We start from the raw sequence: 72,089 nt of genomic DNA on the forward strand, positions 1-72,089 counted from the left end.
TGGAAAACTATATGCCACTGGGGAGCAAGGAAGCTATTGCTAGATGAGAGTCATGATGGAGACATTTTCCATAATGCCATGGAAGTAAAAGAATCAGAATGGGAGGATTACTGACTTTGCACAGGTATTCACTGCAATGCAATGGGCAGCACACTGGAAGATCAGGTTGAGAGACATGATGAAGGGTCAGAAAGCTGTAGATGGCCATAAAATTGAAGATTCTCAGATGATAGATTGTATTATGAGTTGTTTTAGCACGTTAACCTGGCCTTTGAAGAGCTTTCTTTTTTTAGTGGGTACAATTTGTTGTACTTGAGTGTGCCTTTTCAATTGATTTTAAAAGATGTAGAAGCCCAACTGGATTTCTTACAGGAAGACTTGAATCACTCTTTAAAGGCTTAAACCTAAATTTTTATTCTCCTGCACTCAATTCTAAGCTACAGTCTTGAAGTTTGAGAAGGCCAAGGATACCTTTCATTTCTTTTGTTAAAGTATGGATTTCATGAACAACCCAGCAGGTATGCTTTTTGACTTTACACAACTTCGATTACCAGAACGTTTCGGGGCCATTCCTTTAATCTTCTGAGAAGATTCTCTTGATGACTCAGATTATAAGGATAGATCTCATTTACTGATCAGTGCAAGCAGACTAAGTTTCTGACACTTTCATATATACTCTTTTTTTAATAATCTTCCTAACAGAAGAGCTTAAGGAAATGAGATATAAAGTAGACAGTTAATTATGAATATAGAGAAACTGCCTGAATTAAATGAGGATTGTTCCCTATGAGCAGAAAAGCTTTAAAAGTTGAAATATGAAATATTTTTTAAATAATTAATATTTTTAAATTGAAATGAATCAAATGGAAATTCAGCTGAAAGCTACCTGGAGAGCTTCACAGGAAGTGTATACTCAGTACAGCAGATTCCTATGGACCTTCACGCATATGTGCCAGAGAAAATGAAAGTGGAGAGATATAAAAGCTGTATTCAGTACTGGGTTTTTAAATTATTTGATTGAGATGAGAAATTTTTTCTAGTGCTGAGTGAAAACTTGCCTGCCTTTTTTTATAACCCTATTTTCATTAAAGAGACCAAGTAAATAGCTCTGAGAAGTATCTGCTTTCTGAAGCAAATTATTTTCTGTCTTTTGTCTTTAGGGATATTTACAAGGTATTGAACATTAAATAAAATGTCTAAACAAATGTGATAGAACAACTTTTACAAATGTATACCTTTTTTGTATATATATTTGTAATATAAATATATATATAGATAAGTTCCTGGGGATTAATTTAAAATTGCAATTCACTGTAGTCACAGTAAGTTTCCAGAACTGTTACCTGCCTATCCAACTGGTAGATTTTAATGGTAGGATTTACCCATTGAAACATATGGCTGGTATTTACAAAGCTCCTGCTCACATCTCCAGCTGAGAATCACCAGCTTATTTAAAACAGGTTGCAATCAAGCACCAAAACTGTTGGACAAGGCTGAAGTTTGCAGAGCTCCATGAAGACCCTAGGTCTTCATACGTATTCAGAAATTCAGTTGTAAATCCAATTGCTATGTTTGGATGCACGTCAGAATGGACATGTTTGTTCTTGCTCTGTATTAAAAGGTTAACTGTAGAAGGCCATAAACTAGCTTCTTAGAGGTTTGTTTGTTTCAACTCTTCTATAATGTAACGGAAATCACATTTTAAATAAAAAGCACCGTTCACAATTACATCACAGCAGGCAGAAACTCTGCATTGCACCTGTGAGGCACTGTCATGTAATGTGAGTAGAGGCAGGAGGCTGATTGTGATTTTCGTCAGTTCACAGAGTTTCAGAAAGACTATTGTTAACTGAAGTGAAGAGACTACTACACTTTGAACTTCATAAATCAGACAATAACAAGAAACGAACAGAGCTGACCGTGTCCTTCGTGGATTGCTCTCATTGTTTCCTTCCTCCCTTCTCCTTGTCTTTGTACTGTTGAAATGAAAGCTTTGGAGAACACCTTATTTCCTAATCCTGAAAATACACTGTCTTCTTCATTGTAGAACCCCAACAGGCGACCCCAACAGCAATCATAGCATTTGGTGCTAGAAGACCTCCCCATTCTCTCTTCCCACTTTGTAGCCTTGCTGATGAAGAGTCTGAAGCTAGTATGAAGTGCTGCTCATCAGATAATGTGCTGCCTGTGAGGACTTCTCACACACCCTCTCTTCAAAGTTGCTCACCTTTGTACAGGAAGTTGTTGCTTTCAGGTGGGTGGAAACAGCAAAATATGATGAAGTTTAGAGAGCTATTTGTTTGGTGATGTGGAATAGCCGGGCTTAAGGACAGCAGATACAACAGAGGTCATGTGGGTGGTATCTTAGCAGAGATGTAAGTGATCTACTCCTCCATCTTGAAGCAAGTGGCTGCTGTGACGTAGATGTTGCACCGAATCTCTACAACACAATATGTCACAAGCTGTCATGCAGTAGCAGAACCATATTGCAGTAAGATTATTCCTACTCAGCAGCAATCACATATACTTTCAGTTAGAGAGCATGTTGAGAGACATGACAGTGAGTTTGGAAAGCCCCTGTGAAAGGAAAAAGTGAGAGGAGAACTAGCCAGATGAGGACCAGCTCCTAGACTCCACTTACTAGCTCTTAGGGAAGGTGCTGCTCATGTTACTGGGAAAACAAAGCCTTTCCCCTTTGTTACATTCTGTCTCCAAACTGGGAACTATGAGAGAGCATGCCTTATCTCGTGAAATGGAGGAAAAGATGTAGTCAGAAAAGAACACATTTTACTAGCTTAGCAGCATATGACCATCTTCAACCCCTTGTGACAAAAAGGAGATGTCTGTGTTGCAACAGAGCACCCAGGAATGTTCAAAGGAGTAGGAGACTGTATGGACCTTCCCTTTACTCCACATCCTCTACAGGTCCACAAAGCTGTATAACATTAGCCAATCAATACAATATTGGGGTAACCAGCTGGACTTAGATGCTTGTTTTCACAGTAGAAAAGGAGATATGGTGACTGTGAGCAAGATGTCTTTTCATACAGATTAGATACTGTTCCTGAAACTCTGGTGCTTGATTTATATTTTCAGCTTCACAGAGCTTTATACGTTCTTTACCATATAATCCATTAGCACTGTTACAAATGTCCATATCTATTATTTCGTATGGTAATAAATCCCACTTAGAAATAAGCAGCTGAGTAGTAGTTGCCTTTAATTTAATAAGTGGCTTTGAGCTTTGCTGAACTATGAAGTTATTTCTAGGACAGAGGTGTTAGAAAGTAAGTAGCTGTGTGGTACTCTTTCTTCAGGGATGTTAGCAACCTCATGCTGAGAACTTATTGCCTGCAGTTCTGTAACAGGGGAAGTGGTTCTTCAGCTGCTACAAAGGTGACAAGGAAAACAGTATGTGTTCTGAGAACATAAAAATATTAGTAATCACTGATATTACACCTTGAATTCATAGGTTTCACCTTTCTCTGTAAAGGTCTCTCGACATAATTTCTTGTATGCTTAGAAATGTAGGAAAACCAGAAAGTTGCTTGGAAATTTCCTAAAATAATCCATAGGATAGATACAAAACAAATTCCAGTTATCTTGCATTTTAATTTCTGTGACTCTATTTTAAAAGGAAAACTTCCTGAACATACAAACTTTCCCATCAAGCCTGTATCAAAAGAGAAAATCTTTCCACGAGTGGAAGAAAGACTCCTGAATATGGTAATCCTGAATCTTCTTATATTGGAAGGTTTTTGTGATACACCAAAAGATACTTCCAGCATGGGATTGCTTATAATTTTAACAGTCACGGGCAAAAAAAAACATTACAGACTGTATTTTTCCAGACAATGACTGAAAATTTATTGACAAAGAAACCTTCCTAAGGACAGGCATTCTGAATTGGAAAAATCTAATCATAAAACTTTTTGATTGTTTCCACATGAGGTTCTTAAGGTTTTTGGCAAAATCCATCAGAAAGATGAGTCACCAAATTAAAAACTTGGCATTTTCCCTGTGGATTATATTCATGCACCCTGAAGTTTACAAATACCAGAGAAAGAACCGCACAAACTCTTCAGCCTAAAAGTTTTGTGGTCGTCCCTTGATGTGCTTTGGGTCAGAGCGAGGAAGCATCTGGACTGTGTTCAAAACAGACACCTCTTGACGTAACCCAGTGAGACGAGCCCCTGAACTGGGCACCTTGCAGTGCTGAAGCAAGCTGTTGCTTAGTTGTTGTGTATTGTGGACGCTTAGCTGTAAGATGGAGAATGTGGAAAACGTGTGAAGCAAGCAATTTCCACCCCAGGCTCTATGGTCAGCTATATGGTCTGCACTCGGAGGAAGGTGAGAGAAAGGTTATTGTGAAGGCCTCTCAGTGACTGGTGCTTCGGCAAACAGAAAACACATTGCAGGGTCCGATGACACAGATGTGGGAATAAGTTATTAACTGATGCACAAAATGGAGTTGTAAATGGTTCTGGGGTGTTTCATGCTTGTTGTCGATGCCCTACACCAACTGCAGAACTTAAAGTAGTCCTCTGGCTGCAAACTCCTGTTAATCTCAAATTCTTGAGGGCAATTAAGTGTGTCACACTTTTGAGCCCCTGAGACTATATACTTCTTTTAACAGCCCACTTGCCGCCCTCTGCCAGCTGCACTGAATCTCCAGGTTGCTGCTGTTGTTGCTGTTAAGGCAGAGTTTAAGAATGAGTTTTTAATATCTTTTCACTTGATTAATTTTAGGACAAATTCTTGCTTTAATAAACCTGAGTGGAACCCAGAATTAAGACCTTTTAGTGACACTGTTACTTGTGGGAAAAATACTGCTGGAAATATTAACTCTCTTGGAAAATAATTGCTGCTTTGGGGCATTATTTCCCATTTTCAGCTATTTTTTGTATCCAGAGCAAACTTCCATGCTTCTGGGTTTAAGGGTGGGAAGACTAGTTCTGTGAGGCAGTCATTTTCAATCAACTCAGACTGTACCTCTGATACAACAAATCCAGTGTCCATGTAAACACAAAACAGCTGACTGTGGATTTTATTAATACCCAATAACAAAACTTTTTATTTGCAGTGGACATCAGCTGAGTAAAAAGAAAGAGGAGCTAATTAATGCCAACCTTCTTTATTTCAGTCTTTCCAAAGCTATGGATACTGCAGCTTTTCAAACCAATGCATTTCTTATAATATTCCCTAAATACAATTCTGTGGGATTTTTCTGACATGCAGGTATTAGCAATTTCTTTTATTGGTGCTTCTTCACTTTGCATAAAATATTTGTTGGAAGACATAGCACTCCAGGTGCTAGAGTGCTGCCATGGGAAATGGAACAAAAGATTGCTGGTCTCTGTAGTGGTAAAAATTATCAGCAGGACAGCAACTCACTCCTGAATTCCCAGCAGCTTTGGAAGAGGAAATCACGGGTTCATTCATGCCAGGCAGAAGAACGAACTGAATCTGTCTCTCTTTATGTTTGATGAATAATGTGATCATCGCCAAATCCTGTTGTTTCATAAATGGCATCCAACTCTCCCTTTATTTCCATTCAGAAGGTCCAAAATAGAAACGAAAATCTTTGTTTTGTAATTAAGGCAAAGAAACACTTTTTCTGTGAGGCAGCAAAAAACCCTTCAGTTAAACCTCAACCATTTTTCCCCAATTATTCAGTTCAGCGATTGAACTGAATAATTATACTGCCTAACTGCTACTCATCTATCATTCAGGCCAAACTGGAATTGCAGTTATTAATCAATGTATATTATGATGGTTGGCAAAATGAATCACTGTTCTTCCAAAATAAACTCTTTGTCAGTGAAAACTGGTACATCTTTGATATTTTAGAAAATTTTGCCCTTTCTTTTGGTACCTAGCTACAGGTTTAGGGTTCTACAGGACCATTTCTGAAAGTATGTATTTTGTGGAAAATGCAACCACATACAAATTAAACATATCTGAACCAGATTGTGTAAGACAAATGTCTTCTATTAGTATTGAGTTAAAACTTATTTTAAGAGAAACTTTTGAGGGTTTTAAGATGCTTGAATAATACATTTTCCTAAATATTTCACGTGGCTTTTGTACTCAGAATTCAAATACCTCATAAAGAGTTTTATTAAATGTTTGTGGGTTTTGTAGGTCTCCATGAACTTTGATGAGGACAATAAAACCAAAATAGATTGTGCTGATGTACTTCTGCCTGTCTTAAATTAAGAAACAAGGGTAATGGCATTAGCAATTTTCCCATTCCAATTTCATAGACATTAAAAGTTTCACATAGATCATGCACATTTCCAGATTTTGAAAAATGACATGAAAGGGAAGTAGGAACTAGAACAGCCATAAAATATGACTGGGACTGTATATAGTTGGTATAGAAGGCACCAAAACTCTTCTGCTGTCACAGTAAATCTGCAACAGTTTTATAACTGTTAAAAACTTCCCAAGGGGGAAAAATTAAATTCAGAAAAAAATAGATATAACAAAAGAAAGAAAATTCATAGCTTGTGTATCAAAACAAAAGAAAACCTTGCATATATAATCCTGCTTGAAAGCACTCAGATTAAAATTGACAATTTCCAGATATTAGCTTCTAATTTTTTCTTTAATTGAAATAATATGTGCAAGATTTTAGGATGATATCTACAAATACTGAACAGTATCTCCTCCAGTCATGCATGATGATTCAGTTTTTACTTTATAGAGATTTTGTTGTTTCCAGGAAATTTCTCAGAGATGCTTTTTACCATATAAGACCCGAGAGTTTTTGCTTTTCCAAATGATTGGAAAATAACTTTTTTTTTTTTCCATTTTTTTTTAATTATTGTTGTTGCTAAGGGTTATTTTTATGTGTTTTTTTTTTAAAGAAGATCCATGGCTAGCAGCTAAAATATATTGTTTTACTTGATGGACATTTTTTCAGCATGATCAGTATGAGTGAAAAAGTTAGGAGGAGAAAAGCACATGAAAGAGGGGATGTAACTTAATTACATTCTAGGCCCTTTTCCTCTAAATCTTGACAAAATGCTAAAAAGAAAATCAATTAAGATTAATATTAGTTTTTGCAACTTACTTTTCTTTCAAATATACTAATTTGAAATATTGATCTAATTTGCCAAAGATACTTGGAATCTGCAATTCTAAAATTTTAAACTGAATTGGAGAAAGTACAGTTTCAGTTGTTTTAAGATCCATCTCTGCTAATGAAGGAAAAGTGGGTTAAGTGTCCTTAAAATATCATTCTGCCTGAGTGTTGCTGGATTTTCTCCAGGTATATCACCTTTTATATATGTTTTGAGAAAACCAGTGGAATTCTGGCTCAGCTCAAGAGTTCCTTTGTACAGAAGCGACTACAACACTGAAGTCTCACGCTAGTCAAAGAAACAGCAGACTCATGCCTTTACATCTCAAGTTTGAAGCAAAAATGTCATTACTTTATACAATAGGGTCCACCAGGAAGTTTCCATGAGGAAAACAGTTGTTCGAAGGGGTGGATATATTCTAACCAAATATTTGTTACCATATATGATACAATTACAGTTTGGTGTCACCAAGCACTTGAAATTAGAAGTCACTTAATGAAAATTGAACTACCTATTCAACCAGTGAATGCCAATCACCAGCTACGTGTCTTTTTTAATGCACTATATACACCATTTATTTTTCTTCGGCTTATGATTTTGATTTTATATTTAAATAATAAACGTGGTATCTCTGATTTCTGGGGGATCATCTTATCTCAATTTAAGAAGATGAACTGAAGATAATGTGCTATGGAAAATGCATGCATACGAGGGTGTATGAAGAGGAGGCATGAGGAAAAATAAATGTTCAAATACATACTATTAGAGATATAACTATATTATATGTATTACGGTACATGCATATTATGTATTAGGAACTTTATTGAATGGCAATGCTTTTAAGTCTTGATCAGAGGAATAAAACTGTGGAAGTGATTACTGCTGAGCTGCAGCGGTAAATGAAACCTATTAAGTCAATTCGGGATAACCAGTAGAGTTAAAAGGGCTCATTACTAGAATAAATGCCATTTGTGGGAAAACATAGTAAGAGACGACCTTAGAGACAAACTACAGATTGAGATCCTCCATCTGTTTTGCCACTAAACTATCAAAATGCAAAACCTCAGGAATAGGTATGATTTGTCTGAATTCAGTGTCTATTAATCAGCAATGTATTTCAGTAATGCAATCAGATTCAGTGAGGCAACATATCTTTAAGTATGCAAGCGATATCAACAATGTCTTTGGGCAGGGCTAAATATCATACCTGGTTCATTGTGCCAAAGGGACGATTTTACCACTTTTTGCTTGGTCAATGCCTGAATATGGATTATTTATAAATATAAATGCGTATGAATATTATAAAATATTACAAGGGACTAGAATCTAAACAAAATCTAAATATACTCTGGTAGCCGAATCAATACTTCCATATCAAGAAGATTATAGCCAACATTCTTTGAAAATAGATTTTAAAGTTATTAGAAATCTAAAAATAAGGACTATTTGCTTTCATAGACAAAGTTCTTATTCAATAGTTCATCTTTTACACCTTTTTACACCTTTGTTCTCAAGTAGTGTATTGTGCTTCTGTGTAAAAGGTGTATAGGTAGCATGCAACAGATGTTAGTATTTCTAATATTAATATTAACTCTACTATCTCCTCAATATTTCTAATTTTAAATATCCAATTGCATTCTGTAAATAAACACCAATTTAACTGGGTCAAGCAACCATAACCTTAAGTCAACTGAAAAATACATAGCATTTGAGAACACTTAGAAAGATGAGAAGAAATAGTGTTGTCTACATCGACTATTTCAAGCCATATGAATAATTTCCTCTTCTGTATGAAAACGAGTATTATCAATCAATGAATGACATTGCATGTACATCAAATATAGAAAAACATCCCTATCAGAATAAAGTTGGGAAAATCCTGGGTGTCCAGATGATATTTGAATAATGTATGAGAATAAGTCATAATTGTGGTGGAATTAGGAATAGCAAGGGTCTGGTAGCACGTTCTGCTGCTAGTAGTACCTTTCCTACACAGGAAATGTTCCAGTTTTGTTCCTGTATGCAAGGAGAAGGGATTTTGAGATCTTAGCTACATTTGAACAGTGAATCAATTAATATATCTATGAATATTTATATACTTTAAAATTGTAAATAGCTTACTACTAAAGAGTCTAAAAAACCAGCATTTGCATCCTTTCAGAAACTTTACATGGAAATTTTATTTTCATTTTTCTCTTTTTGTTTTTTTTTTGCAATTGTTTATCATACACATTTTTCATTGCAATTTTCCATAAATATATATGGACAAACTTGACATATTAGACCCTACTACAAGCCTGGAATAGATGTTAATGAGCAAGTATGCATTTAAATACAATGTAATGCACTGCATAAGCATTTTACAGGGTTAATATACATTATGAACAATGAATTTTGTCAGGTCAAAAAAAGGATTTGGCATTTAGAAAGAGAATGTTATCATTCACCCAGATCTCTTTGGAACATAAATAGCACCTCTAGCTAATAAATGATTGTCAAACAAACAAAAAAAAATCTAGCCAATATATTCAAGTAAAAACCGTACAGTATTGCAAAATACGAAAAGGAAGAAAAAAATTTGTTAGTCAACAACAATGGCTACTGCATGTTTAATTATTGCATAGCAATACCAAGTTCTGTTGGTAGACTGCAGATATGGTGAACTTTCCAAGTAGGCTAATACAAGTGGAAAATGCACCTATGTCACACTTCAGGAAGGGTATTTATGTCAGTACTTTATGTATCACTCCGAAAAAAACCCTCTCAATAACTTTAAGGGAGAACTTTGGAAGAGTCAGAGACAAATGTAGACTTTTCACTGGCTTGCCTACTTGGAGACAAAATAAAAAACCCCAAACCTGGAAAAGGTATGAAAAATTGTCAGTGTTTTTAGAGCCTAGTGTTCTGGAGAATTTCCCAAAATAATTTAACAGGAGTATTGTTTCAAGGCCTTGAGTATCCTAGTTCTCCATACTTTTTCCAAGAATATCGCGTCCCTCAGCGTATATGATCTTGTCATACATACTACAATAGATGAAAACTCAGTCTATGTGTTGCAGTCTGTTCAGAGATCATCTAGTTAATACTTCTACAGCAAAAACAACCAACCAACCCCTCCACCAACAATGTAGTTTTTACAGTCTAACAACAATGAAAATTCTCAGTGATCTTATGCCACTTTGAACGGAGTCATGGTTGAAATACCAGCGTTATGTAGTATTGCAGTTTTCTGAATGAATTTCTAATATAAATAAAACCAGCAGAAACTGAAAAATAATAAAATATACTCTTGTAGAAAACCTTTAATTTTTTTCTGTCATTTGCTGAAGTCATTTATCTGCTTACAAATATGCTTCATTTATCAGGCACAGTATGCAACTTACTCTAAGACATTATATATATTTTATATATACATAAATATATATAATATATATAAATTAGAGTTTTATATATAGGGGAATACATATATACACAAATACACATATATGCATATATATTCCCTTATATATAAATCTATATATACATTCCAAAAGACATAAAATGTTTTCTCTGGAAATAACAATGCTGAAGATTATAAACTGCTGAAGAAAAGCTTGAAAGGAAATAGATAATTTCCTTTGGGATTAAACAGATTTGTTCGGATATTTATTTAAATATATCCTCTATATTTTATAATCTACATTCAGAGTTTATGTTCGATTATTTTATTTACATAGGCTATTAAAATAATACATATTGTGCATTACTTCAGGGACTGATTCATTAGGAATATTATGCAGGCAGAGCTAAATTGCCAGTTGCCACAAATCCTGCATTTGCTGTGTTATATCTGATACTCCTGAGATTTGATATGGAGAAAATAAGGCTGAAGCTTCCACTGAAGCCACATCACCTCCAACGTCTGATAAAGCTTTTTGACGTTGGAAGGTTTTTTTATGTCAGCTTCAGTGGACTTTGTACTAGGTCCTAGAAGGCAAGAATGGTTTGCAGACTAAAAAGAAGAATATCTTTGAAGAAACAATCATCTCTGGTTTTGTAAAGAGCATATGAAGAACAATCACTATTCCTTGACCCCAGTCCAACATTTTGTGACTATCTCCCTCAACTGCCCCGCAAAAGGGAGGGGCAAGCTAAAATTCTCTATTATATCTAAACCAAAGAAACTTTTTTTTTCAGCGATACAAAACATGAAATATTCTGTAATACTTTTTTAATACTGGTTGGGTATATTAACTATGTAATAGTTCCATTTCATTACTTCCGCTAATTCAGAAATGGAAAGAAAGCCCAAAAAAAGGGAGGGCCAGCATCTCACAGAAAGGGCAGCAGACTTTGGATATCTAAATGACACGTTGAGTTTTTATACCAGTTCAATGATGTCAAAAACTACAGCACTATGGGTTAATTTTTTAGATTTAACAAAGCTATGGCAATTGATACAAAAATTCGGTCATAAATATGCACTGCCTTAAAAATAGAACCGTCAGTAGCTTCAAATATTTGGGAGACTTTCTAATAGTCTGTACAGGTTTTATCCTTATGCTTTTTGTTAACTGTATTCTTCCAGGGTCGAGCAAGTCTCCAAACTTCAATTAAGAGGTAGATGATGAGAAAAATTTGAACTGCAGAACAATATGCAAATTACATTGAAATTACTTAGCAATGCTTATGCAAATTGCGATCAAAAAGGTAATAATACATGCAAATGCTTTCTCTATATATGTGCACAAATATCAGAAAAACACTTACCCCCAAAAAAATCCAGAGAGCCTTTTTAAAATTGGTATGTCATCTCGGAAAATAATTATTTAGAAATTCCCCTTATATTCCTCTCTGTGAGTAGAAAAATAGTCATCTATAGAGAAACTAACAAAAGTTGCCTCGATTAAATTTTCTTAGAGGCAAAATTGTCAGTATCATTTATAGCATGTTCATCTATAAAAGTGGTCACTGGCTTGTTAGTGAAATCCTGATGACTGCCCCAAATCCAGCTGTATGTGGTATCTGTAGCTTATTATGTGTCTGAATAATACCTCCCCATTAATACTCACAACCATCCAGACCTGAAAGTAGCAAGTGAAAATGTTGCTTAGGCATTTGAGGGAAGAGAATGACAAGGAAGCATTTAAGAAAAGTCACTACATGCCAGGCCCAAAGTCTGTGTTACATCAAAAACCGAGAACAGGGGTGGAGGTGGGGAACCTTCAAGAGGAACGAGAGTTGTCTGCGAGGAACAATTATGTACACGCCACCAAATGTTTTTTAAGCACACTGGATGCTGATATGCAAAAAGAGCATTAAAATTCATGTGAATTTTGAATCATGATGTCAGTGAAATTGCTGCCATTCACTCCAGCAGTAAGTAAAGTTGAACTTCCTCTCATAAGGACAGCACCATTAACGAAAAATCTATTTGAAGATAAAATAAGACTTTCCCTAACTCTGTCAAAACAGTTCACAAATCACGCTCCTGAAATAAAAGGATTGTAGTCTGACTACTTATGCTACAGGATTTCATGTAAAAAGATGCTTTTGTGAACTTAATGGAAATACAGACCTGACAACATTTGCAACCACAGTTCAATGGTGAGAGGTGGGAGGAGTGAACTTCTAATATGTTCTTGAAAAGGAACTGAGAATTATTGGTAAGAAGTCTTTCTCTGGAATTGGAAAAGGCAATACAGAAAAACCCTTCAGCTACTAAAGGGTATCATGTCAAAAAACCCTAGTAAGAGAAAAGTATCTGGACTCTGAAACTAGTTGAAATTTAACCTTGATGTTAAATAGGAAAAATATTATTGATGTTATCCCCTTTCCTAGTGATTTTAAAATTTTGGCTTTTTTTTTTTTTTCCTTGATTGATCAAATAACAGCAAGATGATAAGTAGGCTTGGTGATATTGTGGCAGAGAAATGAAGAGGATGAAGTATACATGAATATAAATGAGATCAAGAGCAATTAAGGATTTTCTTGCACTGACTGACAGAGACTACAGACTCCGTAGTACATAAGAGATGCATCTGGTATGTCTTGAAATTTCACGGTATATTTCTTGCTTGTAGGGCAGGGGCTTCTCTTAGTCCTGACCCTGCAGTGGTCTAGACTGGGGGCGAGGTAATTAAAAGAAACCAGGGGGATTTAGAGAGATGGCATATACCCAGGTGCTGTCCTGAAAGCAGAAATGTAATGATGAAATGATTTGCAGTACAAATTAAAGCTCAGTGCAAGTAAGAGTGATGTTCAGGGCAAGTTATACTCATTTCGCTACTTTGCTGCTCAGTGTAGAATTTATTCAAGGCAATTTATTATTATTATTACTTTTAGAAATAAGAGCTACACATACTAGGCAATTGCCCCTTCAGGACCTGTTATTTGGAAGACACGGTTTTTTAATTCCAGGCAGTTTTTGCATAGATACGGTTCCAATTTTCTTCATTCATCTCTGGATTTTAAATTCCTTAATATTCAGTAATATCAAGAGTATTCTGACATTTTTTTATTTTGTTGCTAGTATTATTAGGGAAAGTAATGAAAGAGGCATAAGGAAATGTTTCACTTGACTCAGTTCATACTTTATATTACTCCAGATGCCTGCTGCATCATTTTACTCTATGGGATTAAAAAATGCACATTGGTGAGTGGTGGTAAAGCAGCTCTTTCATTCCTATTATTTTTTAACATAATTGACCAGAGATGAACAAGTAGTAGCTCTGCAGAGGGTTGTGTTTATATAAATGCTTATTTCCTCTGAAATAATAACCTAATTTTTGTTACTGGTGGTCAGGTGTGTCTATGGCTCGAGGAACCTTGTTTTTCCCTTATTTCCTATGCCGTGTTCCATCATATTTTGTGATTCTGCATAGAACAGGTAAGTTGCTTGCATGTTTCCTGAGAGCCTTATTTTTATCATCTTTCTTCTGAGTCCATTATTCATTCAACAGCAACTTTCAACAAACTTAAGTCAAAACTTAAAACTTGTTGTCTTCTACCCTATATTCTTAATCACACTGTGGGGTTTTTTTGCAAAGAGATAATAAGCACCTAGAATTTTGCCTCAGTTGTTTTGGTTCAGCCTCTATATTAATCTCTTTTCAAATACTCTGTGCCTTTCTACCACTTGCTGTCAAGAGCAGAGTGATGTTCCTGATGACTACTCTTTAGCTAAAATTTCAGTTCATCTTTCACAATCCAGTATTTAGAACTGATATTCCTCACTGTATGAAAGCTTAACGTCTATGAAACTCCTCATCACTTTCTGGCGCTGGGCACATATGGCCTTCACAGATCGTGGAATTCACGCTGTACATTTGTACAGCCAAAACCAGCAACGCTTTTACCTGATGGGGTGCTATGGTTCGGAAGGAGGTGCAACCTATTTACTTCTCCTCTGAGGCTGGGGGCTGGGAGAGGAACTGTCATTTTACTGGGACTAAATCATTCTCCTTTATGCAGTTCATTGCTCAAATCTGAGCATGTAACCCATATTTTCTCCCAAAACTTTGAAACGCACAGTTTGTTGCTGATGTGCCTATAAAATTAGAGGACTTGTAGGTGTTTGGTTTTCCTGCATATGATTAGGTGAGAAGTAGGTATTAATTCCTGTACCATGCTGTAAGTAGATTCATCATACTTCTCCCCCAAAACGGTGCTGAGATAATGAAAAAGTTCAGCATTACTGTGGAAGTTCATAGTATATAAGATGATAACCCAGCAAAACAGAAACAAGCACTACCAAAAATTTTTAGAACAATGAAAATAACAATATTGAACACTACTCTTCCTTACAAGCACTCACATATTTGCGCGATTTTACTAAGTTTTTTCTTATTGGTGCTTCAAAGCATGTTTAACACAGCTAGCTCTCTGTCCAATATATTTGCAACTTTTTGAGATTTATAAGAGGGCTAAAATGAATGATATTATTTTCCCTGAATTGAATGTATGTGTATTCTGCATAAACAGTGCATAAATGTTTTATGAATCAGACCTTTAATTTTCACAATTTCTGAGGCATTTATATTCATCTCTCCAAAACGAATAAAACCTTTCCTCATCTATAAACAGAACAGAACTATTTTTACTTAATACCTTCAGAAGTTTGCACTTTTAGCTTTCAAGTGCAATGCTAATTTCTGTAATGTAAAATTGTTGACTTATACTTTCTTTTGCCTAAAGGAAGAGGAACAATTGTGTACATTTTAATTGATACAAACACCTGTGTGACATTGTAGACACAAGACCAACTATCCTGCACAAAAATGATACGTCAATACAAAGCTTCCAGACTGGCACTGTCAATGTGCCTTGCAGCATTTTTGCTTGAACTGGCATTACAAAATGAAGTAGCTTTTCACTAAATACATGGGAAAGGGAGGTGAGAACTGGTTTAAAGTTACTTGTCTGCAAAGACCTGAAGTTAGACCTTAAATCTCCTCTCAGTAGACCATCAAACAACTAATGACTTGCCAATAAAACCAAGCATCTACTTTGAAGTCATTGCCAGGAAACAGATTTAGGCCACAAAAGCCAAGAGTAAGTATCCTTTTAACATCAGCAGGTTCTGAATCTAGTCCCCTTAGGAAGAAGGTTTCACAGTCCAACCCAGTTCCTTCAGCCATACAGGAATACATAACCGAACAAACTAATTGCCACTCTCATTAGCAATGTAAATCTTGTTTTTAAATCCTTTGTATGTACAGGCAGATTTTAGTTCAGTTTGAATTAGAGAGGTCTGAACGTACTTTGTGTTCAAATGTGTATGCTGAAGTACAATGTAGCCAACTATCACAGGAGGAAGCAATTTCTGGAATATGTTGTAATTCAGCTGTTTATTGTATTTTAGAGACGGTGCCCACCAATTGCTTGTCTTCTAGCTTTAACTTTTACATCCATATTATAATTGTTTATACAGACATAATGTATCTTTTTGATCTAGTGGGCATAGAAAAGAGAAAAAAGTTCCAGTGTGCTTCACTCAGGTACTCTGTCTATTTTGAAACAAATCTTTGAGCTAATATTCTTTTTAATATTAGTGGTAAGTACAGTTTGGGCAGATTATTGCAACAGACTTTATCAATACCCTAAAGATGAACACAAAGTATCTTTCCAAATAAGAGTTAGAGATACTTTTGCATTAGATTTATTTTTAAAACAAAACTGTTTGTCACTGGAGGGCTTTACATATAGCTTGGTTTACCTGACTCCTGATTGTCCAGAGTCATGGTCTGATGGAGTCATTTGCATGGAGTCACTACCTCTGCAATCTAAATTTTGTATTACTGAAATAAATAAATTGTAGATAGTAAATTAACTTAGAGTCTCGCCACGGGGCAAAAATCTGTTCCCATCCAATATTGTGACTGATCATTATTACCGCAAAACCTGGCCTGTGTCTTGAAGACATATTTCTAATGGAAGTCATAAATGTTGCCTTCTGAGCTATATTGCAGATTAAATGTTGGTTTCTCTTTCTGAAGGATCTTCAAGAGTTTTATCAGCTCTGCTGGCAGCATCTTCGTTCTCATTGTTTGTTAATGGTTCTGCTTCTTTCAAGTCAGCGTTCTTCTGTGCTTTCTGCTTCTCATCCTCTAACTTCTTCTCTTTTGCCAAAAGCCTGTAGTTAATGGTATTGCCAATGAACAACCAGATACTGGCCACAATCACAATCACTCCGCAGACAAAATACATGTACTGATATTCACCAGTAACATCCACTAACCAACCTGAAATACAAAGACAAGAAGAGAGAAAAAAAGTCTTTAGCATAGAATACTCAATACAATCCAGATTTTTTCCTAGGAGAAATACCTATATATTGCCTGGTTTTGAAGTTGGAGCAGAAAAGCATTTTCAACATGTTCAAACGGTCTAACATATATAGTGGAACGCTAATGAAACCTGTATTAGTCAAGCTAGCAATTGTCATTGGAATCACTGACAATGATAAAATATTGAAGAACAAAGTAAGTAAAGCTTAACGAATAATGACAGACAGTTTTTTAGTTCTTTCATTTTCATTCTTTCATTGTCTTCTTATTTTATTCACCTCCTAATTTTGTTTCCTATTGTTCTGCAGTGACTGTCTGACACTCACGGAGGCTGCATACAGACAATAGGATGAAGAGGTATGTGCCTTTTTAGGCTGCTGTCACTGTACATCAACAGCTTGCTTTTCATTTTTACTTTCCTGTGACTGGTGAAGGAGATAGAAAGGCTCATCCCTTCAGCTATCACGCTCGACTGCTGAGTTTTGAACTCTGAAGCCTATACCTAAAAATTACATCCACATCTCTCAGATTAATTTGGTCATGACAAGGAAAACAAAATATAACTGCTCTTCCACTTTATGAGGCATTCTTTCTAAATTTTCCCAACTGCCAGCTCAAGATTTGTATGTATCTAACTATTTAGCTCTGAACTCTGCTACACTGTCATTGAAATTCACACAATGACCTGCGCACTTCAATTTAGTATGTATTCAGATGGTTTTACTGGGTTGAAGCCATAATGCCAGCCTATTCACCTGATACACATTTACAAGCCATCAAATTAGTCCAGCCTTTTTTTTTATTTCACAAGCCTAGGATTAGGAAAAACTCAAATAGCACTGCAACTCTATAATTCGCCAAGTAGTGTAAATAGCGCAAGTTACTGTTTTTTCTAGATGAGCAGTCTCATAAAACTGATGATTAAAAATGAAATTCTGCATTAACATTACTTCAGCATAATATTTTAAAGGATATGAACTAGTCAAAACTGGAATTTAGCTTTTCCATGTGCTCACCCCCTTTGTTGTTTTTATTTAACAAGATAAATCAATTATTCATACAGTTACAGCACAAACACATGCTTTTCAAAATTTTGGCAAAACTAATATACTGAAAAATAAATAGTTGCATATTCTATTGCTCCATAAATATTAGATTTAATATCTTTAGAGTTAATATTAGTATTGATTTCAGAACCTGACTGAAAAGGCTGGACTCCAGTGGTCACAGGCTTAGTCCCCCCACTAGGTGGCATAGGAAGAGTCTGTGTGAGAATATATTCGGTTCTACCATCACCAAAATGAATTTGTATGTTAAAAGATGAAGGAAATATGGAATGTCTTGAGAACTATTAAACATTTACTTGTACAAATATTATTGCACTGAAGTGAGTGGAATTGTTTTGGCATATTTAAAATTTCACTCAACACTTGCTATTTTCATACAAATATTGAGAGTAATCCTTAAAATATTTTGGTAATTATATACAGTTTTAGGCACATATAAACTTGCTGACTTTTGTGGTTCTGCTTCTGTCAGTATAGTGTTTGCTTATAAGGCTGGTAATCTCAGTATCTATATATTTTCATACTGTTGGGCTTACACTGCTACTCATGCACCTTTAATGGATACTTTTCAGTCAGATTTGAGCATCTATTTCTTTAGCCTCTTATATCATCAGAAATCTTATAACGGTTATAAAACTTACTGACAGCATTACTAAATACTGAGTAACAATCTAGCAAACAGAAAATACTTTAGGTGCTAGAAGCCCAAAAATTACGAATACAGTCCTGGTTCTCTTTAAGCTCCCTTTACACTCAAAAGAGAGAAGTTGGCAACATTACCATATTGTAGTCAATGCAGGATGGTTTACGCTCTGAATTGCCTTACACATATCTGTTGGCTATAGAAACAGGCTAACGGACTGGCTGAGAGTGAGGCTGTGGTGTGAAATCACACCAGGGCGCAACGCTCCACGGCACTGCGCCAAAATCCCACCAGACATGCACCCTGCCTAGGCTGCTGAGCGTGTCCCTGTCCCTTCTGGCACCTCCCTACTGGTTTCTTCCCACTAGAAATGCCAATCCTCTTTGTTTAGGCAAACTAAAGTTGCTATTTTAAATTTACGTGGGTGCCCCTCTAGCTGCCGTTAGGTTAGAGAAACTGCAAGTCATAGAATCGTAGAATCATAGAATGGTTTAGATTGGAAGGGACCTTGAAGATCATCTAGTTCCAACCCCCCTGCCATAGGCAGGGACACCTCCCACTACACGAGGTTGCTCAAAGCCCCATCACTGTGAGATCTTCACAAAAACTGACCAGTGGATTCAACCAATTCAAGAGAGGAAGAATTGTATTGGCAAAGAGCAAATTGGAGCTGAATACATGTGAGTCAAGGCTGCAAAGTTAGCACTATGTGCTATCAGGAAAACATACATTTACCACATGGATTTATGGGCCAGTAGAGATATGCTCTTAATCTATCTATTGCACATGCACGCATTGTACGCCTTCAGATTCTCATCTGGACTGCAGCTGTAAAGTGCAAAGATAATTGATGCAGTGCACTACTGACACAGTACATTCCTAGTCACACAGAAAACATTAAATAATACTAAGCATGTTTATATTAATTCAATACTAAATTGCAAGATTATGCTGTAATGTCTGAAAAAATCGAATAAAAGAGATTTTTACCTCCTAGAGGAGGGCCTATGAGCACAGGGCAACATTCCACGATGGTGACAAGTCCAACCGCACTGGAAAATCTGGCAGCCCCAACGAGGTCCATCAACGTCTCAAAAAGAACGCTGCTAACCATTCCGAATGCAAACCCAAAAAATACAGCATATATCACTAAGCCAGTATAATTTGTTGCCAGAGGGCACAAGATATGACAGACGCCATTGTACAAAACAGCAAAACTAAAAAAGTACTGAATCTTTGGCCGGATAAACTTGGAGTTTGCTACGAGTCCCATTGAAGGCCTAGCAAACATGTCTACGAAGGCTAAGATAGATAGCAAAAAAGCAGCAGAATATTCATCGATTCCCTTGTGCTTGGCATAAGGAGCCAAGAATACTATTGGAGCGAAGAAACCGATAAACATAATGACATTTCCTGACAAATAGATCAGAAACCCTCTGTGTTTGAAGAGGGACAGGTCTAGATATTTATTCATAGTTTGCCAAAAAGACTTCTTGTTGTTTTTGTGCAAGGTAGAATCTCCTGTGCCTTTTTCAACATCTTTTTTCACGGGAGGGACTGTTTTCGGTCCAACAGGTCTCATAAGTGACCCAGCCACACAGCAGTTCAAAAGAAGTCCTCCCAGAATGAGAAAGCTTCCTTTCCAGCCGAATGCATTAAAGAGGAATTGATTGAGAGGTGCCAATGTGCTCAGAAACACTGGACTTCCAGCCATGGCCAATCCATTAGCAATGGGACGCTTCTTATAGAAATACTTGCCAATCATGGTCAAGGCAGGCTGTAAGTTGAATGCTAAACCCAGACCTAAACAACACATAAAAGACAGTATTATTGACATGCACTAAAAAATGTATCACATCTCTTTCAAGTTACTTTTTAAATTAATGGTATCTAATCCACTGATTCTCAACGAAGACAGAAACCAACTAGCATCAGAGAATGAAATACAGCTTCATTGCTGTCCATATGTGACTATGTCATGGTGGGATTCTACCATTTCCCCCTGTAGCACTGCAATAAGAGCCAAAATACCTTGTTATGTTTTAGCAACGATAGAGACAGCAGAACTGCAGAGGAATGATGGTATCAACGGCTTGACTCACCATTTTTATGTTTACTAAGCAATAATGCAATTCTATCTTGGCTCATTTCACAAAAGTTATTAAATGTTACCTCAGCTACAATGACTACAGGGCACATTTAAATGCATAAATCTCCTCGTTTCTTATTTCCAGCACTACTTAAGATCAAACTTGGGTAAAAAAGTGGAGCTTAAAATGACTAATTATTTTGGAGCACATTCAGCTCCATTTCCCCAGGTATGGAAGTCACAACTAAAGGTGGAAGAGTTGTAGAGGACATGCATGGGAGCAGACCACCCATCAGCTGAGTGTGTAAGCTGAACCTCTGGGCCTTCTCTCTGTATTAAGACATCCAGGCAATAAGGTCTAAGTAGCTATGCATCTGCTGAAAGGCACAGGAGAGAAGCTTTCTTCTCTGATAGGCCCATTCCTGGACTCCAGCTTTATTCTATCAGTGAGCCCCAAGTTTAGGATGTAAAAAAATAAGAGCTTTAAGAATAATCACTGCACAAAGCAGGATTCCTTTAGTCCCAACATAAAGAAAGATGAGCTTGAATATAGGAACAGGTATTATCTCATTCATTTCTTACCTGTCAATATCCCATCTCACTTGCCTTTCTTATTCTGAGGAGGTAGTTTAAAAAAAAACAACACACAACTTTTGATAAGGAGGTTATTTAATTTACTGGCTTTATGATCACTTTAGTTCATTGCCTTAGGCAATATCGAGGTCTTTGATAACATATTAATAATTTTGTTTGGGGATTGACCCTGGGGATTTTAAACAGAAAGCTATTGAACTTAAAGTTGTTATACTTATCTGTAAGAGTATATGTATGTACAAACCTACAGAAAGCTGATACTAGCTTTTGCATTTTTACTAGAATACTGCTAGCCTTTGCCACCCCCTTTGAAGCGCAACATGACTGAAAGCTAAAAGAATGAATGTGAGATTCTACACAAATGACTGTAATAAGTGCTGTCATGAGCCAATCAATTTTTATACCATAATTACAGTGCAGTGTGGAACAGTACATACATACAGCATTTATTGAATAAAATCATCAGTTGTTCCTGAAATACCCTAAGAATAATTTAACATCATACCAGCTAATTTAAGGGATTAGATAGCTCAGGTAGCTGAAATGAACTGATCTTGCCGCCTTCTTGGTTTGCATTTGTACAATGCCTTGCACAATGGGTTCTTGATCACTAAGGCTCGTTGGTAGAACAGTATTTGAAATTATACAATACAATATAGTACAATGTAATATAACGAATAGAATAGAACAGAACAGAATAATCCCTTTTAAAAAAGATTCTTACCTCCAACGACACCAATACATAGATAAAGTTCCAGGACGCTATTGCAGAAAGAGGAAGCAATCATACCAAATGAACACAGGATACCTCCTGCTATCATCACAGGCCGGCTACCATACTTATTCACCAAAATGCTGCTTATGGGACCTGTTGGTAGAAAGAAAATACATTAACAGGTAACGGGTAACTCCATCTTACATACCTTTGTGTTTAGGATAGATATGTTGGAATGCCTTACTCTTCCATCCCGGAAAATGTTTAGCTGGTTTTATACCGATTTGTTTTACAAACACACTCTGTGAGTTTGCAGCCACACAAGCCTGGATGTGGATATATTGCCTCCATGACAATATAAATATTGATTAGTCATGGAGATGGATCAAAAGATTAAAGACACCAGACAAGCAAGAGGGATTGTTACAGTTCACAAGCAATCAATACTGAGATCGGTCAATGGAAGTTTTGAAAGCGCAAAGACTGAAGAATTTCAAGTATGAGACAGATATCAAAACTCCACAGAGCAGGAGGAATCTCCTGGCAAGCAAACTAGCAAGTGATCTTAATACCGTAGCATGTCCTGGACCCCTATTTAAAACTACACACAGACTTAAAAATATTGTCAATCAGACTGTAAATCTCTGGCCCTGGAGGCTCATTTTCCCTTACCTCATCCAGAAAGGAGTGTTAATGGACAGTGAGATGACTGTAGGTTGTCTGGGAAAATCTAAGATGTGGTTTAGCATAAAGACCTATAAACTTTGAAAATACTGCTACAGGACCATTTTTCAGTTTCAACTGCAATTCAGTTTATGGTGTAATTACGTCCACACTAAACAAACAGCTAGTGTGCAATTTAGCATGACATGCATTATATGTTTTTTAAACGACCGTGACTAGAATAGATGGTGTGCTACATATCAAGATTAAGAGGTTGTCAAAGCTCTTTAGGTAAAACTGCATACCATCTGACTGCACTATATTTGGCCCAAACCATTACGAATAGTCTTGCTTTTGCAATAACGAAACTTATCCAATTCAAAAAATAATAATAATAAAAAACATAATAAAAAGCAATAAATTTCAAACTCAAAATAAAGCAGGCACCTGGCATAAAGTGCAATGCCAAGATCTGCATTTGATTTTACTGCAAATCATTCTCTGTACTGGTAACAGTTTTAAGTCTCTCTCTTTATAAATATCTAAAGGAATAAATGCCAAAATCCATGATACGAAACTGCCAAATCCAACCAAATTTATAAGTGTATTTGCATAGGTACAGTGTTATTTCAGACTCCACTGCTTGAATTACCTTAAATGTATTAAAGTATTATTATGGAGGTACTGTAAATGTTAATTACTACTTGCATATCAACAACAGAAGTCTTAAGCGTATGCCAAATGATCAATTTTTAGCTTACTTCCTTACGGAAATAACCTTCTACAATAGACGTGCCCTGTGCCTGCCTGTTTTTTCTAATAGCTTGTGAATCCAGAGGTCAGTTTGAAATTAACTTGACTGAAAAGCAAAGATTTGAGTGGTGTTTAGATCTTACGGTTTGTGCATTTATTAAATAGCTTGGCTCACAAGGAGACTAGGGCAGCACGTATTTAAAAAAGGAGGTCCCTATCCCAGCAGCAGAGACACTGGCCAGTACACCCAGCTTACCACCAGTAAAAGCAATCTATCTTCTTGTCCGGGCAGCAGTACTGTGTGGGGGCATAGAGGATAAACTGGGTGGCTATTTTGCTGGGAAGGTAAAGGATGCTCAGACTGAAGGCATTAGGGCTCATCTTAGAGTCACATCAACATAGGAGACCAGGCTCTGCTGCTCCCTGAACTGCAGCTCAAGCATAACCATATATTGAAACCAACAGACTTGAAAATCCACACCACGGAATGGCTCACCAAACATACAATAGCCCAGAGATTTATTAAAAGACTTTAAATCCCATATGAAGCACTAAAACTTTTCACTGACAGCTTATATTATAAGATATCTAACACTTCTTTATTTCCATTTGGGGGGAACCACTGAGCAGAACAGGGACAAGGTGGGGTTTCTCCTTCGAGGTCATACGGAGGAAGCAGTGAAACATGAAGGACAGACAAATTACGCTCCAAACACTTCCCAAATATATCATCTTAATAAACTTGTGCTCTCATAACTATGTTGAAGCATAACTTTGATTACAATTTTTTTAATTTATAGAGCTGTGTTTGGACAATCAGTAGTTTGGCTCATGTTTGAATTAGAATGAAAACCCTTTCGAAATACTTGAATAATACAAATATTTCCTCTGGGTCAAAAAAGCTCCTTTTAACTGGAACTCTTTGTTTAACTCAAAGCAAAAAGTGTCATCCCTATATCAATTAATATTTATATTTTTGAAAACAAATTGAATTAAAGGCAATTTTCTGAAAAAAAAAAAGTTTTAATTTTTATCATTGCTAAACACAGAAACAGTATTTCACTTCAAAGATACAAAAATAATGTGGTTTTTTAAAATTATTTTCAAGTTCTTTTTCCTGTGATGAGATGGAAGTATTTTAAAAATTGTAAATGAAAAATTTGTGTAGTACTTGTTAACATTCTGACCTTCCTCTAAATTGCTGCTGTAATAAACGTGGCCTTGCTGTAGTCTTACTTAAAATGTTTCTTTGCTGATCCTTAGAAAAAAACATAGGAAAGAGGCATTGTAGCAGGTAAATATTTGACATTTACAAAACCAAAAAATTTACAGATTTATTCACTAGAGGAAGCACCTTGAATTGTACCCTTACAGAAATACTTCAGTTATGATGTAGATGGACCTGTTAGCAATCTGTTTCTTTACTCATTAACCAAAGACAGCGTGAAAAGCCAGGATAGGTGTGAGACCAAATGAGAAAGAGAAGGTAAATCCACACATAGCAGACTATCAAGTGTTGTAAAGAGAAGAACGGCATTAAAAAAGATTGTTGTGCAATTTTGCTATATTGTTAGCATTTTAAATAAAACTATGGATCAAAAAGAGAGCATTGCACAGCACTGACAAAGTTTTCCAACCATAATCAAGGACAAAGATGAGCTCTGCTCTAATATTCACCCCAGAAGAGTACTGGCTATGATAATCATATTCTTTAATACTATTCCATCAATCCTTCTTTCCTTCTCCTGTAGAACAGGGAAACGAGCCACATTCTTGTTTGTTTAGGGGTTTGGGGAAGAGATTTGTTTTTCAGGGTTTGGTCGGTTGGATTTTTCTGGGGGGTGTCCAAAAAAGGCAAGATTCGTAGTACTGTCCTTTGAGGGAGATCATGTCGCAAACAGTTCCTTATTAGGAACAAGAAAACTTGACCTCCGTGGGTCTTAACTGCGGCAGTTAGGCCAGCACTGCATGTTACAGCTTTTCAGATCAAAGCATGCAATGTTAGCCTCACCTAACTTGTGAGCTAGAGGTCAAGTACGGATGTATTAATTTAGGTAGGCAGTGGATGAAGACACGAGAGGAAAGACAAAGCTGTCTGATGGGTTTAATAAGCTCTGTACTGTCAAATGACATAAATCTGGAATGTATTATGAAATTAAAATTCCTTTAAACATAATATTCTCTTTGAGATGTTTTCCTTAAGTTGATGATGTGTATTTACCACCACAGCTCCATTTAATTTGGGGTTTTCTTTTAGCATATTACAGTATTTTGATTTAAAATTTGTGCATGCAGGAAATATTAATTGTTCTACAAGCCATAAAGTTAGTTTAACCTTACTCCCTAACTTATCTAGGAACCCTGCCAAACTGATGACTAGATTAAATATTTTCTTGAGACATCTGTGTATATACTTGATTTTGGAGTCTCATAAAATGGTGCATATTCATACCTTAACATATACAAATCTACATAAATCCCAGCTGTTTACCTGGCTTCATACGTTTTAAAGCCATGCACAAATTTCATTTCACATCTAACAGTTTCTACAATTATTTAAGCGATGCTCACATGCCAGCATGTATCTATATCCCTTGCATATCTTTTTAGCAGAAGGCAGATTAAGCTGTTTAAGCACTGTAACACTGCCAAAATCATGCTATACATTAATGCACGTTAATGCACTAAAGGACTGCTGGGTCTCTAAGTCTACTTTCCTGAAGTCTGAAGTAACCGCGTAACAGATGTTAAGTCAGGAAGCCCACAAGAATATTTACTGTGATCTCTCCCTTAGCACCTACAAACCCTCAGCCACAGAAGACTATACACTCCCTAAACCAAATTTAAGACTATTATCATAATATGCTAACAGTCTCCTGGCTGTATTTTTGTTTTATATCTTTCTGTTTGAGGCAAATGACCAGACTGAGAGAAGGAACAGGACAGTAAATGCAACTGGTGCCACTGAAGACCAGTCTCAGGGCTGTGCAGCAGGACACAGATGCTTTAGAAGAAGACAAGAAAAAAGAGCAGCTTTTCATATTCTTTGTCATAGTCAAGGGAAAGATGGCAAAAGTTATTTCAGCTATGTGAGCAGAGACTGGCTCATGCATTTGGGAACCGTTTATGATGTTTTATACAAAGTCTGTAATAATGCGACACCTCTGTTCTGTTTTGATGGCTTAGCAGAACAGTCACGTGCACATCTGTATTGTGCAAAATGTGAAGACAAAGCTGCTTTTGCTGGTCTTCAGTGAATACCAAGACCCCTCAGAAAAAAAATATATTGCTTACAAATGAATTGAATTATTTCTTATAATAACAGAGGTAGCAATAATCCATATTTTCGTCTCACTTCCAAGTTTAACTTTTCAATCACCGTTTAAATCTTCCTTCCTCTGCTAAGCCATACTGTTGTAAATGAAAAGCAAGACTACATATCTCAATAGTAAGTAGATTTAAAAAGCAGACATTTGAAGAAATAATCACTTTTTTCCCTTGAAAAAATGCTTATTGTGCTTATATGGTTTAAACATAACTCGAACACTAAAGTTTCTTTCTAAAGAAACATACTGCTTGTTATTTTCGAGGAAATGAATAGAGGCCTCAAAATATGCACCATAAATTTAATATTCTTTCTCAAATAGTTACATTCTCAGAGATACACACACCTATCCATTTATTTGCTTTATTCAGCCCTAAGAAAATATACACTTTAAAAAATGGTCTGACTCTGGAGACAACACAACAACTTTATATCTAGTACCTCTAAAAGCTTAAAGGATGCAAACCAGATAACAATATTTCCATTTCATAATACCTTCAGGTAATAGTACAGCCAGATCAGTTTTAAGACCACGAAATAGACTAAAGGAAGATTTATTTGGCATAAAATCTATATCTTGCTCAGCTCTGAGGTAGAATAACATTTATAAGTCCAAATGTATTAGGTACACTCCATTAATTTATGAGAGGAAGAGAATCTAGGACACTGGAATTCTTGCTGCCTTTTCTCTTTTCCATCAATTTTTTTCTTACCACAATGAAAAAAAAAAATATTTACTTTAGACAGTTCTCCTGTAAATAGACACCACTTTCTGCAAGGAATGAAAAAATGTTCTGCAACTTAAATGCATAATAGCTAGTCAAAATCTTTACAGTAGTAGGAATTGGTTTGTAGTGGTATCAAGCTGCTATAATTGTCATTTATATTAATAATGAGGTCATCTTTGGGTCTATTATATATGTATATTCACTATAGGAATGAAAATTTCTTTAGAAACTATATAATCTATGTTTTAATATTTAATTCATTTGTCCTGCTTTCATTTCTCACTGTTATAATATAGTGATGTAATTAAAGATCATCCACATCTATAATTTGTTTCACATAAAGCCAATGCATTTATGCTTTTTATTTGCTACCTGTGTTATTTTTAGTATGGAACAAGAGATGAACCTTCTTGATATACAGGTAATTTTTTGAACATATATTGACAATGTCATACAGTGTTCATAGTGTCATTGATCCAAAGAAACCTGAAATGACTCAGTCTGAACAATATGACATTTATTTAAATAAAGTGAATTGCTGAAAAAAATTGAAAATAAATGCAATAATAATATTTCAAGTTGCACTAATGCAATATTGTAGATTGTATCCTGTCAAGTCAAGTGATTTAAACACAAGTACATTTTCAGCCATCTGCTCTGCAGAGTCAATGCAGCTATCTTTCCAGTTCAGCTTTATTTTTTATTTCTCTTTCCTACAAGGCTAGAAAATCCTGAGTAGCTCCAAGAATTAACATTAGGATAAACTCCTTGCTAATATCAGTCAGTCAGACTTTTTCTTCTTTTTCTTTGTCTTCTTTTTCTCTCTTTTTCTTGTTTCCTTTTCCTTTCCTTTTCTTTTCTTTTTTTTTTTTTTTTCCCAAAAATCCAAAATCCACTTGCAGGAGCTGATTTTCTCAAAGCAAATATGCTTTAAGCAAGTACATAGTACTGCTATTAGAATGTCATCTCTGGCATATAGAAGAAAACCAACTCAAAATTGATTCTGATCATGTTTAAAACCTATTCATTAAGTTGGAAAATGCTTTAAAAATTTAGTTCTGCTTTTCTCAAGTGGGACTAAATCAAAATACTGAGCATTCTGTGACCGTCTTATCTCTAGTTAAAAAACCTTTGCCTAAACACTTTTAGGACTCTCGGATAGGCATTTAGAGAAGTCAGACCAAAAAAAAAATTCCAAAAAAAGTATTGATTAATTTGAAAATATTAAAATGTCATGTAACTATTTTGTTTTAGACTCTTTATCTTATTTCTGGGAATGGTAAGCCGTGTTTCTGACATATCCTACGTGTTTGTGTAACAGCAGTGAAGGTAACATAGTTCAACAATCGTTGGAGAGCTTTCTCTGTGGTTCCTCTGTGCATTTGGCAGTATTTTTTTTTCCATTTCATATAACATTTACAACTGACTGCACTGATCCCATAAACCCAGATAATATAGTAACCTTGACAGAAAGCAAAGAGAAAAAAAAAGGCTCTTGCAATAAATATCACCAAAAAAGAAATGGCTAGCATTGAGTTAGGGTCGCTAAACTCTGAGTTAAGATAGCTCAGTGGCTGAAAGCACAGCATTCCAGGGAGTAAGCAGTCAGTCGTTCAACCATCCATCACACTTTGCTCAGCACTTCCCCTCCTCTAACTACATTTCCTCAGTGTCATTACCCTGAATGCACACATTCTCACTCATGTCCTGAAGAATCCTTGAATTCTATTAAGTTTTTATCTTTTGATTACTAATGAGGATTAATTTGGCCTTCGGATATTCCTTAGGACTTTTATAAGAAATACAGTAATCATGTGTATGGTAATCCATAGGTGCCTGGCTGATGGTAGAGTGCCTCAACCCATTGGCTGCTTCTTCATGCTTCCTCCTCCCGAAAGGTTAGATCTGATAATTTTGAACTGATGTGCTGAAGTCAGGAACACATCTGTCTGGCATCAAATACGAAATGTTCAGAAGAAACAAAGCAAGCAATCAGTGGTGCTGGTGCTTGCTCTAAATGTATTGCTTGTATGTAGAAATTACAGATCCTTTATCTGGTTTGGTATTTTGTTTTTCCCGGTGATACATCAGAGACATGAACAAGGGCATTACATATTCTGATTAAAGCTGTTGTTTGGCTTACAGGTTTTTTTCTTGTTTGCTAGGGTGCGAATGTGCATGGAGTTACGGACCATGTAATTTAGAAAACATCTTCAAGTTAGCAAATTACTCTATATGAATTTTAAAAAGCTGGAAAATTGCCTAGCTTTTAATCAAGGAGTAGCCCCACTGATTATTATTTACATGGATACCTATCGATGCTTTATATTAATTAACTTTTGCATGGTCTGCTACAGAATTTTTTTTCATGAAAGGCTAAAACACTTGATCACAAAGCAGAAGACTTTAGGATGATTTATGACATTTCTTTTGAAATCAGCTATATGAAACTTCATGATATTTAATAGGAAATTAGTATAATTCTATGAGCTGCTGAACATTCAGCAGTTTTCAGAAACATTTATGGTCAGCGACTACAAAAAAAAGTGCTGTCCCCAAATTAATTACCCAAATTTCACGTTGACACACTTATTGTGAAATGAAGTCAGATGCAGTAAAATATTTCAGCATTTTTTTAAACTTTCCTTACATTTGTATTCCTGTTACCTTCAGTATCACTGAGTAAAGTGAAGCCCATGCACAGGTATTTGCAAAAACTAGTCTTTCAAGTTGGAAAAAGGCAAGAAACAAGAAAGAAGAAAGGAGGGTACAAGCTAATGATGAGATGGAACCAAAGCACCTATAAGCGAGATGCATATAAACAGAGACATTGTAACACCAGGCATATATTTTTCACAAAGTGGCCTGCACGCTTCTGTAATGGGGATAGCTGGAAATAGCATCAGCACATGATACATCCATCGCAAATGGTCTTCTCAGAAAAATATTCTTTTCTTAGAAAACCGATGGAACCAGATTGTAACTTAAGCAGTAAATGTCATGGAGGGTATCAACACCAACATTAGAAAATCCAGTGGCAAATATGAGGTATTTGGAAGAATTCATGAACGTTTCCTACAGAAGAAAAGACAATGAATTTATAAAGCTTAGTATTTAACAGCTATTAATTCCTCAGGAATTCATAGGCTGGCATCAATCTAAATTTAAAACAGCTTTTCAGACCCCAAAAATGTCTTGGGGATTTCACTTAATACTACTGCGGACACACACGATGAACCTGTGCCATTAGAGGTTACTTCTCCTTTAAATGAAAAATCAAACAAGGACTTACTCATTTTTCCTCTCTGGAAATATAGCAAAGATAATAATATTAATATATAAATGTTAGTAAATATTCTCTATAGCAGCAGTTAATATAAAGGTATTAATAATAAACTTCACTAAATTTATATCCTTTTCATGGTTTGACCAGGAATTTCAGGAAGCGTAACTCTAAGTATAGAAATGCTCCAATGAAAATATTGAGTGGTTTTCTTCCAGAGGTCTCATCCTTGATGTATTATCCATTCATCTCAGTGGGTGCTCCTTCTTTCTCTGTGGATGGTTTCAAGTGAAAGACTTAGTTCAATTTGGTAGTATCTGTGTTTGAGAACTAGTACTGAAAGAAGCATCACATTTTTTAAAAGACTAAAATCAATCCTATCTAATACTTGCAGGGAACAAAGGAAAATTAATACTAATCCAAAACTAGAGCTTCATTTATAGCTATCCAGTATTTCTACTAGTTTTTCTATCTCAAAAATAATCTTACTAAAAACTGCTATGCCCTGACGTAGAAACTACATATTCACACAAACACACACACACAAAACAAAAACAACCCCACCACTTTTCCTCATCTGTTTGTTGGACTCCTGATAATATAAATGAGTTGTTCTTTCCTGGGATAATAGAAAGTACTCATCACATTCATAAACATTTTTCACATGGAAGATTCTGAACTCACACTTTCAAGTTCAAAGAACTTGAAAATTTGTTACTGAAGAAGACAGTGTTTAGTACTTTGTGCCTTGCCAAAGCAGATTACAATTCTTAGCTATAAAACTTGTCTTTACAGCTTGCTAACTGCGTGAAGCAGATTGCCAAACAAGTTTTGTATATTCTGCTGTTGGAAAGGGAGGACGATTTTCTGTATTGTTGCAGATCATAAAACTGAAAAGAAAGACAGAGGTTACAGTATACCATTGTCACAACTACAATTACACCAACTTGAAAATAAGAGATATGTTGTTAATCTCAGAGCTAATTATTGTGAAGAAAAAAAAAAAAACAACCAAAAAACTAGACAAACAGCGCTTGCAAATATTTATTTTAATTCTTCATAGACATTTTCCTAAACCATGTTATTAGCTAGTTACAAATATTTCCCCTTTTTCTTTCTTCCACTTTGAGAAATGACTGTCTTTCTACAAATCTGTGTACACAATATCAATGTGAACACAATATTGTAATGTTCATTACATGTAATGTTCATTACTCACCACTTCCTATTTGTTATTCCCTATCATCAAGATTTTTATACACCTCCTTAAAAATCTCTGCCTGGAGGCAGAACACAGCTTTGTCATTTGGAAGCCTAGCAGACATCACAGAGAGCAAAAAGTCATAGCAAACACTTTCAGAAGACCTTGTACAGGCTATTTATTAGTTCTTATGAGTGTAGGGTATATTCTATGCAACTCAAATCAGTACATTTTTCAGATAATGCATTCACTGAAAAATTCAGCCAACTTCAGTTAAGATTAATATTGTCATTTGGATTTCTCTGTCTTCTACAAATTGCCCATCATATTAATGTTCATACGATATCCCATTTTCACCCTGCACATCATCTTACAGTTTATTTGTTTTCTTCCAGAATAATATTATAACTAACTCAACTTGGAAATGATTCCTTATATATTGTTACAGGCAATAATATGTAATTTCAGAGAAAGCACAAGATACGTGCTTCTTCCCAGTTGCTCCTTTATCATATTCCTTTCTGGTCTTAATTTTGCACTGTATAATTAAACTTCAAATTGAAAATACTCAGTCTAGTACCTATGATGTTTCTGTGGACCACTTACTGTGAATTATAGATCATGAGTGGATCATGAGTGGGTCATTAAATCTCATCTACATATTCAGAAGATATGTAATGAGAAGTATAAATCTGAATGTATTTATAACTTGGAAGTGTTCTGAGAAGTCATCATACTTAGGTCATTGTCAATAACATTATAGGATTATTTCCAAATGCATTTGCTGTTTAACACATATGTATCATAAGCTTAAAATGTACTTTACAGAAAAATATTTCTGAAATGTTATTTTATCATTATTTTCATTTTAATTGTACTTCTAATAATATGCAATAAAATGCATATGGTGACTTTCAGTGGTAACAATTAGAAGTTTAAGAGTGGGAATTTCCCAAATTCCTTTACAATCCGTAAATTAGATCATATCTGAAGAACTGCGTAAGGTAAATATCTGTGAATAATCTTTAGTTCATAGCATATTGGGGGAACAGGAAGAGGGAAGGAAGGGGGAAGAGGGAAGAGGGAGGGGAAGGGAAAGGGAAAAGGAAAGAGGAGGGGGAAAGGAATTCATTTGTGTTTCAATGATATCATGCAAAATGGGCAGGGAGCATTCTCAGTAGGTTTTGGCACCTAAGCTATTTAGAGTGTAAGTGCAGACAATGGTAGCATATTAATGGGATCACAGCAGGTACAGAATTTGCATTTTTCCCAGTATTTTGTAAAAGGGGAGAATGAGAAACTGGTGTCAGTGGTGGGGGGGATACTGAGAATCACTGGAGGGTTGGTTATTGGTTTGTGGTTTCTTTTTCCTCTTTTCAGACAAGTGAAAAAATAACATGTATGTACATTGGGATATGTAAAGGTAATACTGAATATTTTGTCTTCCATGTCAAAAAGACAAAAAATAATATAAACTCTTAAATGGCTAGAAACACAAAGAAAAAAAAAAAGCTAGAATAATGAAAAGCCAAAAGTTATCAAAAGATCATCCTCTTGATCAACAATAGTAATAAGATTTATGTGATATTTTCCATGTTTCAATGCATTTCTTTATGTCAGCTGTGCCCGAATCTAAAAAAAAGGGAAAGAGGAACCTTTGGAGACAACTTAGTGAACAGGTCCAGAATTCTGAAAGTGTCCCACAGGTTCAGATCAGAACATTTTCCAATTTACTTAAATTTTAGACAACCCACATTTAACTGCTTTTTAAAAATAATAATCTTCTGAAAAACATTTACTGGTTAATTGATAATTTAAGAATGAGTTCTAATCTCTTCTCTCCTCATTCTTTCCTCCTTGCTTCTCCCTAGCCTTTTACAGCAAAATACACATGAATAAGAATAGCACTGTATTCAATAGAACTGAAAAAGAAATCAAGATAATTTTTTTTAATCTATGCGTTATCCGCATCTGAGCGGATGTCAGTTTATCTTTGCACATTCCCATACCCACCTCACATACTTTTTGTCATTGGAGTTGAATTTTTCACCAACTTGACACTTTTAGATTTCCAGCTACAATGGAAATAACTTTACCTGATGATCTTTCAAATTTTCAGATGTTTCCTATGTATAGTCAGATGCCATTTCTTTTGTGGACTGAATCAACAACTACACTTTCCATGGACTGTAATCAACCAAAACATGATGACTTCCTTTAATGACGGGGAAAGTATGCCTTCCCCTAGGAAAACAATATTTCATAAAATATGACCAAGTAAGGAGTGAAAGAATCATGAAAAATTCATAGAGGAAGCCTGGGACTTAAGCAGTGGAAAAGGAATATATTATGAGAGAGTTGAGCAAAGGTCTTTATGGCATTTGTGTTTTGCCTGGACTAGAGAGGAAACATGTATAATGTTCTACACAGTCCTTTCCCTTGGAACAGCAGAGGATACGCCTCTATAGACAAGGTCTTCTGAAAATGGGCCGGTGGAGGAGTGGGGGATATCTAGATCGTGTCTGCTTACATGAACAGGGAATATTTGAGCTCTGCTGCAAAAAGCACGTGAAGTGGCTTGGTGACCTTCTGCCATCTTATTGCGCTTGAAGATAATATTTGTGTGGCTTTTAAACCAGGCGTATTTTCTTACCTAGTGTGAAGAAATAAAACAACCCACCACTGGCAGAAACTTTATTCTCCACCTTGTAATGTGAAGCATCGTACTTCTAATGATTGTGACGCATCATAAATTCAAAATAAATTACTGCCCATTAAAATATAGGCTTCTCATGATTTGTATTACAGATGCTGCCTAAACATCATGCATTCCTGGAGCCACCTTTCATCTATGGAGTTATGTTGATATTCTTCAGCGAGAACATATTAAAATAATCCAATGAAATATACCTGCTTCTGCAAGGATTTAACATGTGTGCCTGTGAGGAGAATATTACTTAGGTTTACTAATGAAAGAATTATTTTCTTCCCACAGAAGGAACTATGTTTCTTTGGTAAGTTTTAATACATCTTACCAGAAAGCAATTGGTTAGAAAGTTGACTGATCTAGGCAATATATATGTCTGAACACCTTGTCACGTAATTTTTTTGTAACATCAGGAGAAATGATCCAGAAGAAATTCTATGACACAAATTTGTTCTTGTCTTAATCCCATATGCCACTTGAGCTCTGTTTCTCAGAGCTTAGGGTCAAGTGCTTTGCACTCAGGTTACTGTTTACATTTGAGTAAGTAAATATGAAAAGCTTCTAAATCACAAAGGCAATGGTGTATATAACCTTGCACACTCTTTGCACAGGTATAAACTATGGCGCTATGTGAAAGACAAGAGAATCACTCCCACATGTATTATCTTTGTGACATGCTATTTGATTTTTAAGGAATTATACATAAAATTAGAACTAGTATTGCATGAAACACTCTTATGCTTTAACATCCATCTTATTCCCAAACTGAAATAAAAATTTCAAGTCTCAGAATTTTCCGCTGAATTAAAACTCTTCAAATAAGTCACTCTGAAATATCTCGAATGTCTTTTGTCGTACAAATAAACAAATTAGAAATATAACTACCTGGCATTTCCACAATCTAATTATTCCTCCTAGCTTTTCAAAATAATTCCAAACATTTTGTTTCAGGTCATTCGGTACGATAGTGCATTTCATTACCAAACTATCTTAAAAAAATTGCAGCTCTACAGTTTGTTAATTTAGTATAAGCCAAATTGCTGGATTGTGTTGCTCATTATTGTATATGCAGTCACATAACACACACTGGAGCTCGCTCTGAGATTAATTGCCCCATCACGTTCTGGGTGGTGTAGTGCTTCTGCAAGTCCAGCCTGTAGGAGAGAGGGGTTTGTGGGGATTTTGGGGCAAACTTTTTTTTTTAAATATTTTCTGTAACTTTCTATGGCAATAAAAATGTGTTAATCAAAAATGATTATTCAGGCCATCAGCCCCTTACAACCATCTCTAATGTTGACCACATTCTCTTGTCATGTGAGAATCATACAATTTCTGGTCACCACCTGAAAGTGTTTTGTTACACAGTTTGTTGCTTCAGTGAATAATCGGAACAACTCTTACATTTGTCACTCCTCAGTGCACTTTGCAGCACTGGAACTCTATGGAATCCAGTAAATTAAAATTGAAGTTAAGAGAGTCATAATTAAGGTTAAATTGTACTGTGTCCTTAGATTTTTATTTTTTATTTATGAAGCCGAGATAAGCTTACTGACAAATAAACCAAGAGTTTAATCAAATTGTTACTTTAATAAAGTGAATACCACCAGTTTTGCTCAAATACTGTAAGTCTTCAAAGCTAATCCTTTATATTTTATATTGGGGAAAAGAGATGAATCGTTTACGGGTAATGTCTTTTTAAGGTTGATGCAAATAAAAATGAGATTTTAATGAGTGCCTCTGGCAGCACTTAAGTCACTGAGGTACACTGTCAAGAGATCTTGATGTTACAAACACCTATGGATAAACATATTTGCATAAATATATAAACATGTTTATATGTTGACTTTAAGCAGGTGAAAAATTTATTTAAACTTTGAACTTTAAGAGATCACTAAGGTATTTAAAATTAAGCACGTATCGCAGGATTAGGACCATGGTGCCTATACCTGGAATGGAGTCTCAGACACTTATTTTACATGTCTCTGGTAAGAGTATAACATCATCAGTGAAAAGTGTCAGTCATCACTACGTATATCAATGGATCTATTATAAGTTTTCCTACTGTCATCTAGTAATTTTTCCAGTGTCACTAGCCAAACTGTGACTCTAGAACATTTGGCTATGAATTTAAAGAAGACCTGCAGATTCACCGTATGTAGCACATGACTTAAAGCTCTTTATCAATAATGTAGCTATTTTACTTTAATTCTTTTATTTTACTGCATTTTGCTGGGCAGAGGTCCAGGTAAACTAACTAACTAACTAAAAAATCCTGTTTCACCATAATTAATGTCATGCTGCTTCTCACCAGCTTTAAAACCTTATGTTCCTTAATTTAATGTTTCATGGTGACAGTCATAGAGTCTTGGTTTCTTATGTATTGAATAGTTCCTGCAAACACACTCTTTAGAATATCCAGAAGTAAAACCTCCTGCACTTTCTTTATTTACTTGCTGCTCTGGAAATTACCACAATTCTGATTAGGCAAATAACAACAGATTCAGCTACTTAATTACACACACTCGAAGCTTAGCAATGTCACAAACAGGAGGGATTAATTCTGCCATTTGGGTATATGCCAATAATTCAAACAATTTAGAACAGAACTGCTCTTGAAGCTTTTCTGAGTGAAGTTTGACTTCCAAGGACACAAGATTACTCCTCCTTCTGGGTAAGGTCAAACAGGACACCCACTGCCTTCTCTTGTGCCAGTCCTATCCTGAAAGTCATTGCAGTGTCCTTGGGAAGTCTTGACATTAAGTTATATTCTACGATGCAGAAAATAAGAAGAAAATAAAAGCTAGGACACATCTGCAAATCCAGAAGTGGCATGTGTGGGACAGAGAAGCTCATTCTTGTAAAAGAAGAAAAAAAATCAGTCAAGTAATTTCTATTCCTGGAAAAGCAAAGCATTCTTCCATAGGAGAGCAGTGTGAGGAAGGTTGGTACAATGACAAAATTGTTATTGCCAGCTGATACTGATAGGGAAGTGCTTGGGGATCTTGTTACAAAGAGGCTGAAGTGTATTCAACCTTCAAATCATTCACAGAACAGAAGAAAATATAGATTTCTAGATAGATCCATAGATTTCTATCAGCTTATAATCAGCCACAAAAGAATGTAAACTTGGTCAATTATTAGACAAACCAGCTACTTTCCCAGTTGTGTTTTTTTCTTAGCTGGTGATGGAAGAAACGGAATTATGGGTATGAGGAAAGTCATTGCAAGATTAGAGAAGATTTACAAGCTAATAGGTAATCTTAAAATTACCAGGTATTTTTAATAGCACCAAAACTAGTACAACTGAGTCAATGTCACTGAAACATGGGAGAATTGCAACCTGTGCAACATACAAGAGGAAGATTAAAGAAGAAAATCAGAGCTTAACCAGGAAAAGATCAAAATCACTATCTATGGGTATATATCTCTAACAGGAACATTCTTAGATTCAAGGTCTCTGGGGAGTGAAATATAATGTATTAATACAGGGCAACAATAATGTACGGTGGCACCACCGCAGCTTTGTGCAAAATGGACATCTTGTTCTAGGTTTCTTCAGCACTCAAAACACAGACAAGTCTTTCTAAAACATGATTCATTTGATGTATTTTGGACATTTAACTTAGGAAGAGATGAATTAGAAATTCCTGTTTTATTCAAGGCCAGGCTGGATGGGGTTCTGAGCAGCCTGACCTAGTGGGAGGTGTCCTTGCCTATGGCAGGGGGGTTGGAATGAGGTGATCTTCAATGTCCCTTCCAACCTAAACCATTCTATGATTCTACGATTGTTGACTGACAACAGAAGATGTCTAGACAAGTGGATCAGATGTAGATGTGTATGCTGAGGAAGACTAAACACATGAATACTGTCCATATAATCTCTAGCTATCATTGTTAAAAAGCTGTAAGAGCAGCACTACTTCCTTCAAAGTTGTTTAAAAGTCAAAGCACTTAATGATAAGTGTTTCAAAGCAGTACACATAGAAAACCAAACAGGGCACATGCTCCCATCATCAGTGGGAAAGTGTTGCAAGAAGTGTTTGAACTAGAGGAGGAAATCAATGTCTTATTTCACAATACAGGCTCCTATTTTAATAACGTTCTTTCATTTGGTTGTCTACTCAGAGTACATATTCACCTGAAGGAAAGACAGGTAAAACTGCAATGAAAATGCTTAACTGTTTCTTGGCAATGAAAAAGAAAACTGCTAAAACTTGTAGAAAGGTAAGCTTTTCTTTTGTTTGTATGCACCAATGAAACATATATTACCCACTAAAGCTGCAGTTTTTTGTGCTCTTCGACATACGTAAACTTAATAGAATATCACTTTTAGATGAAAATGTTCTGACTGATCAAAAACTCTTTGCATGGTGTGTATGCTTATCTACTTGTGTAATATGTGATCTCTGCAAAAATCTTCAAAACCAGTTAATCAATTAAAAGAGTGTTTAAAGTAATCATAAAAGACAATTTAAAACCACTTCATTCTTTGATTTCTGTAGTTCCCCTGGGATCAGCATAAAACTGTCACTAAGTCCCTGGTCCACTTACTTTTGTTAATGACCATAGATCTACATATCTTTATGAATCACAGTAAAAATCTCAGCTGTTGCCATTTGATACTGGCTTAGAATATCTTCTAAACACATCAGTACAACTCTGTTTCCCTTGAATATACCCTTCAAAATAAACAAGGGAATAGTTCTTAGACATTCCAAAACAATGGACCAGTAAAATTCTATAATTAAATTCTTTGTAAAGTGCTGGGTTTATTATTTCATTTGAAGTGCTGGTGTGACAACAATGGTATACACAGACTTTTCCTTCCCCACAGTACTTCTCTGGTATCTGCTTAAATATCTCATGATTCCCAGTTGTGTTAGGCCATTGTTTCACTACCTTTGAATTACGCGACACACATCACAAATACAACCATTGTATGATCCAGTGATATGAAAAACTATATGGGAACTAATCCAACGTTATTAGTACACACAAAATAAGCATTCTTTCGTCAAAGTTCTACAAGCTCAATGAACATATCAAAGGCATAAGTTTGTCCCTTGATACCTTTCTTAAACAAACCCAAAGTTTTAGCCCCTTAGAAAAGTATTTTATGATGCATGTTATTTATTATTGTTTGACTTTGACCTATTATTTGAAACTAAGTGGGAGAGAAAAAAGAATCTTCTTTGCAGAAGCTGTCAATATTGATTACTTTTACTTATAGAAATCCCTGGCTATAAAACCGAATTAAGATCAAGACAAATGCAAAGTCTTAAATAGGAAAAGAATGCTTAACTAACATTCATTATGTAATTCACATTGCCTACTTGTATGTAAATGAGAACTATTTTAATAAAGGGCTTGAGTTAATTAAATTTAAGTTACCACAAATATTTCTATGATATGCATCAAATCACTACTAATAACCTATGGTTTGGATACTGAAAGAACTTGGTAGAAAGCACAGTGGGAATTCTTTGTCACGTAATGTCTTTCTGACAATTATTCAAAATTAACATAAGTGTACAATAAATAAGACAAAAAAACCCCCTTATTTCTCTCAGTGGCAGCACATCCTTAACTTTGAGACTGGCTTCCTGAGTGTGGCTCAGTGGATCAGTAGAAAAAACTATGTTTCATGAAAACTTGATGAAATTGGATCCCCCAAAGGCACTGAATATGTAACAATTAGATCTTAGCTGTTCTGCCTAACATAACAACTTGCAGAGTGAAAAAACAGCTTGCTCCTATAGATAGGACGACACACATTTTTGAAAAAAAATAATTGTATAAAACCATCTGCAACAGATCTGCTGTTTTCCCTCATTCTTCCCATGCCCATTTTAAAGGATGTTTTCTAAACATTAGGGAAGGCCTCTGTTTAAAACAGCCATTGCTACCACAAAACGCTGCTCTACAAGGTACAGGTTTACTAAAACTCAGAGCCTTCCAGGAAACGTAAGAAATAGCTGTATTACCCGTCAGAGGCTTTATCAGGCTTCCTTAACATTCAGGTCTTCTTTTTCAAAAAACTGAACTACTGTAAATTTATAATATTTTTGTTACTCTTGATACCTCTTTTTTGCACTTATCTCCATTTGCTAGTAAGATTCAAAATGCTCTGTTCTTGTGTCACCTCATTATGACTTCTTTTCCTTTATCTGTGAGTCTCAAATTAACTTGACATAGATGTTTTACATATATTTTAGGCTAAATGTGAAGTATTCCCTCATGCCCATGAGGCATTTGGAAAGTTGATAAGTTCTGCTTTCAAGGACACTCTAAATGAGGTTATTAAAATTCAACACTTTGCATATTCTGATGGTGAAAAACGCTTGTCCCTGACAACAAAGGACATAGGTCAATTTAAGAAAGCTTCTCAATCTCCTTATCCACGGCCACTGAAATCCTTGTGCCAGTATTTGTAAAACCAAAATAAGAAAAAGTTACCAGGGAGGAAGAAAAGTGTAGGAGTCCAGGTCCTGTCCAAAAGTAAAAATCCATAACCATCTGTTGTTTGTGTTGCATGGATTTCACAACTGTCATCTCCACTGTGCATGCCATTTCATCTTCACAGCACTATCACCAAAACACCCACTGAGATAAAATCACAAATATTTTGAACATACCATATGATATGTTATTTTCCAAATTAATATTTGACAAAGTCCAAATAAAAACTTGTCTATAGGTTACTTTTGTGTTGTCACCTGAAAAATTGTTTAAGGGTTTGCTACTGTTTGGAAATACTTAACCTCAAACTTGACTAACTTAAGAATACAGAAGAGGAGCTATTAAATGTTGCATGTTTAAATTAGAAGCGTGTTTTGAATGCTGGTAATGGCCACTACTTACACATATATAGCATCTTTCTGAAAAAGGGGTCTAAACGTGCTTTTAAAATTATTTACTTAGAAATATCATCTAGAATTTAAATGAACCTTTCTTTTTTGAACTTCAGACCAACAAGACTATCTCACATTTCCCAGCTGGGTATCACTTAAGGGATTTATCAGTTCTCAAGCTAATGTCTATAACCCAATGTCACACCCAAAAAGTTATTTTGGAAAAAAAAAAAAAACAAAACCAAAACCAAGACCAAACAAAATGAAGAAACAAAAAACCCAAACTGAGATTGTCCTCAGAAAAATGACAGAAAAAGAGTTAAAGACAAGTGAGTAAACCAACTGCTTTTTCCCTATAGAAATTTAAAACTCAAGGTCAGCTGTGTCTGAAATCACCAGACCTGTCACATGGTTTTCATAGCTGCCACTAAGGCTCCTATCAAACCTACACTGAAAGCAATGAAAACATTTTTAATGGAAACAGATCAAGCTCCGATAAGAAGCTCTCTAATCACCTTTGCCTGTTAATGCTGTGCAAAGTGAGAGGTGAAGTTTTGAAAGAGAGAATGAACTGAGAGAACTTGAGGTCAAATGTATTTCATCTTTTTCTTGAATTCCTTAATGCTTGTGTGTGATAGAGCACAAATACGGCTCTATAAGTATATGAATACATATATAGTTTATGTATATAAGAATACATACACGCACATATATTTTAAATACATATGTGTTCATATACATACAGAAACACAGGCTGCCCTGTAAGGATAGCTCAACTAATTCCATTTTATTCCCAGCTTCTGTCCTCTGGTAGCACAAGTTTGGTGGTCTCAGTCACAGTCCCTTGGGTGTAGGAGTCCATCACAGAACCATCACCCTTAATTTAATACAATTGACAGTCTCTGCTCAAGAGAGGCAGAAGAAGGAGTTGCCATGGAGACTGAACTATTGCTCTTCTCCAGAGGATGCTTTTTTCAAGCATGGGCTGCACAGTAGAGGCTGTGCAATACCTGTAACCTTGATCACATCAGAGGATCAAGCTTTTGGGGATGGTTTTTTATTGAACTCTAACAAACATCCAGGAAATGGGGGGGAGGGGGGAAGAGAGCTTAAGAAAAAAAAAAAAAAAAAACAAAAAAAAATAAACAAAACAAAAAAAAAACAACAAAAATGAGCATGAAAGTGCATATTATGCCAGACTGAGAGGGGAAAAGAGTTTCATATTGATTTGATTTATCAGATTTGTCACCTCTGCTTAGTGCTTTCCTAACAGGGTGAATGCTGTGCTTGACCTATTTGCTGGAATTAACCAGGACTGCAGGAGACCATATGGATTGCCAGATGGTCTGCTATAATTTAATGCCATTTATTCTAAGTATGAAGTAAGTGATAAACATAATTAACATTCTTTTAGCTCCTTACTGGATGCCTTTTATAAGTTTCTTTTTTTTTTTTTTCTCAGGCATTGAAAGGTAAGTTAATACCTTGTTACCGAAACACAGATGCCAGCTAATTACTGCAAGAGGCTGCAGCCTCCAAAGCAAAGAGTGTCTGCACAGACTCTAACTTATTCACTGACCCACCGTGATGATTAATAGGTTGAACGCCAAGCTCTAATGAAGATGACAGATCTTAGATGTTTTCAGGTTACCTTAATTGGTAGTATGATGAACAGAGTGTTCATTGCAAACGTACGTATCACACTTCATACTAAACAATACACCTTGTACTCATGTTCTGAACGTGTATTTCGCATTGCAGCACATCAAATGCTGAGGAATCAAACCACCTTCAGACACTAAAAACAATGGAGTGATTTCCTTCAGAAATGTTTTTCCTGGTTGCTATTTCATATTCTGCCAGTGATTGTCTAAATGGCCTATTTTTTAGGAAGTGATTCTAGAGAAGCTATGGCTTCAAAGAGTGTTTATATCAGGCAGGGTTGTCATGCTCAACATTTTAAGACCACGACTCTGTAATAAGATAGCCAAACAACTTTGCCTACTGTTCCTGTGCTGATAATCTTCATAGCGACTGGGATAGGTGTTAGCAGAATAAATGGTAAACCATTTTGTAATTTTTCCTGTCAATGTACAGGTGCAGTAGGTATGCTGATACTCAGAACAGTAAAAGAAGTATTAGAGAAAAGGTGGAAGTACTATTCCACATGGAAAGTTGTGCACGTTGAACCTCACAGATAAAAATGACCACAGCTGAACATCCTGTGAGTAGCATCTGTCCTGTTAATAAAACTTGGGTGAACTTTGAGAGGACAGAAACAGCATAAATTAAATATTATTCAAAGATTTAAAAAAAAAAAAAAACCCACCAAAAAAACCCCCCAGCACCTGTGCTACAAAGCAAATCTGCCCTTAGAAAATATAGCTCAAATTAGAAAATGTGGTGAAAAAGAGCCTAGGTCAAAAGTCACAACACAGGGAAAGCAGAAACCAACTCCAGCTTTTCAACACCTGTGTGATTCCCTTGTTCCAGAGGGGTCCCGCGCTTGTTCAGGGGCCTCCACAGTTACACACGTATACTCCACAGTGCAAGTGCTGATGAGTCCTTAAGAGAACTACATTAGAGGGGACCTGAATGTGATGGGACATACCTGCTCTTTTACTCTACTCTTGATCACGTTAGTTCGGGTTACTTCACCTGGTGAATTTTGGTGAATCACTTGGTTATTGTTGCTAGTCCTATAAAATCCTTTATGATTCTCTACTAGTATATGAATAATTTATGAATCTCTACTAGTGTATGAATAAAAATGGGATCAAAATATCTGAACAGCAATCTTTTGTTGATATTGACACCACTTGTCAAGATGTCTTTATAAGGTCTCTGTCTGCCAGCATTTGAAAAAAGGATCCATTTTTCCATCCCATTAACTGAAAAATATTTACCTGAGGTGCTTAAGCTAATCCTATGCTGGCTGCAGGTTCATTTTCATAGTCAGAGGGGAAAAACAGGTACTTAGAGAGAGCAACTCAGGCAGCCTGAATTCCTCTCTGTAGGCACCTACCTCTCTTCCCTGACTGCTAAAGGAGCTAGGGTCATTCAGGTGTCAAAACTTACAAAGGCTGAAATCAGAGATAAAAAATTACCATGCTAAAAACCAGACTTCATGCTTCTTTCAATAGGTTGTTTACTGGACCTGATAATACTGTACTTTACTACTACATAGATACAACTTCTGAAAAATATTGGAGTGATGCTCTTCAGTGATTAAAGATATTGAATCTCAGTGTGCTATTGTCAGTTTCTATGTATATACATTTATACATATGTACATATACAAACACTTACACACATGTATATAAATGTATGCATATAATTGCTTATTGCAAACTGTCTGAGATGTTCCAAGCAGTTGCCTCATAACATCCAAAGAAAGGGCAATGCCAGATCTGTTGCCTGAAATAACCTCTTATTCAGACCCCTGGACTGCCTGAAAGTAGCACCTAGGTCCCACCAATACTTAAGAAAAATACTCCAAAAGAATGAAGAAATCAAGCAGAATTTAACAGTTAGTCTTTGAGGTTGATAGACACAAAACCTGCCAAAGCAGGTTTGACACTTAGTACTTAAACATGGCTTTATACTTTAAAATCCTTTTTCATCTGTCGTGTTCTTTACTTTCTTGCTCACAAGAAAAAAGATATCAGAGAATTTATGCTCACTGTTCATTTCAGTCCCAAGAATAAGATTGCCTGTGTCTTAGCTGTCATAGAGATGGCATGTATGAAACTTGGCCTAAATGGAAGGTAGGATTTTATTTTAGGACAAATAGGGACAAGATATAAAACCCCCGTCTACAGAGGAATACCTGTGCCTGACTAATGAACCCTCATTGCCATAATAATGCTCTGTTTAAGCTCCATCATCTGAGCTACTGAGAGATGTCACTGAGGCAGTGGAACCTGAGCAAATGGATCCCCAGTCCCAGGAGAGGTTACTTGGGCATTGCTTTGTTGGAAAACGTGACTCTCAAAAACTATGAATTGATGGCAAAACTGCAAAACAGAATTAGGTAGAGGAATAAACAAAAGGTGCTAAGGGGAAAACAAAAAGGAAGAGAATATAAAATGCTTAAAAAGGCATAGTAAACAGTGCTTTAATGATGATGTGGCTACCAGTACTCTCTGTTGAAGAATGATACAAAACAAAGGATGTATTTGGGTAAATTCTTTAGGTAATAATGATAAAATCAGGTAGCAACTAACTTTAAATGCTTTAAGACCACATGGGAAAAAAAACAAAACAAAACAAAACAAAACAAAACCAACCCAAACTATGGCATTGGCAAATTTCACAAGTGTCTTACCTCCCGCATACATGACAGCCAACATTATCGATGATATCCAAGCTATCTCGCTATATGATGTGTGGAAGATTTCTTGTATCTCTTTGAAGAATACCGTGATGGCTTTGGGGAATGCATAGGAAAATCCAATGGAGATAAAAGCCCCAAAGACCACAACCCATCCCCAACCTCCATCTGGAGGTGGGTACTGTGGCGCTGTTGTTGCTGGTGGCATTTTTGGTCTCTGTCTCTTCTTCAACTAGGCTGAAAAAGAGAAGAAACAAGGTTTCAGTTTTACTTTTTTCTTTACCAAACTGCAATATTTGCTTATCACCTGCAGGGATTATAAAGAATCCTCAGAGCAGAGACCAATTTCCAGCTTTCATGGGACCAGAGAATGCGAATACCTGTTTTTAGAAGCAAAATCTGTTCTGCCAAAGAACTTGTGGCAAGAATATTTGCAATATCCTATTGAGTGTGTGGCAGCTGTTACAAATCACCGATCTCAGTCACTGAAGTTGTATTTGCAATTAGTCACTTATTGGAAAGTGGCATGTTTGTGGGGGTTAATTTACGTAGCTTTGCTATCTGCGGCATGGATTTAGCACAGGAATGAAACAGAAGAAAAAAAAAAAAAACAACCTGGAAACTGGACTTATAGGAAACAATGGAAAAAAGATACAGTGAATTATCACTAAATGCCATTGTGTTAGCAAGATTTACCAGTACCTCAGCCAAATCATCAGCAATGACAGCAAAGAATACAGTGCACAGTTTTTTATCATATGTTGTCATTATCCAATTTTTGACCATTGTTGATATCTCTTGCTTATCTCATGAGAACATCTAAAAAGCGGCTTCTAGCAGAGGTTTAAAATTCCCTGTGTATCCATAAAAAAAATACAAAATATTACAATTCCATATTGTACTCTTATTTTTAAAATTTTAATCTTCATATTAGTTGATATTGATATTACTTGCAGGAACAATGTGGAGCTTGATGGAACTATTTTTGCTCTGTTTCCACATGTCAGAAGACATCAGGAAGTCTTTTACTAATAGCCTCACAAACTTTGCACAACTATTCTCTAATTTAGAAATTCCCATAATAAATGCCACCAGAGTGATATCTTATAGAGGTTCTGAGAGATGCAACCAACATATTCAGACAGCTCAAGACATTATAGGTAATCCACACAAAACTCTTAAGTCCTGAAATAAATTTCTTACTGTTACTGTCATCCTGAGATCTAAAATCGTAAGCTTTCTACATTCTGCATAACCGTTTTAGAAAATGTGTAGTAGCAAGAAACCATTTTGTAATTCTGAGATTCTTCCAGTATCAAATCCCTTTATTATTAAACACAGAGCTGGAGTCCACTGTGTTTTCTTCTATGTAATTCAGCCCACACAGACAGCATGAACCGAAAATTCCTCCTTCCTCCCTGCTTCTTTCTTGGGCATTTAGGCAACTTATTACTCTCAATTGGTCTCCTGCCATACCAATATCCAAAGCTATGGATGATAACAGTGTGTAGGTTGCTGTTACGCTTATGATTACCGGCAAGTCTCTATGTGATTTCTTCCGTGCCACTTACGGCACATTCCAATTTCTCGCAGCAAACTGCATTAGCAGTGGGAGTGATACGATTACCTTAACAAAAACTAAAAAATGAACTGTGTCAGCTGATATTAATCTCTCGGGATAGTGCCTTTAGTACTTTCAGGGTAAACGCCATGTAGCATTGTGTGCAATATATGCCACAAAAGTAGCAAAGTGTTGCTTTAAGATTATCTATCACCAGCCTAGCCCTGTGGCAGAAACCCACTGCACTTCTGATTCTCCACTTTACTGAAGGTGATCGCAGACATCACCCTGATATTGGCAGACCCCTGGGGGGAAGCTAAACCAACCACTAAAACATCTGGCTTCTATGCGAGGTTGCAAAAGCCCAGGTAGTTTGGCTTCTGCATCATATCATACACATTTGCCGCTGGCAGCAACAGATAGCTATTGCTCTGTACACAGAGCATATAAATCTTTTTATACACATGTCCAGAAAGAACCTCTGGCATGTACTTTTTTTTTTTGCTTATCCTAGTCGCAGCTTAATACAGCTCCACTGACACAGATCAGCGAGGAAAACCTGGGCCTGCCACTAGAAGCTGGACAAGTAGAGACAATTCTGGTTACTGAGACTTAACTTCAGCAAAGCAGTTAAATACCAGTTTGTTTTTGCTGAATCATGACCCGTTAGAAGGAAGAGTATCTCAGAAAGCCCACAGGAACTTGTAAGACACATAGTGATGATCAATTGCCTTCAAAAGCACAAAACCTCAAATTGGCATGAAAAGCAGAACTGCATTTCTGTGAATTGAGTGACAGTAAACAATCGAGTTTGCTATCTGTCCCAGAAAGCTGTTGTTCCACTCATCTGAGAAAACTTTTGGTTGTTTCCTAAAAAAGGTTAACTATTGTTTTCTCACACTTCAAAGGTTTGAGCATATTTGTTTTCATACTTCATATGCATATGACAACACTTCTATCTCTATTATAAATTTTAGTAATGCCACACAACATCAAGGCATTGCTTTCCATAAAAATGGAAAGGCATTATCAATTTTTTTGAGGAAGCACTCCCTTTCCTAAAAATAATACACAACCACTTTGAAAAATCACTGCCACCACATTAGTCAGAAGAATGCTGAAGGTTCCTGGAAGTCACTAAGGCATGGGTGCTTTGGAAAGATCCCATTACACCCGCCCCTTTAGGGCAGCAGAACAGGATCTGACAGTTCAGTGCTCTGCTCCCTTCAAAGGTTTCACAGGAAATAAGGGGGCATTAAGGAGACGAGCAAAGGGGCATTGGCTGCTCCTATGCCTCAGCCCAGAGGCAAACTGCTGCAAAACCCCTCTGCCTGGCCAGCTCGTAGCGCTGCTGCAGTGAAAGGCTGTCTGCTAACCTACGCTAGACATTATGCTGTCACAAAGAAGAGCCTGGATCATTGTATCTCACACCTCCTGTTTATCCCACGGAGTAGAGTTAATAATAGCTTCCCTGTTGTTCCTTTATGATCGTGATAGCCAATTTTAGCTCCAGTTAATGAAAAGTGAAAAGGAAAAAAAAAATAAAAAATACATGTTTGCATCAACAGCAAAAAAGTATTCATTTTGTCAAAAACATTAAATCCAGCATATCAAACATCCCATACCTGCTCAAGAGCTAAAGCAACTTTCCCCTGTAAAATCTGCACTTAATATACCTGAAACTGAACTCCTCCTAGAGCAGTCTAGCACATTAATATATCTAATTTAACAAGTATGATTTGGGTGGTATAGGTAGTATACAGAGAAGTGAAAAATCCATTAGCAATCAAAACAAACCAGCATTTTAGATGAGTAGATATATATGTTGACAAGGGAAGAGGCGGAAGAGGGAGGAATGTAGCAGTGACAAGCAAAATGGCTTTTCAGAACTCTCAGAGCTTACAATGGGCTGTGAAGAACAAAAAGAAATAGGGTAGAAAGCATAAAAACAGACATGTATGATGCTGTTCATGTGAAGGACATGGGACCGTACCAAAAAAAAAAAAAAAAAAGGCAGCACTTGAGTAAATAAAGGTCACCACCAGTGATTTTAGTCAGTCATATGAATTCCATCATGTGCTTAAAGCTAGTGAGTGAGCACTGCTCATACCTATGCTTTTATAGGCAAGCAGTGGGTGAGGAACGCTGCCTGCCCTCTGCCCAGGGAAGCAGCTGGGGAATAGTGACTGAAGTGCATCCAGAGTGAAGCCATCAATCTCCCTTCTTCTCTCTCAGACACAGAGAGGTTGCTCAGCCTTTCCATACCCTGAGTCAGACTGTGCACAAGCATTTCCTCCTAAGCTCCTTCTAGTTCCCCTGTATAAATCCCATTTATGTGGGCAGTGAACAAGAACATAGCTTACTGCAGTAAGAGCTACATGTGTCTACTAATAAATAATACGAGAGAAACAGGGTAAGAGGACACTTTTAAAACATCTGATATGCAACGGTTTTTATTATATAGGTTTCAGCACATTTGAACTTAATTAGGCAAATGAAAACCAGTGAATGAAAGAGAGAGAGATAGGAAGGGAAGGAGAAAGGGAAGGAAGAAGAAAGGGAAAGGAAGAAAAAAGGATGAAAAAGAAAGAGAGAAAGCAGAAAGCAAGCAACAAGGTCAAACTAAAAGCAAATGCTACAGACAAATAATGTATCTTGATATCATGCGCCATAGACTTCAGTCAGTCATGATCAAACTGTTCAGACTGCTCTTGTACCAATGCTTCATTAATATTCTGCAGTTGGCAGCTGCCAGAATCAGCTATCAATACAACAGCCTGTCAAAGACTCTTCTGAGAAGGGGTTGTGTTGTTCTCTTGTTCACAGAGACTCTGATTTTACTGGGAGTTTTAGTTCTGGAGGGTTTTTTTGCAACATTAGAGTAACTGCTTTGCTGCTTGCATTTTGTCTGCCTTGTCCTCAATGTGCCCCATCACCACTTGACTCAGCAGCCATTTGTCCCAGAGTCAAAGAGCTGCTATGTGAAAAATCTGTCCCCAGTTGCTGTAGGATAGTAGGAATATTTGGCACGTGTGTACTGCATTCCAGCTCCACACAGTAAGCCAAGGACTGCGAACAGCTTTACAAACTTGAGCAAATTCAGTCTTATAACATCCCTGTGGGGTGACTGAGAAGTATCATTCACTTTCAGACATGGGAAACAAATATAATAACAGGCTAAATAACCTAGATCTTGTCCCAAATCAGTGGCATAGCTGGGATGTGGACTAATGTCCGAGTAAGCTGTGAGTTATGACTGAGATTTTTATGTACATGTGTGTTTTAGAAGCTCATTAAGTAGCAAATGCAGATTAATTGTACTGCTTAAGCCTTGAGTTGGGAGCACAGGTGGGGTACATTTGCTTTATAGGTTTGAATAGTCTGCTGCTCTAACTTACCCCTAACGAATGTTAATTACATTGCTGTATTTGAAATAAATGACTTTGTGGTAGCACTAGTAAAATAATGAGCTATAAAGGAATTATACTCTTATAAAAGAACCCTGCTTAAAAGCTGCAAAAATCTGAATTTTCCTATTTTTATTAACAGCCCTTTAACGAGTTCCAGGCAGGATGGCAGGATAGCTGGTACCATCTCATCAAACGGTATTGCCTCACCAACTTCTACAAGGTATTGTCATTACCTTGTGAGCAATATTCAGTATTTGAAGAAAAAAATATCGTGTTAGATTTGCAAGCAGATTTTGCTCTGACTTGGAATTTTTTTCATGGAGAAAGGGAGGAAGCAGAAAGACTCTAACTGAGGGGATCAAAAGAGCTTGTTCTCTGCTTTTAGCTCTAACTACCCAGTTCTGGAGGCAAAGTAGTTCCTAAAGAGCTCTGGTACCCAGCCTTAAAGAACTGGCTAATCGCCCTGAAAGAGGAAAATAGTCTCCATTTTGTCTGATTGTCTGTATTCCGAGACTGAGGGGTATGCGATAAATGAAAACCAGGTAGATGAAAGATACACTCAGAATCTGGTTCTACTGCCTTTTTCCATTAGGGTCTAACCTGCAGGACAAATACACCCTGTGCGAGACCAAAACTGTTAAAACGTGCCCAGGCTATCTCGTATTTTAGAAAGCTGCTAGTTTTTGTAAAGTTTCACCCTCAACCTTGAATCAAAGGGCCATGTCTGTGAATGCTTTCCAGACTTTTATGTGACAATGAAATAAATTATGTATATAGTATATTCTATTAAATTTTATTTATGGGGCTTATGTTAGGATTTACTATTTTTGCTAGAAGTCTAACCAAATCTTTAAAAAAACCCCAAAGTCACTAGCCTTACTTAATTTTAAAGCCTATTTCACTTCAGTCTTTAATAGCACAATATCCAAAAATATTAAAATATATTACTATAGGTATTTTAAGTATAAAGCTATATTTTACTGAGGAAAAACAAACTTTTTTTGTTTTTCCAAGAGGAGATGAAGGAAGTAGTTCTTAATACCCACATCTATGAAACAAACATGGAGTTATTCAACCCATCTATAATTTACAGTTAAGAATCAATATTGTAGCACACTTGTCATCCCGTTGAAGCAGTAACAAGACAAGTATGTGCTTGAAGACAGTGTGGGAAAGTAATAGCCCCTCACACATCCAAAGCAGGCATATTAATATCATTCTTCCAAGTGCCTAGGAGGCTGGCAGAGGCAGGCTCCGTGGAGGGAAGCAGAAGGGAGGCAAAGGCACATGTTGTAAGATAAAAATAAATGAACTATCCCAATAACTTTCTTTCTTCTTAGGGTCTGGCACTGTAACGGGCCGATTCTTAGTAACAGCAGCAGCTGAGCAGATAATTGGATCTAAAAGCAAAAAGTGTTTGCTGAGTTAAACAAGGATGATTACAGATATATGAGTTCCTGATGGCTGTGGGAATAACGAAGGATCTAATTCACTTTTACAAGAAGACTGGAATAAAGGCACGTGCCATGTAAATAAAGACACATGCGCATTCCTTCTTCCTGTTTGAGGACTCAAAATAGGATTACTGAGACAGAAGTGAGCCCTGTAAGATATTGCCCTATAAAAAGCAAAAATGTATAAATTACGCTGTGAGAGTGTAATTAAAATCCCATTTGCATTAAGGCCCTACTTCATCACAGTTTAAACAGAGGCTGAGGCCAAAAACTAAGTCAGTCACTAACAGTAGGTTTTTACAGAACTGGAACCCCCATCTGAAAAAATTACATTTAAACTATATCGGAATTGTTACATCACTGAAATCAGATTTAGAGCACTGCTGAGGCAGTAGTGGAAGACTAACATTATTTGTCAAAACTAATATTAATGCAGCATTTATAAATCATTGGAGAGGGCTGTTGGGTTTTTTTTGTTTTTTTTTAACCTCTTATGTTGTGCTGCCACATTCTCCATAATCTGTGTTCACAATCAGTCATGGGTTGGACTTCCATTTATCACGTCTTCTGTTATTACCTTTTTTCACTGACTTTAAGGGAAACCTAAATGACTGGCTTACTCTGGATGACTAAATGCCTAGATGACTAAAGTTAAGTGAAATGAATTCCAACCAAAGTGATTGCAATTCTGTTTTAATTACTTCAAAAAAAGCAGTCAATAGAATATCTAGCCTAAAGAGGTTGGCACTCCACCCAAATTGAAGTGCACTGAAATGAAATGTTGATGGCTAAATTGAAAATGCCAGTGATCCAGTCTGAAGAATTAATCAGTTTTAACAATAAGTTGATTGAGGTTGATGAAAAATTCTGCATACCTGGAAAAAAATAAACTGTCAAACTGATCAACCTTTCAAAAAACCCAAACCAAAACTTTGTTGTGCCATTAAAGAACTAGATCAGCTCAGCTAACCTTGTCCTTTATAATGCAAAGTGTGAGCTCCCCACACTGCAAGAATATTGATCCACTTACTAAGTTACTTCTAACCCCTCATACTATCCTTTAAATTCTTGTACTACTCCCTCATATTTAACTACAGTAGTTACCAGCTTTACAACCTGTTGTATAATTATTTTAACTCTGTATAGGCCAATTTTGAACCATTGTTGGTAATATAAGCCTTTTCAGTACATCAGCACACTCAACTTCTTTAAAATTCACATTGAGTGAATGTTATAAAAAAGAATAGCCAGCATAATGGAAGTCACGTAAATCTGGAGCTGTATGTTGGATACATACTTTTAAGAGGTCTGATGTTCAGAAAATGGAGAGTTATATTTTCACTTGTTTGTAGTATTTTATAAATGGAAGAACTAAGATTTCGAGTCAGTGTTAATGGAGTTGTCTGCACAGCTGCTGCACATTGCTTGAAAAATAAATAGGATAGTCTTTCCAAAGCAGCAGATTTTCCATTATCAATAATAACAGATATTCATTTTAATATCATCCTCCAATACTAAGCTGCAGAAAAAAAAAATCAATCATGGGAAAAGCTAGTCTATTCTTAAGATGTGCTATTAGTTAAGGTTTTCAAAATCAAAATACGCATCTTTTTACACAAACGTAATTTTGAAGTGGCAATATTTAATTCATTTATTGCTGAAGATAATATTCACATCCATCAATTGGCTTAATATTTCACATTACGAAGATGCAATAGATTCCAGTTCAAATTCTGCTGACCTTAATTTCTGTAAACTTTAACAAAGTTACTCTGTGCTCTTAAGATTAGAATCCAACCTCTGGCTGTCTTCTCTGCTTGAATATTATGGCTCTGTGTACTTTCTGTATACGTCCTAGAACTTGCCCAGATCCTGGCCTGGAAGCACCATCTCACACATACCAGGAAAATATTTTTCTTCTATTCTCGTGCAGCACATGACTCCCATGGGTGGAAATAGTTACTAATGCTTAAGTCTCAGTGACAACTACTTAGATTATGTAATAGGAAGTAAACTGATCTGGATTCTGTTCCTAAGAGCATATGACTGGAAACATACAACAGGCCAAGGCTGGAAAATAACGCCAGACTGCAGAAGCTTATACAGGGTTCACATTTCATTTATTCCTGCCAGTTTGGAAATTGTTACCAGTTTAAGAAATATTATTAATAAAATGGAAAAAGTTAGGAACGCTTCTGATGACATAGAGACTTTTAGAAGTGTGAACTGGGAAATCTAATGAATTATGAATTACCTGTTAGCAAAGCTACAGTTAACTTATGCACTATATAGAAAATTACATAAATAAGGCAAAAAGGAAATGGACAGAACCATCAAAGCTTACAATGAGGAAAATAGCTTTTAAAAGAAATTACTTTGGAACCATCGTATCTTGGAAAAGCCAGAATAGTTTCTGCAATTGTAGGTATCCAGTCTAAAAAACTCCCCAGGATTTAGGTCATAAGTAAGAAGTTATTCAGTTAACATAGATTTTAAAAGCTGTGTGAGAGTAGAGAAAGTAAGCCATCTATTTGTATGACATAAAATTAAAAACATACAGATAATTCAAACTGAAAAATCCAATCGATAGAGCCGTGCCCATAAAAGTTTGATGCGTGAGCTCTTTCTGCCAGTGAAAGCTAAAATGTGAGCAGCTGATTTCAAGCACAATATAGCCAAAAGATAAATTAATCCTGAGGTTCTTCCAGAATGACTAAAACATATTAGGTCAGTAGAAAGAAAGGCAGAAAGCATGCAAGGGAGGAAGGGATGAGGGAAGAACAAATGAACTTAATTCACTTTAACAGAACTTATAGAGATGAAAACTTTTATACATTTATAAAAAACTTTTTTTAGAACTGAATCAGTGTGGCTTCATAAACTGAAACGGAAGAATTCTAAAAATGTCAACATTTTTCTCACTGCCATAGTCTACCTGAAAGTTTTCTCAATACGGAGACATTAATTTTCATTTTATTAATCTCACGATCAGTGGTAACCATGGCTCTGAAAAAGCAAAACATGACATCAAGATATGCTCCTCACTCCTACTGTCTCCAGTTCCAGGCAGATAGATAATCATGCAGATATGCTAACATGGTACTCATGTCTGGGGCCATGCAGGGGCCATCCTTGAAGATGCACTTGCCATTTCTTAAGTACAGAAATCAGATTTTAATAGCACCTTGAGGACTGTGCAGGGGAAGGTAACATCTCTAACCACCTAACATTAAAGTAGACAGCTATGTCCAGTGCACTCAACTTTCAGCTTTTCTTATGCTGATATTTATGTCGGTAAAAGATTGTAAAAGAAGGTCTATTGTTATTTGATAGCCCATAACTTTGAGCAGACAGCTAAACAAATGGGGAGGTATATATTTACATGGAAGAGTGCAGTACTACACAGATACACATGGTATCTCTTGACGGCCAAACCTGGCTAGTAGAAGCAGAATAGCTATTTTAGCTCAGAATCCCATCGAGGCAACTTAGCTGTACTCAGGTATGATAGCATTGTGCTACATAAAATAAGTACATGTATGATGATTATTTGTCCAGTCTGGAACATGACGATAAAAAATTCATTTGAAGTATGTACCAAAACTAATATAATTCAAGCAATGGCAATGTTTTAGCATAAACAAATACAGGGAAGGAAGAAGTTATGATTGTATTTGATTTCCATGGGAAGGAAGAGGATGTTTAATTGCAAACTTACTATGTACTTTGTCCAAGTGTTAATGAGGTGACCTGCTGATATATACACAAAACAACTTTAAAGACCAAGACGGTTTAATCAAATTCTGATGTGTACTCCTCCACCCATTGTGAGGAATCAGACATGGGGAGATCAAAAAACCTCTCTTGTCTATTATGGAGGACACTTTTTCCTACCACAGTACACAACACCCAAAGAGTACAACATACTGCTGTACTTCTCAGAGAGTAGTTCTACAATGCTACAGCTAAACCAGTCTTTGACTAATTTGCAACAAGCTTTAAAATTCATCAAGAGTTTAATATCATATTGGTTATACACGTATCATTTGGAACTTTTATATTCTGCCATTTACTAAATCCCCATAGAACATTCAGAATATATGTCTGAAGCCTGTGGTTCTGCTCTGGCACAGCAGCACTGAAAAGTTTTTTAGTGCTTGTCAATACACTCAAAGAGATGAAGCGATGACCAAACACTGAAACATGCAAGAGAAGTGCTGCATGATTCTGAAACCCCTCCCCTTTCATACTGACATCAGCAATTGCTGAAGAATCTAGAAGTCCTTTTTTTTTCCTGTATTTTTTCATATTTTCCATATTTGAATCTCCCATTATAGATTTTCCATTTAATTCCAGCACTATGCATTTATCTTATATAACATCCATTTCCCCAGATTACAGTGGGGAACATAAGCCTTCTGCAACGTGAGCCTTTTGACCACGACTTACCAGCTTACGAAAGCGCTGCTTTCAAACATTAAGACAAGAGGAACTCATTTTCTTACTACAAATGGATGATCCAAATAGGCCACTGTCTGAGTTGCAGACACAAAAAGCAGACCTGAAAACTGAAGTCCTGAAGTCCAACAGCCTTTAATTATGTGATATGAACTTGTAATTGCAATAGTTCTGGTTTAGTTGGTAAATTGCTCATTTTTGACAGAGGATATGGGGTAGCATTGCTTCATTACTCAAAAGCAACCTGATAAATCCACAACAAGATGTACTTTTGTTGATATATGCTGGACCCTAACAGTAAAACATCTCCCATGTACCAAAGTGCTTTGGTCTACATAACCCTTCTTTGCCAAAACCACACCAAAGTAAACAGACTCACAAGCATTAGCTTTTACATTTCTGTATCATCACAAGAAAAGCTTTACACTTCAGATTGTTCTCCTGTGAACTGAGATAACATAACATGCATTACTCTCCTTATTGAGAATCTAGATCAAAATAATTCAAATCCTCAAAATTTCATTATAATAGCTGCAATAGAAACAGCAGGACAGCTTACATAAAGATATAGCAAATGAGACAAGAAATATAAAGATCTCTGTGGTATTTGCATGCTTCCAATTAGCAAAAGGGCACAGTAAAAATATTCACAGAAGAGACTAGTTAAATCATATTTACCTGGAAGCTTAATAATCAAGAGCAAGTCCTATTGAATATAGGGCAATGAGCACATCAATCTAAACAATGACTCTGTTGTCCCTTTCAGGACAGAAGTTTAATCAGTTCAGAGGCAAAAAATTGATTTGTGTTTTTCCTCATGAAAAACATGTACTACACACATTTGGTTATCATATGATTTCTACTGAAGGCCAACTTACACATAAACCCAAGAGTTCAGCCAAGCTTTCTACATGTAAAATTGATCGTGATATGTAAAAACATGTACAGCACACTCCACATATCTATTCATTTTGTCTTGATAACAAGACAAGGAAGCGGCAGTGGAGTTTTGTAAATCTCAAGGTTTTTCCCTGAGAAAGCAGCACAATGCCGGGATTCACAGCCTAAGAGCATTATACTCCACTGAAGATTATTCTTTCAATCTTCAAGACAATAACACTTTTCTTTGTGTACAAAACACCCAACTCTGGAGTTTATATTTTTTTTCCTAAACCTTTAAAGACATCTCTTTTACTTGTTCCTACTGAAGTCTTAAACTATTATCCTACCTATAGACTATGCATAAACTGCCTATACATAGACTTTTATTTTCACACACAGCACAACTGACTTCAAAGAGGCTTAGATGGATTTGAACTACAAATCCATATTTCTAATTGTCATTTAGCTAGATCCTTTCTGAGTCAATAGCTGCTGCTGAAAGAACAACCACCTTCTGGGATGACTGGCTTAAAGTAAGAATTCTATTTTTTTTTTCTTTACAGATTCTTCTCCAAACACACTTTTAAATATTTCACTTATCTCTCAAAATATTACTGGGTGTACTGCCAGGTGTTCCCGAGGGGAGGTTCTACTTGTTTTAATCTATTTGATTCAAGCACAAAATCTGTGTTCTGTTAAACCTCAGTATTATTCCCTTTTCATGATATTTTGCATTTTGTATATTAAACATGGAATTTGGGTTTTCTTTTTTTTTTTCCCTTGTAAATTAGGTAGGTTGAGATTCATCTCTTCAGTCAACAAAATGTTTATACTAAGAGACAAAGGTTGAGTAAAATGAACTCTGCTCTATCTGACTCTAAATAAATCTGTATGGCTTTCACGTATAGAAAGAACATGGGTTGTTTCTTTCTCTTCTCCCTAGTATAATTTACTGGTTCAAAAACTACAACTGTAAAACACCAGACACATTTATTGCACCATTTACATGATAAAAGAAGCATACGATGGAAAAACATACCTAAGTTGTGTTTTTGTGGGTGTGCATCTCAGAAGATGGTACAATGTCTGTAGGTGGTAGTACCTATGAAATGAAATTTGAATGCACAGAATTTTTCATTTGCCCTTAGTGGGGAAATGTGTGATTGGCCTTTTCAAAATAAAGCCGACTGTTAAAAAGATGCAGCACTGATAAACCTTGAATTTTTAGGAAGTGAAAAATGTACCTGTTCAGGTTTCCTGAGCAAATATCAGAGTGCAAAAGGATGAAACAAATAGTGTTGTTTTCATCCTCAAAATGTGAGTAAAGCTATGACTCATCTTCTTTGCAAAACAAAATAGGACATTTAGGAAAAGCCCGTGAGATGTCATCTAGCTCTGGCTATTTATGAGCTTTCCAATTGGCTCTTGCTTCTATATGTTATGCATCAGACCTAAACCTGCATTGTAGGGTTAGCTGCATTCTATAAAGTCATGCACACATTTGCAGTACATATACATTCCAAAGTAGCTATTATCATTACATATGATAGCTGTGCATATTTTAAGTGGTAAATTAACACAAAGTACTGTTTAATTTTCCATCAATCAAAGAAAAACCTTAATCTTTTCTAGCACCATCCCTAAATAGGACTCCTGTAGGATTTTTTTTTTTTCATATGCTAGTTCATAGATTTTTTACAATTATTTAAATGAAAACAACATAATAATGCAAAGATGATGCACAAATTCTGTATGTAAATGAAAGTATTTTCTAAAGAATACTCCTTCAGTCATATTTTGGGAAAAGACAAGAGTGGGGATTCCTTCTATTACAATCTACTGATTCAGTAAAACAGCAGAAAAGCAACAGAACAGAATGCAAAAGTCTGATTTTGAATGATAGCAAACTTTTATGTAGTTTTGACACTTCTCACACCCCACATTTGAAGACGCAGGTGGCGGTTTCTAACAAGTGAAATTTTATGCATCTCTCTCCTGCAGATTTAAGCATTAGTGCAACCTCTTTTAAATAAAATAGGTACTGTAACTCTTGACTTTTTCTTAGGTATAAAATAAACAGATTGAAGCTCTGCACTCAGAATACTTGTCCAGTTATATTGAATTGTACTATTAGAGCAGCCAAACATAGAGATACAATATTGTTACTAATAACAGAATTTGACCAAAATTGTGACCAGGAGCACTGTAAGAAGAGAAAACATAAATAAATAAACAAACCAGCACTCCTGTCATATAAAGTTGCATGCCTTCTATGATCCAGAAAAAACAGAAAACAAAGCACTCAACTCCTTTGGACACATAGGATAAAGTTACACGTAAAATAGACACTAAAGCAATACTTTGGCAGACTCAAGAATAAGACTGAATGATTACTCATTACTTAGTGTGTAGCACATGTATTTCAAACTAGTGGATGGATCGCTTAATATAAATTGTGCTTTATAAACACTCTTATTTATCCTGTTTTCTTAAAAGATCAAGAAAAAGAACTCTTGAAGAATATATTAATCTCACATATTTCATTGTTATGGGTTGCTCCTAAGTGTTGTAAAGGGCTACTCTAAACATTACCTGAGCCTTGAATCACTCATATTCACCCTCTTCAAAGCTTTTATATCACTCACTGAAATTCACTGTATTTTGGCTTCGGCATGAGGAACATCTCCAATGTTCATTTGACAAATATTTTAATATAACTACTCTAGAATTATTTAGGATTTTTTTTTTTAAATGTAAAAAAAGCGTAAGTGTTTACAAATTAACAGAGTTTGAAAGAAAAACTTTACAAACAGTATCTTTCTCTAAAAACCAAAGAAAGTGAAATATGACAATATCATTTGTTAATAATGATCATATAATACCAAAAAATCATTAAAAATTGTAAAAATTACTTAGAAATAGTAGTGGACATGAGCTAGACAATAAAGTTGTACTTGCCCCCCTACCATAATTACATAAGGAAAAAATAAATTACAGTTACATATTTCACATACACTATATAACTACAAGTCTTTATGATGAAAATATACACGCTACACCTCACTTTAAGGAAATGCTTTCTTTTGTCTGTTAACAGAGCAAAGTGCTGGTTTATTTGCTCTAATATATCATACATACCTGCTCTGATGTGAAATAATGTAATATTACTCTACCATTTGCTGCCAAGTAACTACAAAATCATTGTTAATTGCCAGTAAAGCACTTGAAATAAAGTGCTTATTTAAGCAAAGCAAAGATGGCTCTGGGGCATATTCGCACCATGGGGCTGACATAAAATGGCTACTATATAACTCGAGATGGAGTCTTTATCCTTCTCAATTACAAAGAAAGATATATTTTATCAACAAGCCACTATCCAAAATAGTATTATTATGTGCATTCCAGGATATTACACTTCACAGAAGAATGTGACATACAGATATATTTAAATATAATAACTGGTTGTAGATTTTTGTTTCTTCTGGATATCCATGCTGAGCAGCTGAATGTGAAAAATATGCAGCCTTTCTGAAGTATGGTGTTTATTTCACAAATATGTTGATGTACCCCGGACAGGAAACATGACACAGAGAGATATACTAACTCTTTCAAGGTGTATGATAGCTCTTTCACCCTGGAGCATTCTTCCATTCCAGTGTGAGTTGATTGGTACATGTCAAGTTGATTGACACACTTAATTCCTCCTTTTTTGCAATTCCTCGTTTTTAGTAGATTCCACTATATTTATTCTTTCATCTTAATGATGAATTTTTCATGACCTATATTTATTGTATGAGCGTACCAATAATATTAAGTATACACGTGACTATTTTTAACTCCATGCCTGACATGGAAGCATAGTCTTCCAGTCAAGGCAATGACTTAAGTTTCAGGTGACCTGGACCCATTCTCTTGTTCTGCATCAAACTTTTCTTGTAATTTTAGGCAAACCTTTCATGTCTCAGTTCAACAAAGATCTTAAGAACACACATACATCCAATTTTATTTCAAATAAAACATTTAGGCTCAAAGGCTTTTTAAACCAGTTGTTGGTTACAGGTGTCTAACATGTCCGTAGCAGAAAGAGAGGCCCTTCAGGAAAACCTAAAATCTATATATCTGCTTCCAAAGCAGCAATTTCTCAATTTCTCCTGCTCAGGCTAGAGGGGGTTAGTACTTGCATTTTCAGCGGCCAAGGAATATGAGATTATTGCCTCCTGAATAGTCTCACAAGTGAAATACTCTCCTGAAATGGAGAAGATGTTGACTAGAATTTTCTTGTATAGAAACCAAATTTGAACCTCAGGTAATATTGAGCAAGTGCCTAAAAAGGAAGTGCCAGCGTCACCTAACACAAACAACAATGCGACACCCTATTGACCGGGTAACCTCTAAAAATGTAGAACACTCCAGACCTATCAAATGACCTCATTTTGTTTACTTAATAGAAACCCCCATAGGAGTAAGACAAGCAAGCAAGGTTGGGGCATTTCTGACCATGTTAAGAAACAGAACGTTTGCACTCTGAATCAACCAGGAAAAGAAACTTAAGGGCCTCCACTATCTTGCAGCAGCTCTTTGAGGTTTTGATTACTGAACTTATACATAGGCTTACATTTATTATCATGTATGTATGAAGCTTATCTATCAAGCTTACATATGAAGCATACACTCCTTTCTGTATCAAACTTCATTGTAGTGAACTGAGGGATGATGAAAACTGGCCAAATAAATGTCTCTGATGCAAATAGCAATCAAGGCCATTTTCTCCAGCCTTGAAAACCTCTCCATTTAAGTGTCTATATATGATCAGTTCTGTTATGTGTTTTTTTTCCATTAAGGGAATTCAGAGATGAGTGGGACTATTGTAGAATATATTGTCTATCAGCTGCTTCTTTCCTCTTTCAGTCTTCGGTGTGAGAGAATATGTATGCTTCTCAATAGCAAGGTCTTTAACACTGTATTATTTTTGCCCTTTCAAACTGCTTTTTGCACAAGCCAGTGTCAAAACCTATTTAATACATCTGCATTTTTAAAGCATTTATCACTGTGGCACTGCCCCCAGAGTGGTGTACAAAGATTAAAAAACAACACGCAGGCTACCTGCAGGTAGGCAGTGGAATCTATATGTTCTGAGTGCTGTGATACCATGAAGTGTCTCTGGAACAACCTAGGGATACAGAAAAAAAACAAGTCTCTGCATAAAACTTTGCAAAATGAGAGTGGTAGTGGGAAATCCCAAATTTCAAAATATTTTTTTTTAATTTATTTATTTTCCCATATTCATGGAAAAGCATCAAAGGTTTATTTATGCAAATAACCTGTACTCAATGGGAAAAAGGTTATTTCAGAAGCATTCTTTCTCACTCTCTCTTTCAAAAAGAAAAAAAAAAAAAACAAACACACAAAACACCCCAGATTTTTAAATGCAACTTTCATAGTTAATCTAGCATACTAATTCAAGATTTATAGATGCATATATTTTACATGGTGAACAATAACAAATCTCTTTTTTTAGCTGAAAAAGAGACAAAAAGCATTAAAGCCAACATTTCAGATGAGGAGAATTTTTAGTGATATGAGAAACCAAAAAAGATTAAAGCCAGTGTTTCAGACCTTGCAAAAATACTCCCCTTTGTCTTCAGTATAAACCTGGCAATTTCATTGCCAATCACATTTTAGCTGAGAGTGAATGAAGCCTAACAGCAGTGTTAATTTGTTGGTTATATGATAGCAACAGTCTCTCTACAGTTCAACCCACATTATTTCTCTCTCCTAGGCAAAGAAATGTATCTTTTTTTATTATTCTGAATTCAACAGATACCATCTTCAGTGGATCAAGTGGAAATCCAATGTCCAAGGTCTTCCACTAGAAAAATATGACATCCTGACTTTGAAAACTTGAAATCATGATGTAGCAATAATAACCTCTTTCTTTTACTTGTTGAAAATGAAAGAAGCAATCCATAAAAGACCCAGCATTCATCCCAAAATGCAAGGATTTACTGGAAAAATTAAAATCAATGCTGGCTTTGGTGTTATATGTCACTTAGCTGAAATCATATATGCAAAATCCACACATTCAACACTAACCAAGCTATTGCCTCTTTGTATTTTGCAGTATGAGCAAGTGCTTGCTAAAAGACACAGGAAGAGGAGCAGATTAGTATATTTTCTGTGCCAAAGTAGAATTTACTCATAAAAAAGAAAAAGTTGCCATAAACAAAGCACGAAAGCATTCTGAGGGATTAGCATGACATGTATAATATTTTTGGAAGCCTCGATTGTATTTGTCATCCATTATACCTTCTCTATCATCACATTTATCTTATTTAAACTATTTTTTATTTCTCCAATATTTTAACATCTGTGCTCACACTCAAGGATATCACAGAAGGACTCAGCTGAGATTTCAAATGAAATATTTGGCATCACAGCAGAACAAGGTCACCTTTTAGCCTCATGACTAGTGGTTTTGGTTCACCCTCATTGCCCCTGCCTGTTATACTCTGAGTTAAGTCATGCAAGGAGGTGGGAAGGATTACGCAAGAAAATGTGGTCAGGCTCAGTAACGTGTATAACCATATGCAGCTCTTAGAAAAGAAGCACTCGGCTCTCCCCTCTCAGTAGGGTTTGCTTCTCTCTGTGGTCTTTCAGTTGCCTCTTCCTTTCTGTTCTTTTCTAGTCAAGCCAGAGAAAAATTCTGTGCTTTCACACAAATAATAAGTTATCTTTCTATTGTACAGTATAGCACACTCACAGGTATTTAAAAAAAACTATTTGTGGCTTGCTGTCACCCTGCAGCACTTTTTCCAATAGCTGTCCTTGCCTCAGTTGACCTGCATAGAATGCCCACAGCATTTCTGGAGAAGAACTGCCAAGCCAAACAGCTTTCAACTGTGAAATCGTTCAACAGATTTAGGAAACAATGTAGATCTGGGCCAAACTGCTGCATTTTATTTGATAGAATTTATCAACACATAATTTAATGGAAACTTAACATTTTATACCTTCTTTATCAAGTGGTCTGATCAAACACTACTTTTAGGAGCAAATATAAAATAATTTCTACTCTCTGTAACTATTTTCTTACTCTTTAGCTTGTTTCCTGGCATCCAGCGTACACCCAGTTGTTTCTCTGCAATGATCAGATTCATTATTCCGTGCAAAAAATACAGATGCATGGGCTCGATCCCCTTTTCCAAAATACTGCTGGCCAACAGAGTAGTGTGAGCACAGCCAAGATCAGCTACAATGAAGAAAACCCAGCAGCAAAATTGTTTTTTATCTTAGAACAATCAGGTTCTGAATCAAATTAGAGAGGAAGGACAGAGGAGTTTATAACTAGGCTCAGAGGATAGGAATGTCTACCATAAACCTTTTTTCTTCCCTCAATTTCAGAGGTCTTACACACAGAGGGAAAAAAAAAAAAAAAAAGAGGGGAAAACCAACCAGTCTTTATTATTGGAACAAAATTATGCAAAATTTTTCACAGATTCCTTTAACAGCAGTTTCCAACAATTAAATCTATATGAACCGGGGGCTTTGAGCTTGTTTGTCTCTCAATATGTCTCTGAGACAAAAGTCATATGAAATGCTAATGTTGATGCCAAAGTAGTTGAAGAAAAAGATATGGATTGAAATAGGTAAACAAACAAAATCGATAGTATTCTAAAGCCCTAGGAATTAATTCTCCAGACTCAAGCTCTCCTTGAATCATGTCTGTCTCACCTGTGCACGCAAATAAAAAAAAAAGGTGGTCTTGAAAAAAGAATTGCTTTCAACAGTTAAGCTTTAAATGAGGAATCAGAAAGGATGATTTTTAAAATTGACCAGTTACTTCATGAATCTCAGTTTCTGAGTAATCAACTCATGTCATGACAAAAAAAAAAAAAAAAGACTCATTTTCAGAAACTGTGGAAAGCTTACACTGTGCAAAGTAACTCAGTACAGCTGGGGTGTAAGGCAATAGGAACCTGCTTCTGTGTATGCGAGGCACTGACCACGTTTCTCATACAGAAACTAACGAACTTCAATCTATTTTGAAAGCAAACATATTTGCATCTGTACAGCTCCCACCATCACCTGATCCCAAACATTATAGGACCTTCAGGCTTAAAGATGACTTTTCACTGTTTATGGTTTGAATATCCAGATTTCAGATTAATGCTGCATAGGCCTGGCATATTTCTGCCAGAGATTTTCTGGGCAGAAATAGGAGCATCTGTTTTATATGACAAAGGAGCAGTGAGTCTCAGGTACCGAGCTGCAGGAGACCACTCTGGATCCACAACAGACATATGTGAGATTTCTGGACAATTGCCAAAAGCCCTAAAATTCTGACTTGAAAAAATGTCCAGATGAGAAACAAGGATCTGCACATCAGGGTACAGATATCTTCTAGGTGTACTGAACTAAGTCCTAACCCAATTGCAATGAAATACATAGATGAACCTTTCCTGTCTATTCTAATAGTTTGGATAATATTTATATGTTTCATATTATCACCTGTGTTTTAGTTTGCTTGTGGCAGTCCCCTTTTCCATCATTTATCCTTTCTTCATCACTATGTCAAATAAAAATAAATAGCATATAGAAAGAATTATTTTTGCACTTACATCTGTTTAAATTCCTTATGGTTTCTTTTTATGAAGAGGCAAAAGAATCTTATTTAGAAATTTAGAATCTTATTTAGAAATTATCTATTAATTCAGAATTCATCAAACAGCAATGCTGTCCTCCTCACTTTATGATTTTAAAACTAAAATTTTCTTTGTGAGGACATATATGAAACTTCACCGTGATAATGCAAATGAAGAATAGGATCAGAGTATTTCATATCCAAGACATTGATTTATATGTAGCAAAACCAATTTAAGCATGTCACATATGATATGTCATATTTTATGAAACTTGAGCAACAAGGCAAGTAAAGCACCATGACAAACACTGGAAATGATGTCAAAAGGAATAAGACCAAACCAAACCAAAACCAGCCTTATTTTAGATTTATTCCACACACAACACCTCAGAAATAACCCTACATTTTACAAAACTTGTTGCAGGACTTAAACTACAAAATGCTTTGCTACTACCTGAGAGGGTTAATTAACGATCCATCAAAAATGACAAGGAAGTAAATTTTACACTAGCAGAGTAACGTGCTGAACCACCCTCAGCTGGCTGAATCCAGATAAATGAACCAAGTCATGCCATACTATGTCAAGGCTTAAGTACAATTTTCCTACTTGTATGGTATGCTTGTGACAAATACAGCCTGAGGTTTCCAACAACAGACATGCTGTTATTATGGCAACTGCACAGGGTAATAAAAGAAACCTTGTGAAAATCACACGTGACAAAAGTTGAAAGGAAAGTCACAGCAAATAATTGCTTCCCTGAAGCTGGCCTTACTGCTTTTTCAAGTATTTGCATGACTGTTTGTTACTCTGTACATTACATTACTTCTGCAATGAAATAATTTTTATTAGTATTACAGGTGTGCACATGATATTAGATGCTGAAATGAGAATTTTGTAAAGCAGGCTTTAGGATAGAAGAGTGTCTTGATATTTGATTATTATATCATGAAAGCATCAGTCCATTTATCTCTAATGGACTTCCCCATTTACAGGGCATAGGAAAGAAATAAAGTTGGTTCTCTATTTATAAATATGTTAGGATGATCAAAAACAGGAAAAGGTGGATGTGTCTTTGAGATTTCCATGAAACAAAATTGCATTTTATCCCAATACCTGTTTAAATAAGTAAGACACTTCTCGTTATTAATATATTATTATAATATATATAATGTGTGAATTCAATGGAAGAAAGAGAAATCAAGGTGGAAATAAAAATAATTTTTAAAAAAAGAACAGGAGATTAAAAGATGAAATTCAGCATAAAAGATTTAGAGGAAATGTGCTGATATAACAACAGGTAATTCTGGGGCAATATTAAAGTAATGCAAAGTAATTTTTATAACTTGTACTGCTTTCAGATTTTTCCCTGACATCTCCTCCCAGAAAAACTGTCTATGAAGATATGAGGATCTTCTGGAAATCTAGCACTTCTAATGTTGGATAAACCTTTTCAGTTCTGAGTAGGCAGAATCACGTTTGTACTGCTCACACTGTGCGGAAAAAAAAAAAGAAAAGATCAAGAAGTGGCTAAATGTTGGTAGGTAGGCACTTCTGACTCATGCTACAGGTTCAGAAAAATCCTCTTTCCAGTTCGTTACAGAGTCAACCTATTTCAGAAACTGTAGTACTCACCATGAATAAATAAACAAGCAATGCTCTGAAAGCAAGTTCAGACTCTTTCCTCATAAAAAAAATGAGGAAATGGTGGAAGTAAGCCTTCGTGTGAAAGCATGCCTCTCTCTTACCTGCCATTTTGAGATATCACATTGAGATACCTCAAGAGACCAAGATCTAGCTCACCGGTTTAAAATAACCCCCAGGCTCATTATCAATGTTTTTTTGTGCAATGCCGTGTACATGTGGCCATCAGGATACGGACATCAGGACAGTCTGTACTTTATGTGGACATTTCATGTCTCATATAAAAGCCAGTACATCCACCTCTTCATGACACTGGCTTCTGTCACCAGCTACCCACACCCTGGGCTGTGTGGCACCTGGACAAACAGTTTTAGTAGTATCTTTGTTGGATAAGGACAACGTGAATGTGTGTATTTAGACAAAGGAAGAGAAAGAAAGGGGAGGGGGAAACAAAATGTGCAAGAAAGTGCAAAGGAGAGAATAAAAGACGGATAAAGTGATACCTGAGAGAGAAGAAAATTGATCATTCTTCATTGAGTATTGGCAGACAAGGAAAAACAGTTTCAACTTCTGCACTATTACTGAAGAATGACATTTCCCTAGTGACATAAGGAAATTAATGCATACCTATTTTTCTATGAACTTAAGGTTAAATTGCCCTTCAGACAACTTTCTGTTAGAAATGAAATGCTCCTCAATAATAGATATCTACTGTTACCCCAGTCTTTAGGAGCGATTTGGTGACTCAGCTGATAGGCCAGTTGCAGTAACTAATGAAGCTGCATTTCTGTCATTGATACATTTCAGTGTGATATGTATGTAACTTCTATTTGTGAAGGATCTGCTGCTGTATTTTCTCTTCAAATCTTCTATTTCAACTGTACAAAACCCAGCAAATCATCAGCCTTACAGTATGATTTGATTACACACAGGGCTAGCGCTATTTTCCTCCGATTATATCCACTGCTTAAATTACAGTAATTTTTATTTCGGAACTAATTACATTTTCCCATATTAACACATCTCACACCGTCTCTGCTTTGTCAGTCTGTTTAACCAGCATTGCACAAGAATACTGGGCCCTTGAGCCTAAAATTATGTATATTTGCTTGCCATTTTCTTCTCTTACTGCTATTGCATGAGTAATTCAGCTGCACTATGCAGCCAGATGTTAGTACATACTGTTGATCTATATCATTCTTGCCAAGTCAGAAATGAATATCATGGGATCATTTTGAACAAATAAAGTACTTAGTGAGGGACAGAAAACAATGTGTCTTACGTGAAGGATGCAGTGCATCCCTCAAGGCTTTATTGTAGTCTGTAATTAACTCTTTAATATTTTCATACATTATAGAAAGCCTTCCTCGTAAGTCAGAGATTAATTACTAAGCAAAAAAATGTTAATGTTTGTTCCAATGGTGTATTTCATACTGATTAGTACAAATTAGTTTCCTAATAATATGTGAATAGAGTTCATTACTAAAGCAAAAAATCCTACTGTATGGAGTTACATGCCTGTTCACCACTTTTCTTATTCCCAAGTTAAAAATGACTCATTTGGAATTCAAAATTGAGGACATATCAGTAATTTTATGTATTGCAGTGATACTAAAACTCAATTCATACTCTCTGAAAAGTCTTACAAAAAAAATAAAGAAAGAAAAAATGAATTCAAGCCAGTTAGGATACAGAAATAGACACCCAAAAGCACTTAAATGGTTGTTTCATTACACCAGTATTTTAGTCCAGTTATGAGTAGTGATTTAAAGCTTCTGAAATGCCAGATTTGGTTAAAATATTTTTTAAAGATTCCTGATTTGTCATTAGGTGGGATTTCTTCTTCCTTTTCCATTTTTCTTTATTTCACTATTCAATATCTTTAAGTGCCTGTTTTGTGGGGATGAGGCTGCATGAAATGAAATATTGCTTCCTCCTCACACTACGCTCAGCCTTCTGATTTGCAGAAGGTGTAATTTTGCCCTTATTCAAACAGATCTTTTCAAATGTTGGCTCATACTCTTAAAATGAATGGTTGTCATAAAACTATCCATGGAGAAGGGGCATGGCTTTCCCTCTCACAGCTTAAAGATTTCTGCATTTGAGTAGCCAAACTCAGATAACCATGCCCAAAAAGAGCTGGTTCTTGTAGCCCCATCTCAATTGTTCTAATCCAGAAAACACCAGAAGAAATGGGGTTTTGGCTGCCTCTCATGAAGCCTTCTTCATGTTCTATGGTCATGTACATCATATTCTCTTCATCCCAGATACCCTCAGTCCTTTTGCCTTTCTACTGCATGTTTCAAGGTCTCACTTCACTTTGTGCCTGCCATCATTCCCTTTGTGCAAAGGGACAAAACCTACGGGGCTCAAAAAGACTTTCTTTCCCGCAGGTCAACTGATCTAGTTTTGCTTTTCTACCTCCTTCTCTCGAGCTAGCGCACTACCAGTGCAGATTGCTTGAGTTGCACACCACCATCAGGCTGTCAGCTGAAGTTATAATGACCTCAGGCTGAAGTTACATCAACCTGCCATTTACAATGTAGATTAAGTCTTTCTTCTGCTGGTGCTCTAACTCAGATGTCTTCAGGCAAGGGCCAGCCAGCGTAGGCATGTGTGCCAGTTACCTCCTAACTGCTGGGAGCGCTGGCTGCTGCGTGCAGCGTGCCAGGGGCTTCCCTTCCACCAGCAACCTGGGTACCCAGCCTGCACCAGCATCACTCCATGTCTGCATTCCCAAGGAAGTGCAGGCTGCAAAACAAACACAAAGACCAAGCCAAGAACGTTCACACTGTGTTATCTAATGAGTATCTCTTTTTTTTTTTGCAATATCCACTTCCATCCTGCTCTTCTTTCACAAATCCCTGAGGTTTACTATCAACCAGGGCAAGCGCTTCAGCTTTAACGAATCCGATAGCGATGAGGGAGAATGGAAAAACGAACTAACACTTCATATAGCCATCACAGATAGACGCCCCCAGTAAAGTGGAATACATAAGAAGGCTCTTCCCAGTCAATCTAAAGATGATGTAATGACATCAATCACATATTCTTGCTGCTCTATGTCTGTGACACTGTAAAAACTCAATGATGCAGAGAAGGACGGTAGGTAGCAACTACTTGCTATTTTTTCGTAATAAAAAGATGAGGAACTACTCAAAGAAATGATCAGGTACATTCTTTAATGATGCATGTTTTTAAGGCAAATCCACAGAGTGAATTGTATTCCATTCTACTTCCCTAAATAAACTTTGAACCTTGCCTGAAACCTAGGGGGAAAAAAAAAAACAAATATAACCCCACCACCTTTCCCTTAGAAATCCTACTGCTCAAATAATCCTAAGAGCCATGTCACCATCCCTTTCTCTCAGAACCAACATTAAAGAGGTGTTTTCTTTGTATTTTATCCTTCTCCCACAGGTCTAGATTTCAAAAGGCACGGCGTGGACTGCCACGTTTTGCAGTCCCTGTCAAAGTATTTCCTGAACATATTGCAAAATTAACCACTTTGAAAAAGAGAGAGTAATTATTATTCCCAAATGTGGGAGTTAGTCCATAGAGACAATGATGAGAGTTCTCTTGACACAAGGCAATGGTAAATTCAATGAAATATAAAATAGGCTGTTAACTACTGACACTCCAGTGATTCAGTGGCACAAAGACATGCTAAGTATTTTTTCTGGATGGAAGCTAGAAAGCCCAACACACCCCGGGACTGAACTCCAGACAGGCAAATGACTGCAAAGAAGTGCACCTTTCCCCTTTTGATTCACGTTGTAGCTCAGCTGCACGATGGCTCGAGAGCATAACTACTGCTGTCAGGCTGATCTCATGAAAAGGAGGGGGATATACGGGACAGCTGGCCAGCAACAGATGGGGATATGCTGTTCCATCTCGCAGGTTGGTAGAGCTCCTGTTGCAGCACATGCTGTCCAGGAGGAATACTAACGCTAATGCAGCACCGGTCTTCCAAAGGAGGCCTGGCTTTAAGCCATGGTCAAGTCCTAGAATTCAAAGTACTTCTTAAATCGTCTATCTGCTTCTTAAACAGCCCCGCCGTTTATAGTTCAGATCACTTATTTACGCTGGAAATTAATTAGTCAGTTCTTTAAATGCTTTTTTGTTTAAGATAAGGGGAAAGCGTGCCGTAACCTTCTCCGGTTTTGTGAACAGAACTTGATATACCTGTTGACAGCTTAAGATTTCTTGTCCTTGAAGGAGAAAATTCTTTGCT

At 36.2% G+C, this 72,089-nt stretch overlaps 1 protein-coding gene across 1 annotated transcript; it reads right to left on the bottom strand.

Annotated features, from left to right (window-relative positions):
• Positions 1 to 16,188: 16,188 nt before the first annotated feature.
• On the bottom strand, positions 16,189 to 46,015 carry SLC16A7 (solute carrier family 16 (monocarboxylate transporter), member 7). The gene is made up of 4 exons (XM_009880836.1): positions 45,802 to 46,015; positions 21,973 to 22,116; positions 19,556 to 20,368; positions 16,189 to 16,810 (listed from the first exon to the last, which is right to left on the bottom strand). Exons 1-4 carry the CDS (start codon positions 46,013 to 46,015, stop codon positions 16,539 to 16,541), a joined length of 1,443 nt encoding a protein of 480 aa, XP_009879138.1. The 3' UTR covers positions 16,189 to 16,538.
• Positions 46,016 to 72,089: the final 26,074 nt, after the last annotated feature.

Source organism: Charadrius vociferus, unplaced genomic scaffold, assembly GCF_000708025.1.
Source record: "Charadrius vociferus isolate BGI_N301 unplaced genomic scaffold, ASM70802v2 scaffold52, whole genome shotgun sequence".
NCBI classification, from domain to species: domain Eukaryota; kingdom Metazoa; phylum Chordata; class Aves; order Charadriiformes; family Charadriidae; genus Charadrius; species Charadrius vociferus.

Coding starts and splice junctions, on each gene's coding strand:
- SLC16A7 (XM_009880836.1), bottom strand. CDS start 46,015: ATGCCACCAGCAACAACAGCGCCACAGTACCCACCTCCAGATGGAGGT. Junction 22,117..45,801: donor GGCTGTCATGTATGCGGGAG/GTAAGACACTTG, acceptor TTCTACCAACAG/GTCCCATAAGCAGCATTTTG. Junction 16,811..19,555: donor CATAGGCCCTCCTCTAGGAG/GTAAAAATCTCT, acceptor TTTGTATTTCAG/GTTGGTTAGTGGATGTTACT.